The sequence below is a fragment of the Ascaphus truei genome, unplaced genomic scaffold (assembly GCF_040206685.1).
Source record: "Ascaphus truei isolate aAscTru1 unplaced genomic scaffold, aAscTru1.hap1 HAP1_SCAFFOLD_860, whole genome shotgun sequence".
Taxonomy (NCBI): Eukaryota; Metazoa; Chordata; class Amphibia; order Anura; family Ascaphidae; genus Ascaphus; species Ascaphus truei.
The window spans coordinates 87870-159958 of record NW_027457199.1 but is presented as its reverse complement, the minus strand read 5'-3'; the positions used below and the strand labels follow the sequence as shown (position 1 = coordinate 159958).

Here is a 72089-nt window from a genome sequence, read left to right as displayed (position 1 = left end):
TCCCGTGTGGGTGTACCTGGATGGCGAGCCTGTTGTAGTGCATCCGTGTGCGCGCTGGCGTGTGGATCACTGTTGCGGCTGTGGCTATCCCAGGCAGCATGTACCATTGACGGGGCAGCGTCTCCTCCTCGTGGACCTAGCAAGTCTTCGGTGTCTGTGGAGTCACTCCCTCCGTGTTGAGATGGTGCGCTGGTATTTACACTGAAGAGGCTCCTTACGTAGTCTTCAGTGCGTTGGACTGGATCCTCTGAGGCTATCCGTCTGTACGGTAGCTCCCCGCCGTCCTGTCTCGCAGCTGCTTCTAAGACTTCGGCTTGGGCTATAGTGGCAGCAGCTTCTCTTTCTTGATTTAGGGCCTCTAGGTTGACGTCCACCTCTGTCTTTTTCCGTGCAGCGGTGGCAGCGGCGGTGGCAGCCGCTGTCTGCTCCTCCTCTTCTATGCGGGCCCTTTCTAGTTTCATGGCTGACTCTTTCTGAGCGTATGCGGCCCTGGCACGTGCGGCCTCTGCGGTGGCTCGTGCCTTGGTGGCGTTTGCGCTTGCGCTATACACGTGAGATTGCGCTGATCTTGCTGACCTTGATGAGTGCCTGGATGTGCTTGAGCGCTGCGATGCGGTCTCCAGGAGGAGCTCTTTTCACTCGCTTTGGGCATCTGTGATGGCGGTTCGCATGCGGCTGTCACATGTCAAGTCAATATTGTGCTGTAAGTCCCTTTCCTGCAGGCTTTCACCGGTGTTAGCCCTGGCCAAGTAAGTGGCGTATGCCTCTGACAGCCCTTGGTAGCATGAGTGGTCTATCTTTAATTGAGTTATTGCCTGCTCGAGCTATTGTACAGAATTGCCAGCGCCGGCGACATTGCGTATCCCAAGTGTGGTAGTGTTCCAGGCCAACTCTAATTTAGCGCGGTGCGCTTCAATGTCAGTCTTGTATTTTTCATGGGCCTTTTGTGTCAGTGTGACTGTCCGTTTGGGCCTTGGGTCTGCCTGCGCCTGTTGCAGTTGCGCAGCGGTCTCTGTGTCTGAGTGGTCACTCTCCTGCGTGATGTCAGGTGAGGCTCTGAGTTCTGCAATGCTGTAGGTGTGTGTAGGCCTTTAGCCAGTGCGTGTGGCGTGCGGTCTGTTACCTGTGTCAGCAATGGGCGTCTGTCTCAGATGATGCCGAGCGGTGTCCTGCAGCGTTCAGCGTTGGGGTAGCTGTACACACAGGTGTCCGGTGGCTCTGACCCGTGTCCTGGTGGGTGTGTTTCCCATGGACACAGTGACTGTTTAAGCGCCAGGTATCCCAATTTCACCTTCACAGCTTTATATGCAAATTGAGGTAATTTGCATTGTGGGAAGCCTACGGCAGCTTTGGCCTCTTGTTAATCACAATTCCATTCTCATAGTACCTACAACACACAGTGGAATGACCTAAGAGGTATCTTCCATCGATGGTGCTTGTTTGTCATCGTCCCTTGTTGTTTGAAACGCTGTGCACCTTAGGTCATCTGTACATTTCTCTGGCACAAGAACGTTTCCATGTATTTTGGTGATACGTCTTTGTGTCTCTTTGTTAAATCGCTTTCAGGAGGTTGTTTTCTCCCTGGACATGATGAAGAACAGTCAATTTTGCCCTTGTAAATCCCTTTGTGAAATGTCTCTGCGACTGTCTCTTTTTACGCATGTGAAAGAACAGTCTTTTGCCCCTGTAGTTTCACCTGCAGGGTGCAACCTTTTGCAGCTATACCAGCCATAGCGGCTGGCTGCTTTGCCTCCTGGTATTCTGTGGAGAGGAATGGCTGTACGTCTCAGATGTGCCATTGCTTGCAAAAGGAATGTCCGATTGTCTTTCTTATTTTGGACAATCCTTTTGTCGAGCACCTTCAGGAGGTTGTTTTCTTCCTTTAGTGAAGTCGACTCATCATCCTTAGTTGTATGGACTACTGAGCATCCTAGGCCATTGTCACATTCCCCTGATGCAAAGATGTTTTTGTTGATCTCAGGGGTATGACCTTGTCTCTTCTCCTCGCTTGGCCTTCCTGTCACTTGGATATGGCCAAGACATGGTTCGGAGAGGGATGTATGTCCACATTCTGTTATTACTGTTCTGCGGGCGTCAACATAGTCTGGTTAGTGCCCTTTGTCAATTCACACGTTGCCCACTATCACCCATCCTAGGTCAAGTCTTTGGGCGAATGGGGCGTTGTGGGGTCCGTTGCGCTGTTTACGGACTTTGTGTATCCTCAGGATGTCCCTACCGAGCAGCAGCAAGATCTTGGCACCTGGTTCTACCGGCGGGATGTAGTTGGCTATTCCTCTGAGGTGTGGGTGATGGCGGGCCACGTCTGGTGTGGGAATCTAATCCCTGTTTTCCGCCATGTGATTGCACTCGATGAGGGTTGGGAGAACTATCATCACTCTGTTGTCCACTGATCATATGGTGTAGCCATTTGCTCTCCTCCCTGTTGTCTCAGTTTGCCCTGCACAGGTTCTGAGTGTGTAGGGTGAGGCATTGTCTTGAACAATGCTGAAGAATTCCGTCAACAAGCTGAAGAATTCCGTCTTCGCCAATGATCTGTTGCTTTGATCATCCAGCGCCTCTGGATGTAGAGATGTTACGTGCTTGTTACTTTTGCACACTGCACATTTGATGGCTTCTTTATAGTCCTTGGCTAGATGGGTTGTGGAATTGCAGCACCTGATGCAAACTCCGAATTCTCGGAGTAACTTCTTGCGTTCCTCTAAGGACTTCATCCTGAACCCGAAGCACCTGTTTAAATGGATGTGGCTTCTTGTGTATGGGACATTCCCTGTTTGGTTCCCTTGGTTTCTTGTTTCCAGCGACCGACTGGTCGGGACTTGTTTGGGTCGTGGGGGACACGTCCGTCCTGTGGACCGAGATGGGTGTTCGAGCATTACCGTATCTCACCACTGGTCTCTCATTCCTCAGGTTGCTTGCACTGTGTGTGGTCTGCGCACCGAAGATGAAACTGGTATAATTTCTTGTCCTTGCTGCTTCGCGAATGAAGCTCAAGAAGAATGAGAAGGGAGGGAAGGCAACTTGCTTCTCCATTTTGTATTTGGAGCCTTGTGACATCCATCTTTCTTGGAGGTTGTAGGGTAGTTTCTCCAAGATGGGTCTCACTCCGCGAGCTAAGTCTAGGACGTTGAGACCTGTTAGGGATTGGTCCGTTCTTGCAGATTCTAGTTCCTGCAGCAGATCCCCGAGCTCTCGTAAGTTCGAGTAGTCTTTGGCTGTGATTCTAGGAAAGTCGTCAACTCTCTTGAAGAGTGCGTCTTTGACTGCTTCGGGGCTACCATAGCACTCCTCTAGCCTTTTCCAGACTAAGTCAAGACCTACTTGGGGGTGGTTCACATTCGCTGCCCTGAGCCTCTTCGCATGTTCTATGGATTTTTTCCCCAGCCACTTGGTAAGTAGGCTGAGTTCTTCCCTTGCGGAGAAGCCCAGACTCTTGATTGCGTCTGTGACAGGGTGAATAAAAGCCACCAGCCATATGCCTGGCAGACCTATGTGTAGGTCTGCAGTGCACAAGTGAGGAGGTTAACTTCTGATTCCAGTTGCCTCATCAAGGTGTTTTTAACCCCCAGGCTGTACACACATTCAGGCTGGCTGGTCAAGAGATAGGACTGAAAACGGTGAAGTAGATTACTGCTATAAGGTCTGTCTTCAAACTGCATGTTGGACAAACTGTCTGTGTTTTTGTATGCTGAAAAGAAGCTTTTGTTTTTGTATGCTGAAAAGAAGCTGTTTTGTTTTTGTGTGCTGTATTTTTAAGGCTCAATAAATAAGCCTTATCCAGAAACCTCGCGTGTGGTTGCATGTACCCTGCAACAGCGTCCTTGAATGTGAACTTCCATATACGGTAGTTCTCAGGACGGTCGAAGTTGGCAAGTCCTGTCTGCACCATGTCACGCCGGATCAAGAACTTGCCCATGTGTGTTAGGCCTGATGCATCGGTGTGTTGGTCTTGTTCTGATATGGTTGCCGGGAGGGGCCCTGCGGTCGCCTCTTCCTTGGTGTGTACGCGTGGTGACTGCTGGTCAGTGTGAGGGGCTGTGTTTTCCTGTGTGGGTATACCTGGATCGCGAGCCTGTTGTAGTGAATCCGTATGCGTGCTGGCGTGTGGATCACTGTTGCGGCTGTGGCTATCCCAGGTTGCGCGTGCCCTTGAAGGAACAGAATCTTCTCCACGTGGACCGAGTAAGTCTTCGGTATCTGTGTTGTCACCCTCATCCTGTTGATATGGTGCGCTGGTGTTTACGCTGAAGAGGCTCCTCACGTAGTCTTCAGTGCGTCGGACTGGATCCTCTGAGATTATCCGTCTGTACAGTTGCTCGCCATCCTGTCGCGCGGCTGCTTCTAAGACTTCGGCTATGGCGATGGCGGCGGCTTCCCTCTCTTGACTTAGGGCCTCTAGTTCCGTGAAATTCGGCCTTCCTACGCGCTGCGGTGGTGGCGATTACAGTGGCGGCTGCAGTGGCTGCAGCGTTGGCAGTGGCTGCAGCGGCGGCTGCTGTCTGCTCTTGCTCTTCTATGCACGCTCTCTTTGCCCTTATGGCTGCCTCTTTCCGACTATATTCGGCCCTAGCGCGTGCGGCCTCTGCGGTGGCTCGCGCCTTGGTAGCGCTTGCGCTGGATGCATTAGATTGCATGGATTTTTCTGACTTTGATGAGTGCCTGGATGTGCTGGAGCGCTGTGATGCGGTCTCCAGGAGGAGCTCCTTTCTCTCGCTTTGCGCGTCTGTGATAGCGGTCCGCACGCGGCTGTCACGTTTTAGGTCAATGTTACTCTCAATTGTAAGTCTCTTTCTTGCAGGCTTTCGCCGGTGTTGGCTCTGGTCATGTAAGTGATGTATGTGTCTGACAGCTCTTGGTAGCACGAGTGGTTAGACTATTTGAATTATTGCTTGCCCAAGCTGCAATTAGCAGCAACATTGCTTATCTCTAGTGCAGTTTTTTCCCAGGTGTTTTCTAATTTGGCGCGGTGCGCTTCAATGTCAGTTTCATATTTTTCGCGGGCCTTTTGTGTCAGTGCGACTGTCCGTTTAGGCCTTGCGTCTGCCTGCGCCTGTTGCAGTTGTGCAGCGGTCTCGGTGTCTGAGTGGTCACTCTCCTGCGTGGTGTCTGTTGAGGATCTGAGTTCTGCCATGTTGCAGGTGTATGTAGGCCTTTAGCCAGTGCTTGTGGCGTGCGGTCTGTTACCTGCGTCAACGTCGGGCGACTGTCTCAAATGATGCCGATCGGTGTCCTACAGCGTCAGCGTAGGGGTAGCTGTACTTACAGGTGTCCGGTGGCTCTGACCCGTGTCCTGGCGGGTGTCCGGTGGCATGGCCCTTGGTGGCGCTAGCTGTGGGAATGTGGCACAGGGGTAGGTGTGATGGTAGCTCCTCACTGTGTAGCTGTGCAGAGGGTGGACTCAAACAGAAAGGCAGTAAAAGTTCTGTGTGTAATGCACTGGTCTGCTGGCAGTGCTGCTGTTTTTCTGTGTAGAGCGGCAGGCTCTGTGTGGCAGTGTAAAGCTGCTTGCTTGTACTGCTGTAGAGGCTGTGCTCTGTATTAGCTGTGTAAGCTGCTTGCTTTGCTGTAGCTGTGTAAGCAGTATGCTTGTCCAGTACCTGTTTCCTCTAGCTGTGTCACCGCAGCTTCTGTGCTGACCTCAAGCACACGGTCTCCGTTTTTACTATTCTGGAACCAGGGTCATGTGTATGATGTGAATGGACCCAGATAGCTTAACTTATGCCTTCCCTCTTCGAAAGCACAACACGTCCTTTTTGTCTTTTCTATCTTTATTGCAGAAGTAGAGAAACAAAGGGTTCTTGTAGGTGTAGTGGTGTAGTAGAGAGTGCTTCTCTATGAGGAGTGCTTGTATCAAGGGAATGACGTGTGGTAAAAACGGAAAGGCCTTGCCAGGGGTATTAGCATGGCAGGTACTCACTCTGTCCTGGGAGGAAAAGGAAGTGAGAAGCAAGTGTCACACAAGAAAGGTGATGGGACTAAACTAACTGTCAGTAAACATGGGGGAGGGTAGAATAGCCCATTTTCACATAAGAGGGCTGAGAGGTTGCTATAGCAACCCACTGGCTGTGGATAGAGCAGGGATTGAAACAATGTGTCTAACACATAGACACTGCCAGTCTTCAGAGCAGATAGGCATGCAACTGAATAAATCCGACAGAGGCAGAAGCTACAAGAGAAGGGGGGGAGGGACCAGAATAACAGACCTGTTCCAGGACATACAGACTATATCCGGTTTAGACACAGGAATAGGTACAAAGGACTTCTTTAATTCGGAGCTGGAACATGGATAAGTGCATACATTTCATCTGCTCTAAAGGATTATTTTAATAGATGTCTTCCAATAAAACTCCTGCCAGGGTTCATCTCCTCTCCACCTTTATACCTCAAATTTACCACATTTCTCCTTTTTAAAGTTTGAGCATTTCTGGCCACAGCACTTACAAAGGATCTCCCACTCCAGGCTGAATGAGGTGCTGTATAAACTGGGGTTACCTTAACACCATTACTTTGCTTTACCCCATCTTCTGATTGGGCTACTCTTTTATCAGGAACTATCTGCATAGGAGCAGCAATTTCAGTCTCTACAACCTTCATTTCACTCCCAGGCACTACAGGGTTAATGCTGTCTCCATTGCTGCTGATTACCACCTGCTGTTCTCCTCTCTCAGGGTTCTGAATCACAGAACCTGCTAATGAGCAGGGGGATGGTTCTGTAAGTTCTGGTGAGCATGGGTTCTCTGGCTCACTGCTCTCAGGCACAAACTCCATTTCCAGCTGATCTCCTCCCAGAGTTTCTAGGTTCGTACTTTGCTGCTTTTCAGAGTTCTTTGTAATTTCTTTAACTTCTCCCAGCGTGGGAGTCTGAGGTAACCTAACATCACAGGTGTCTGCTGCTTTCTTTGCATGCAATGGGCATTTAATCAAATCTTCTGCTGCTTCTGCTATTAACCCGTGGGATGCTGGAAGAAACCTTTAGCCGCCGGTCCATTGATTTCCTTTAGCAGCTTTACCTTTTGGGTTTTCCCTGGCAGTTGATTAATTTAAACTGTCAGGATCTGAGTCAGTTTCCTGGGATAAGTTCTCTGTTTTATCTTTAGACTTCGCAGACTTCTTCTGGGATCTAGTTTCTAGCCACCTTTTTTTAGGCGTCTCCAAAAATGTATTTTGTTAAGAACTTTTAACGTGACTGTTACTGGAGTTTTGGCTTCTTGTTCCACAACATGAATCAGCGCCCCGCTCTGCGCCCCGCTCTGCGCCCCGCTCTGCGCCCCGCTCTGCACCCCGCTCTGCGCCCCGCTCTGCGCCCCGCTCTGCGCCCCGCTCTGCATTTTGCACTGTGGGTTTGCATTTCAATTGTTTTCAGAAAGGGAACGTTTCTGTTTGGCTGAACCCACCGTTATTTTAGCAAAGTCACAAAACCCTGCATTTGCTTCTTGCGCCCACCTCTCTCAGAACTGGGACATTTCTTAAATGTTTTCTTCCTCCAACTCTGCCTTCTTACTGTTATACATCTGTAACGGGTATTCCCCCATACAATCGCATATAATGTGTGTGTGCGGAGAACTTAGTGTTACCAGGTGTGGTGCGTTACCTGTTAGGCTCACAGGGGGCCTAAGCCTCCGCCACGGGAAGCCTGGGGCACGAATAGTAATAATAAGTGTAACCTCGTACTCGGTGCAGCGCCTCCACCTGAGATGGCTCCCACCCGAGGGGGAGTGATCCTCGCAGGACAATATATATATCACACAACAGCATATATATATTAACCAATGACTTTACTTGCGAGCATAGAACGTTCTTGCATATAATATCAACAGGTGTCCCTCCCTAGAGGAGACACTAACTACTGTGTCTCGCAGGACGCTACCCCCCTTTACACCAGGTGATCCCACCCGTGTCCAGTAATCCCACACAATGTCCCACAGTCTAGAGAGAGAATGTGTGTAACTGTGCAGTCACTATTAAAGCTAATAGGATTGTTGGTGCACTTGTGGATTACCTGCCGGACACTCCGGTGCCCGGGCCTGCAATTGACTTCGCAAAGGATCTGTCGCTCGGTGATTCCGTCTGATCCTGTGGTTCCTTGCATGGGGTCCACCAGGGGCGATCCCACCCTGGAGATAGTCTATGTCTCTGGGGCACAGACTTTAGCCCAAGTCTTCCCTCGGGGAGCGCAGCGTCCGCTGTGTCCCTAACTTTCTCTGGATACTGATAAGGGGCAGGGTCCCTAACCTGCGGCCTGTCCCTACAACACTCAGCTACTGTGACTCAGGGCTATCTGGGGCCTAGGGGGCTGCTGGCCTAGTGCAGGGAGCCACTGACTCCTGCACCCTACCTCCTTCCCCTAGCTGCTCCATCACCAACTGCCAAACTTGCTGCAAGCCCGCGAAAATGTATCAATCCCTCTGCAGGGAGATGCTGCAGCCCTATTGGCTCCCTGGGGTCATGTGGCTCGGCCCCTGTGCACCCTGGGGGCAGACAGTCCTGCACTGCGCATGCGCGAGCTGTCTGTGGGCCTCCCGCGCTAGCTGGCTCCTGCGAATGCGCAACAGCACTCGTAATGGCGACGCCCTGCTTCCCGAGCCGCCGGGACCGCAGCAATGCGACCGTGGCCCTAGCGACGGCCGCTCGCGTCCCCGGCAACCGGCCCGCTCGCGTCCCCGGCAACCGGCCCGCTCGCGTCCCCGGCAACCGGCCCGCTCGCGTCCCCTGCAACCGGCCCGCTCGCGTCTCCGGCAACCGGCCGCATAAAAGAGAGAGGCGCGCTGCTCGCGTATGTCACGGTAGCTTATGACAGGCTGTAATTTACACCAAATAATATATATATAACTGGGTTGAACTGGACGAGACTTAGATATGATAAAATATAATTTATTCCTTGATAAAGGTGAACACACAAGATATACAAATAACAGGCAAAATATGGACACTTACTTAAAGTTTAGGACAAGAAGGCCATCAGGATACAGGATGGCCATTTCTTCCATAATTCAGTTGACATCACAGCAAGACAGGCAGGTCATGAAGACACATGAAGGACATGAAGACCTCTGGCATGAAGACCATACATGAAGACAATTGAGTAAGGGTTGACTCTGGATTATATACCATTTTAACCCTTCTCTTACACTCAAGATGCCGCGCGGTCTAGAAAAAATCCTTTTGAAGCTTTTTGAAGCAGATTTTTGACTTCCATTGTTAGTGTTAAGTATCACACTTAAAAAACAGTCAGTTCCTTGGTTCCTGGGCCCAGCATAAACAATTAGCCTTTGATTACCGGGCTTTGTAAATCCTGGCAGGATGTTCTTCCTGCCTATTACCATAACTGATGGAGTCTGCAGTTTCCAGAACAGAACCAAAATTCCATATACACTGTAAATAACTTCATAACTTCAGTTCAGTAATACTTACTGGCACGCGAGAAATATTAATACATTCCGTCACGCATGACGCTCCCAATAAGACTAAATATTACTGTGTAGTACTAAAATTAAGAGAGATATTAATATCTGGCTCTTAGTATCTGTTAAACCTCAGGTGTCTGTATTCGTTAGTTGGGGCTTGGTTCCCCGAATACACATATGTAACTCTTAGCATGTTCAGCCGAGGACATCTCATAATATTCTTATATTTAATAAGGTCACTCATTCTGATCTCTCCTTGGGTAACCGCACCCCTGGCCCCCATCAATTCATCCTTTGAAGCAGGGACCCCTGGGTAGTGGACATTTGTCACCTGGTGTTAGATTTCACACCCAATGCCCCAGACCTCCTAAATCAGAGGCGTTTGTAAGGGTGAGTTATAACGCTCACAACCCACTCCAGCTTCCTGCAAACAGGTATTAACATACTGTGCACCAAAACCCCCATCTGTACTTTTTCACACCCAACTTCAATCAAGCCCTTTGAAGCCCAGATATTTCTGAAAAGATACCACGCATCCTAATGTATTTTCCTAAACGGCAGCTCATTAACCCCTTAAGCCCCAGTGTGTGTGGTGCAGACACTGGCCCAGAAACAATACATTTTTACAGTGGAATAATTATTTGGATATTGAAGCGAGGTAAAAACACATTACTGGACCTCAGTCCAGTTAACCCCTTGCTTCCCAGGTGAGGGTAGAGGGTGGCCAATTGGGGTGTAACCCCTTTAAATCCTGGGCCAAATCCTCTCCATCGTCACAGCGTACGCCCCCGCACCAACAGGGGACCTTGCTACACATCTACTATATATTTCTGAAAGTGTCCTATGTGTCCGGGTCTGTATGTGTCTCCCTGTGTCCCTCCCTGTGTCCCTAGCGGCAATCTCATTGGCTCCCTTGGCCCGCCCCCGCACACCTCTCATTGGCCGGACACACACATACACTCACACAGAGATACACACACACACACACACACGGAGACACACACAGGCAGGACACTGAGACACACACAAAGATACACACACACTGAGACACACACAGATACACACACACACACACTGAGATACACAGACAGGACACACATATACAGACAGGACACACACACACACACACAAAGATACACACACACTCACACTGAGATACACAGACAGGACACAGATAGACAGACAGGACACACACACACACACCCTCCCCCCCTCCCTCTGTCCGTCCCCTCCCCCCTCCATCACGTGCGCCGCCTTGCACCGGCTCCAGACGGAGGGGAAGCGCGGCCCTCCTACCCCAGCCGCTCCCTTACCTCCCCGGCGCTACCTCCCACTCAGGTAAGTCACTGCGCGTCCCGCCTCAGCCTCAAGTAAGTCACAGCACTGCCAGTAACTCTCCTATTTCAGGCGCGGAGCCTCGCGCCTCAGGCCCACACAGGAACACACAGGCCCCACACAGGGCGCTTCCTGCCGCCGCCTGCACACGCCTCACTCAGCCGGACGGCACATCGGGGGGGGGGGAGCGCGAGTCACGGGGAACGGGGGGGCGAGCCGCAAATCACGGGGAACGGGGGGGGCGAGCCGCGAGTCACGGGGAACGGGGGGGGGCGAGTCACGGGGAACCACCCGCCGAACCAGCGGGGGGGACGGACGCCCGGAGGGGGGGGGGGGCATGCACATACATAAATTATGACAATACATATGCCCACTGCTCTCCACCCCCCACTCCCCTCCCCCCTCCCCCACTCCCCTCCCCCCACTCCCCTTTCCCCCCCCCCTCCTCCCCCCACTCCCCTTTCCCCCCCCCCCTCCCCCCCCTCCTCCCCACTCCCCTTTCCCCCCCCTCCCCCACCCCCCTTTCCCCCCCCTCCCCCACCCCCACTCCCCTTTCCCCCCCACTCCCCTTTTCTCCCCTCCCCCCCACTCCCCTTTTCTCCCCCTCCCCCCCACTCCCCTTTTCTCCCCTCCCCCCACTCCCCTTTTCTCCCCCTCCCCCCCCCACTCACCTTTTCCCCCCCTCCCCCACTCACCTTTCCCCCCCCCTCCCCCCTCCCCTTTCCCCCCCTCCCCCACTCCCCCACTCCCCCTTCCCCCACTCCCATTCCCCCCCCCTCCCCCACTCCCCTTCCCCCTCCACTCCCCTTCCCCCCCACTCCCCTTCCCCCCCCACTCCCCTTTCCCCCCCCCTCCCCTTTCCCCCCCTCCCCCACTCCCCTTTCCCCCACTCCCCTTTCCCCCCCACTCCCCTTTCCCCCCCCCACTCCCCTTTCCCCCCCCTGTCCCCCCCCCACTCCCCTTTTCCCCCCCTGTCCCCCCCCCACTCCCCTTGCCCCCCACTCCCCTTGCCCCTCACTCCCCTTTCCCCCCACTCCCCTTTCCTCCCCACTCCCCTTTCCCCCCCACTCCCCTTTCCCCCCCACTCTCCCCTTTCCCCCCCACTCCCCTTCCCCCCCTCACCCACTACCCTTTCCCCCCCCAATCCCCTTTCACCCCCCTCCACTCCCCTTTCCCACCCCCCCACTCCCCTTTCCCCCCTCCACTCCCCTTTCCCTCCCTCCACTCCCCTTTCCCCCCCTCCACTCCCCTTTCCCCCCCATCCACTCCCCTTCCCCCCCCCCTCCACTCCCCTTTCCCCCCCTCCACTCCCCTTTCCCCCCCTCCACTCCCCTTTCCCCCCCCTCCACTCCCCTTCCCCCCCCTCCACTCCCCTTTCCCCCCCTCCACTCCCCTTTCCCCCCCCTCCACTCCCCTTTCCCCCCTCCACTCCCCTTCCCCCCCTCCACTCCCCTTCCCCCCCCTCCACTCCCCTTTCCCCCTCCCCTCCACTCCCCTTTCTCCCTCCTCCCCCACTCCCCTTCTCCCCCCTCCCCCACTCCCCTTTCTCCCCCTCCCCCACTCCCCTTTCTCCCCCTCCCCCACTCCCCTTTCCCCCCCTCCCACACACCCCTTTCCCCCCCTCCCCTATACCCCTTTCCCCCCCTCCCCTATACCCCTTTCCCCCCCTCCCCCACACCCCTTTCCCCCCCCTCCCCCACTCCCCTTTCCCCCTCCCCTCCACTCCCCTTTCTCCCTCCTCCCCCACTCCCCTTCTCCCCCCTCCCCCACTCCCCTTTCTCCCCCTCCCCCACTCCCCTTTCCCCCCCCTCCCCCACACCCTTTTCCCCCCCCTCCCCCACACCCCTTTCCCCCCTCCCCCACACCCCTTTCCCCCCCCCTCCCCCACTCCCCTTTCCCCCTCCCTGTCCCCTTTCCCCCCCCACTCCCCTTCCCCCCCCGTCCCCTTTCTCCCCTCCCCCGTCCCCTTTCCCCCCTCCACCGTCCCCTTTCCCCCCCCACTCGCCTTGCCCCCACTCCCCTTTCTCCCCCCCACTCCCCTTTCCCCCCCCGCTCCCCTTTCCCCCCCGCTCCCTTCTCTCCCCCCCCTCCCCTTTCCTCCCCCCCGCTCCCTTTTCCCCCCCGCCATCCGCTCCCTTTTCCCCCCCCGCCGTCCGCTCCCTTTCCTCCCCCCCTCCGCTCCCCTTTCCTCCCCCCCTCCGCTCCCCTTTCCTCCCCCCCTCCGCTCCCCTTTCCTCCCCCGCCCTCCACTCCCCTTTCCCCCCCCCTCCGCTCCCCTTTCTCCCCCCCTCCGCTCCCCTTTCTCCCCCCCTCCGCTCCCCTTTCCCCCCCCCTCCGCTCCCCTTCCCCCCCCCCTCCGCTCCCCTTCCCCCCCCTCCGCTCCCCTTTCCCCCCCCTCCGCTCCCCTTCCCCCCCCCTCCGCTCCCCTTCCCCCCCCCTCCGCTCCCCTTTCCCCCCCCTCCGCTCCCCTTTCCCCCCCCTCCGCTCCCCTTTCCCCCCCCTCCGCTCCCCTTTCCCCCCCCCTCCGCTCCCCTTTCCCCCCCCCTCCGCTCCCCTTTCCTCCCCCCCTCCGCTCCCCTTTCCTCCCCCCTCCGCTCCCCTTTCCCCCCCCCTCCGCTCCCCTTTCCCCCCCCTCCGCTCCCCTTTCCCCCCCCCTCCGCTCCCCTTTCCCCCCCCCTCCGCTCCCCTTTCCCCCCCCCTCCGCTCCCCTTTCCCCCCCCCTCCGCTCCCCTTTCCCCCCCCTCCGCTCCCCTTTCCCCCCCCTCCGCTCCCCTTTCCTCCCCCCCTCCGCTCCCCTTTCCTCCCCCCCTCCGCTCCCCTTTCCTCCCCCCCTCCGCTCCCCTTTCCTCCCCCCCTCCTCTCCCCTTTCCTCCCCCCCCTCCGCTCCCCTTTCCTCCCCCCCCTCCGCTCCCCTTTCCTTCCCCCCTCCGCTCCCCTTTCCTCCCCCCCTCCGCTCCCCTTTCCTCCCCCCCTCCGCTCCCCTTTCCCTCCCCCCCTCCGCTCCCCTTTCCCTCCCCCCCTCCGCTCCCTTTTCCCTCCCCCCTCCGCTCCCCTTTCCCTCCCCCTCCTCCCCTTTCCCACCCCCTTCCCCCCTCCCATACCCCTCCCCCCTCCCACCCCATTCCCCCCTCCCACCCCCCCTGCCCCCTCCCACCCCCCTCCCAACCCCTTCCCCCCATCCTCCCCCCCTCCCATACCCCTAACCCCCTCCCACCCCCCTGCCCCCTCCCACCCCCCTCCCAACCCCTTCCCCCCATCCTCCCCCCCTCCTCCACCCCTTCTCCACCCCTTCCCACCACCCTTCACCTTCCTGCCCGCCTTCCCGCCTACCCACCCCTGCCTTCCCGCCTCTGCTTTCGTGCCCGCCCGCCTCTGCCTTTCACCCACGCTTACTCCGCCCGCCTCTGCCTTTCACCCGCCGCCTCACAGCCGCTGCACGCACTCAACAGACATCCGCCACACTCGACACATACCTGCCGCCACACACACCTGCTGCCTCCCGCCCCTACGCACCGACATCACTGACCCACCGCCTCACACTCTAGCAGGACCCCCACTCACAGACAGCACTCACAACCCACGCGCCACCCGCCGCCTCACACCCTAGCAGGACCCCCACTCGCAGACAGCACTCACAACCCACGCGCCACCCGCCGCCTCACACCCTACCAGGACACACGCCTCACATTTTTACATCTGTTATGTCACCAAAATATACATTGTACTGTGGTGTGTTTACAATAAACCATTTTTAAACAACATCGTATTACATTTTATTCCATCTTTCTTTTCAACATTATTATCCAACCTTTACAACAAACAGTCACCTATTGTTCCACCATTTATAAATAATACGACCTATTACGCATTTACATCCCGGGCAACGCCGGGTCTCTCAGCTAGTCTGCAATAAAGCTTGGTTCTTCTCTTCTTTCTTAAGCAGATTCTGTTCTGCTCTTTCCTTTTTCTCCAAACTCTCCTGTAACTTACATTCAGCCTCACCAAGGCCTACACCCCTGCTGCAGCCTGCATCCACTGCCCCCCCTTCGCATCCACTGCCCCCACTCCGCATCCACTGCCCCCCCTCCGCATCCACTGCCCCCGCAGCAACCGGGCCTGACCTGACACCATCCCCAAGGTAAGTCTGAATGTTATATGTATTCGGGGGCATGGGGGTATTTTCTATATGTATACGTGGGGGCATTTTTTATATGTATTCGGGGGCGTGGGGGCATTTTTTATATGTATTTGGGGGCGTGGGGGCATTTTTTATATGTATTTGGGGGCGTGGGGGCATTTTTTATATGTATTTGGGGGCGTGGGGGCATTTTTTATATGTATTAGGGGCGTGGGGGTATTTATTATTTGTATTGGGGGGGTGTGAGGGTATTTGTTATTTGTATTCGGGGGGGTCGCATCTTTTACCATTGTGTCCAGTATTTTTGGACAAATAGGAGGTGTTCGGGAGAAGTTTACATGACGGGTAAGAATGGGATGCGACCCCTTCAGTATCTCTCCCCCTTTTCTCTGCGCTGATACCGCCCGCTCTGATCAAACGCAAGGATTTAGATTAGCGACATTGTTACCCGCAGATTCCGCTCGGCAGATAAAACCTTTCCATGCGCAGACCCCGATAAACTGATTCACCCCCCAGACATTATCTGTTGAAGGGAAGTCAGAATGGTATTAACCCCGGTGATGCCAAAGGCGCCTGCAAGGCACATTACCGCTGTTTTTAAAAATATTTTTTTCAAGCACTAATAGTGAAACACGCACAGTCTCAGTCTGCTACGGACACGCACACTCTCCTCCCCCCACCCCACAGTTTCCTGTGACTGAGGTGTGCAGGGGGAGCTGTGACATTTGACTTTCTGGTACCCGAGTGAGAGGACAGGATAGCAGAACCAGGCTAACAGCAAGGGGGAGACCTTCGGAGGGGGCGAGGACGGGCAGGTGAGGGGGGGAGAGAGGACGGGGGGCGGGAGAGAGGAAGGGGGGGGAGAGACAGGTGAAGCAGATTGGGAAAGAAACAGATGTGTAGGAGATTGGGAAGAGACAGGTGTATGTAGGAGATTGGGGGAAAAGACATGTGTGTGAGGGGTGTAGGAGATTGGGAAAGAGACGTGTGTGTGAGAGAGAGAGAGACGGGTGTAGCACAGGGGGGCGCAATTTTTTTTCCCTGTGCCCCCATGCTGACGGTCACTTCACCCCCGCGCCTCCCCTCACCCCCAATTACCTCGGCTCCGGCGTCATGACGTTAAGTTGCCATGGCGACGTGTGTGGAGCCAAGGTAAGTAGGTTTACAGAGGCCCTGCAGCTCCCTCTGCACTTAATTTAAGTGCCTTTGGGAAGCGCGCAGGGCCTCTGTAAACCCCCCGCCCCCCGCAGGCAGTCTCGTGCCCCTCCTGGGGGTTGCGCCCCCCAGTTTGCGCACCGCTAGTGTACGAGATTGGGAAAGAGACAGGTGTGTATGTGTGTGAGAGAGAGAGGGGTGTAGGAGATTGGGAAAGAGACAGGGGTGTGTGTGTGTGTGAGGGTGTGAGAGGCGATAAACAAATATGTAAGAGATTGGGAAAGAGACAGATGTGGGTGAGAGAGAAGGGGGGAGATGTGTAAGAGGGGAGAGACAGATGTATGAGCGAAAGAAGGGGGGAGACAAGAGAGAGAGGGGTGTAAGAGAGAGGAGAGAGAGGGGTGTAAGAGAGAGGGGTGTAAGAGAAAGGAGAGAGAGACTGACTGTGTAAAACAGAAAAGAGAGATAAAGGGGGAGAGAGGGGAATGAGACGTCACTGAATGCTTTGCAATCCCCCCCCAGGCACAATAGCAGAGATGGGGGTGCACAGTCTGATACAAAGTATATTCCTGATACAGGGACAGAAACATCTCCCCCAAACTTTATTATAACCTGATACATAAGTGCACCCTGGTGCTGGGGGTGTATTTGTGGAAGGGCCGACAGCAGCAATAAGGCACTCTGGAGTGAGGTTACCTCTGCTCCTCCACTCTCTCCCTAATTTCTCTATTTACATCCCATCATTTTTCTTTCCTCTCTCAGCCCATCCTCAGTTCCATACCCCCTATCTCCTATCCTCCCCTTCTCTCTCTCTCCCCCTCTCCCCCTTCTACCCAATTATTGCTCCTCACTCTCTCCCCAATTCTCCCCATTCTTTCTCTCCCTCTAAACCCTTCTCCCCAATTCTTCCCCTTCTGTCTCTCCCTCTTCTCCCCCTTCTCCCCAATTCTCTTCCGTCTCTCCTGCACCTCTCCCACTTCTCTCACTCTCTCTCCCCCTTTCCCCCTTAACCCTCTTCTCCTCAAATCTCCTCCTTCTCTCTCTCGCCCACCTCTCACCCTTCTCCCCAATCCTTCCCCTTCTCTCTCTTCCTCACCTATTCCCCTTCTCCCCAATTCTCCTCTCTCTCCCCCACCTCTCCCCAATTCTCCACCTTCTCTCACTCCCTCTTCTCCACAATTCTCCCTTTCTCTCTCCCTCTCTCCCCAATTCCCCACTTCTCTCTTCCTAATGCCCCCTTCTCTCTTCTTTCTCCCCAATTCTCCCCCTTCTTTCTCTTCTCCTCCTCTCTCCCCCTCTTTGAACCTGTCCCGTTCTCTCTGCAGCATGTCACGCCGCTGGCAAGCACAGGGTTACCTGCTTCCCCTCGGGGTGGTCCTGTTCCTACAGTCGTTGGTCCTAGGTAAGTACTACCCCACCCGGGGCATTTACTGCATCGCTCCAAGGGGAGCAGGACACGCAGACATTGCTGGCTGCTCTAGCAGTTTGCGTGTGTGTGTGTGTGTGCGATGCTCTGCAGAGACTACTTACATAATACATGCAGACCAGCCCCTGTGTGTAATGCTCTGCAGAGACTACATACATAATACATGCAGACCTGCCCCTGTGTGCGATGCTCTGCAGGGACTACATACATAATACATGCAGACCTGCGCCTGTGTGCGATGCTCTGCAGAGACTACATACATAGTACATGCAGACCTGCCCCTGTGTGTGATGCTCTGCAGAGACTACATACATAATACATGCAGACCTGCCCCTGTGTGCAATGTTCTGCAGAGACTACATACATAATTTCATGCAGACCTGCGCCTGTGTGCGATGCTCTGCAGAGACTACATACATAATACATGCAGACCTGCCCCTGTGTGCGATGCTCTGCAGGGACTACTTACATAATACATGCAGACCTGCCCCTGTGTGCAATGTTCTGCAGAGACTACATACATATTACATGCAGACTGTGTGCGATGCTCTGCAGAGACTACATACACAATACATGCAGACCTGCGCCTGTGTGCGATGCTCTGCAGAGACTACATACATAATACATGCAGACCTGCCCCTGTGTGCGATGCTCTGCAGGGACTACTTACATAATACATGCAGACCTGCCCCTGTGTGCAATGTTCTGCAGAGACTACATACATATTACATGCAGACTGTGTGCGATGCTCTGCAGAGACTACATACACAATACATGCAGACCTGCGCCTGTGTGCGATGCTCTGCAGAGACTACATACATAATACATGCAGGGTTTTTAGGGTGAGGGGTTAAGGTTTTTAGGGTAGGGGGTAGCGTTAGTATTAGAGGTTAACATTAGGGGGTTTTAGGCCAATAGCTAAGGTTAAGGACTTACCTTGGCGACAAAGAGGCCGACGGCTGAGTGTCACGGCGGCGGGGTCACCTGCGGCTTCACGGCGGCGGGGTCACCTGCGGCTTCACGGCGGCGGGGTCACCTGCGGCTTCACGGCGGCGGGGTCACCTGCGGCTTCACGGCAGCGGGGTCACCTGCGGCTTCACGGCGGCGGGGTCACCTGCGGCTTCACGGCGGCGGGGTCACTTGCGACTTCACGGCGGCGGGGTCACTTGCGGCTTTATGGCGGCGGGGTCACCTGCGGCTTCACGGCGGCGGGGTCACTTGCGGCTTCACGGCGGCGGGGTCACCTGCGGCTTCACGGCGGCGGGGTCACCTGCGGCTTCACGGCGGCGGGGTCACCTGCGGCTTTATGGCGGCGGGGTCACCTGCGGCTTCACGGCGGCGGGGTCACCTGCGGCTTCACGGCAGCGGGGTCACCTGCGGCTTCACGGCGGCGGGGTCACCTGCGGCTTCACGGCGGCGGGGTCACCTGCGGCTTCACGGCGGCGGGGTCACTTGCGACTTCACGGCGGCGGGGTCACCTGCGGCTTCACGGCGGCGGGGTCACCTGCGGCTTCACGGCAGCGGGGTCACCTGCGGCTTCACGGCGGCGGGGTCACCTGCGGCTTCACGGCGGCGGGGTCACTTGCGACTTCACGGCGGCGGGGTCACTTGCGGCTTTATGGCGGCGGGGTCACCTGCGGCTTCACGGCAGCGGGGTCACCTGCGGCTTCACGGCAGCGGGGTCACCTGCGGCTTCACGGCGGCGGGGTCACCTGCGGCTTCACGGCGGCGGGGTCACCTGCGGCTTCACGGCGGCGGGGTCACCTGCGGCTTCACGGCGGCGGGGTCACCTGCGGCTTTATGGCGGCGGGGTCACCTGCGGCTTCACGGCGGCGGGGTCACCTGCGGCTTCACGGCGGCGGGGTCACCTGCGGCTTCACGGCGGCGGGGTCACTTGCGACTTCACGGCGGCGGGGTCACTTGCGGCTTTATGGCGGCGGGGTCACCTGCGGCTTCACGGCAGCGGGGTCACCTGCGGCTTCACGGCGGCGGGGTCACCTGCGGCTTCACGGCGGCGGGGTCACTTGCGGCTTCACGGCGGCGGGGTCACCTGCGGCTTTATGGCGGCGGGGTCACCTGCGGCTTCACGGCGGCGGGGTCACCTGCGGCTTCACGGCGGCGGGGTCACGGCGAAACAGGCACGACCAAATGTGCTGGAGCAGCGAAGCAGTACCGCTGCTTTTTGATTTCCAAACCTAAGCTTTGGTATTTATAGATTTATTTAAAAGAAAATGTCTCCTTTTATTCCCTAACGCACATTTACTTTAATAATGACTTTGACGGAGTTTCGGGGTCTTGTTCCTGATCTCCTAACGCGCAGGGCGTGTAAAGGGGCGTGATCAGGGTTTGTTTGGGCGACTCTTTCAGTGACGCTGCGACAGCTTCAGAAAATGATTTTGTTTTCTAAGTGTAGTGATGTACAGCAGGGCCCCGCTTCTTGGCACTCCGCTTTTAGGCGATCCGCCGATACGGCATGCGCAGAAGGGGCCGGCCAGGGGTCGCGCATGCGCAGAACGGGCCGTCCAGGGGTCGCACATGCGCAGAACGGGCCGTCCAGGGGTCGCACATGCGCAGAACGGGCCGTCCAGGGGTCGCGCATGCGCGGAATGGAGGGGTTTCCTTCTGTCGCGCATGCGCAGATTGGCGCATTGCCAGTCTGCGCATACGCACCTAACTAAAATCGCCAGTTCCACTTTCCGGCGATTTTCGCTTTCCGGCGGGTCCTCAGAACGGAACCCGCCGTATTAGTGGGGCCCTCCTGTAAAAGAAAGAAATGTGGTTGCTACTAACTCTAACGCCTGAGGATGCGGTAACATTGCTGCTAAGGCACTTGGATATGCTTAAAGTCCATGTATCAAGGAATTGTGTGTGTGTGTGTGTGTGTGTGTGTGTGTGTGTGTGTGTGAGCAGCGGGGTTTGTGATAACATAGGAGTTAAGAGTTACACACTGTACCACACGTATTAAAATGTGATATACTGTATGTACTGTGCGACTAATGCAACCTCCTGCTGTCCGGCCTTCCTACCTCTCACCTGTCTCCCCTACAATCTATCCTAAACGCTGCTCCCAGAATCACTCTACTCTTTCCTAAATCTGTCTCAGCATCTCCCCTCATGAAATCCCTCTCCTGGCTTCCTGTCAAATCCCGGACACACACTCAATTCTCCTCCTCACTTTTAAGGCAACACCCTCTTTTCCTTCACATTCTCCATACTCTTGGTAATCGTAACAAAGCTCTATCCTGGATCTCCTCTTACCTCTCCCATCGTACTTTCAGTGTCTCTTCTGCTAACACCTCCTCCTCTATCAATCTCACTGTGGGGGTACCCCAGGGCTCTGTCCTGGGACCTCTTCTCTTTTCTCTGTACACACTCTCTCTAGGTGACCTAATCACATCTCTCGGGTTCAAAAATCACTTCTATGCTGATGACACAAATTTACTTTTCAACTCCTGACCTTACACCTGCTATACAGACTAAAGTTTCTGAATGTCTCTCTGCTATATCATCCTGGATGGTCCTCCACCGACTTAAACTTAACATGTCAAAGACGGAGCCTCCTTCCACATTACTGTTGGAAGTACTATCATTCAACCAGTAGCCCAAGCACGCTGCTTAGGGGTCACACTCGACTGCTCTCACACATTCAAAAGGTAGCTAAAACCTTTCATTTTTACCTCTGTAACATTACAAAGATACGCCCTTTCCTCTGTTGCTCGACTACTAAAACTCTGACACAGACCCTCATTCTCTCCCGTCTCGATTACTGTAACTTCCTGCTGTCCGGCCTTCCTGCCTCTCACCTGTCTCCCCTACAATCTATCCTAAACGCTGCTGCCAGAATCACTCTACTCTTTCCTAAATCTGTCTCAGCGTCTCCCCGGCTGAAATCCCTCTCCTGGCTTCCAATCAAATCCTGTATCACACACTCAATTCTCCTCCTCACTTTTAAGGCTTTACCCTCCTCTGCCCCTCCTTACATCTCACCCTAATATCTCACTATACCTTCCTCTGCCCCTCCTTATATCTCACCCTAATATCTCACTATACACTCCTCTGCCCCTTCTTACATCTCACCCTAATATCTCACTATACCCTCCTCTGCCCCTCCTTATATCTCACCCTAATATCTCACTATACACTCCTCTGCCCCTCCTTACATCTCACCCTAATCTCTCACTATATCCTCCTCTGTCCCTCCTTACATCTCACCCTAATATCTCACTATACACTCCTCTGCCCCTCCTTACATCTCACCCTAATCTCTCACTATACCTTCCTCTGCCCCTCCTTACATCTCACCCTAATATCTCACTATACACCCCTCTACACACTAACATCAGATAGGGCAAAGATGTTGAATAACATGAGGTTTATTCTGGCACGCCAGCAGACAAAAAACAAAGATGCACAAAAAAAGATACAATACCAACTGGGGGCCTGGGGAGCAGACTCTAGCCTCGCTAGGTGCAGGGGCCTGGGGAGCAGACTCTAGCCTCGCTAGGTGCAGGGGCCTGGGGAGCAGACTCTAGCCTCGCTAGGTGCAGGGGCCTGGGGAGCAGACTCTAGCACTGCTAGGTGCAGGGGCCTGGGGAGCAGTCTCTAGCCTCGCTAGGTGCAGGGGCCTGGGGAGTAGTCTCTAGCCTCGCTAGGTGCAGGGGCCTGGGGAGCAGACTCTAGCCCCTCTAGGTGCAGGGGCCTGGGGAGCAGACTCTAGCCCCTCTAGGTGCAGGGGCCTGGGGAGCAGACTCTAGCCTCGCTAGGTGCAGGGGCCTGGGGAGCAGACTCTAGCCTCGCTAGGTGCAAGGGCCTGGGGAGCAGACTCTAGCCTCGCTAGGTGCAGGGGCCTGGGGAGCAGACTCTAGCCTCGCTAGGTGCAGGGGCCTGGGGAGTAGACTCTAGCCTCGCTAGGTGCAGGGGCCTGGGGAGCAGACTCTAGCCTCGCTAGGTGCAGGGGCCTGCTTCAAGAAGGTTTGCCCTGTCCGCTTCTCGTCCAGGATATCAGAGAGCTGATCACACAGCACTCTGACATGTATCTCCAGCTGGCACAGTCTCTCAGATTCTCCCCACTCCTTCCCAGAGTGGCTGCACTCTGCTGCCCGTCACGCTGCATCTCCGCGCCGATAGTAGCTGCTGGAGGGACCGCTGGCTGGGTCCTCTGCTTCTCCGGCTGCACGGCTGCTGTCTGTTCCTTTGCTGGGGGCAGCCTCTCGTAGGCTGTCAGCCCTGTAGCTGGGGAACGTTGCCTCGGATTGGGGTTACTCGAGCAGGATACTTTGGGGCATTCCATCCGCGGATGGTCCGTCCGGTCTCCCCGGGAGCACCGGCCCTCGTGGGCATCCTCTGCCATCTTGGCTGCAGCACCTGGCTGACTCCACCATGGCTTGGTGGCTTGGGAAGAGTCCGCTACTGGAAGCGCTCGGCTCACCGGCACTGCAGCGGGGTTTATGACCCGCTTCTCTCCCACTCGGTATTCAGCCATGTTCCTGGTCATTTTATCATCACTATCGGGCGCCTCTTGTGCTTTCCTAAAGATAAGGCGCTGGGACTCCGTTTCCCTCACCAAAATAGCTACTTCGATTCCACCCCGTAGGTGGCTGCACAGTCCTGCAAAATATATATATATATATCTACTATATATTTCTGAAAGCACTGTATGTCTGCGTCCCTAGCGGCAATCTCATTGGTCCCTTGGCCCGCCCGCCCCCGCACACCTCTCATTGGCCTGAGGCGGAGTGACGGGCCAAAGGACACACAGGGACACACACACACACACACACACACACCTCTCTCTGTCCTCTCCCCCCCCCATCACACTCACCTCCCTCTCCACTCACCTCCCTCCACCTCCCGCTCCACTCACCTCCCTCCCGCTCAACTCCCTCCACCTCCCGCTCCACTCACCTCCCTCTCCACTCCCTCCCCGGCGCGGGGACAGGCAGTGGGCAGGGCAGCCTGCCACTGCCTCCACTCACCTCCCGCTCCCTCCACTCACCTCCCGCTCCACTCACCTCCCCGGCGCGGGGACAGGCAGTGGGCAGGGCAGCCTGCCGCTGCCTCCACTCACCTCCCGCTCCCTCTACTCACCTCCCGCTCCACTCACCTCCCCGGCGCGGGGACAGGCAGTGGGCAGGGCAGCCTGCCGCTGCCTCCCCTCACCTCCCGCTCCCTCCCCTCACCTCCCGCTCCCTCACCTCCTGCTCACCTCCCCTCACCTGCCGCTCACCTCCCCTCACCTCCCTCCCGGTCACCTCCCTCCCGCTCACCTCCCTGGCGCGGGGACAGGCATTGGCCAGGGCAGCCTACCGCTGCCACGCGGCACCTAAGATGGCGGCGGACGGAAGGACCCTTTCCTCCCTCCCTCGCGGACTAACTAACATGGCGGCGGCCAGAAGGAGAGGTGAGTGTGTGAGTGAGTGTGTGTGTGTGTGTGTGTGTGTCACAGCGTGACAGTGTGTGTGTGAGACACTGTGTGTGTGTGTGTGTGTGTGTGTGTGTGTGTGTGTGTGTGTGTGTTACACTCTGTCTCAGACACTGTAGAGTGGGGACCGGAGCTAGACATGGGGGGGGGGGGGGGTCAGGAGCAGAGAAAGATACAGGGGGAGTGGAGAGGAGGGACCCGTCAATTTAAAGCAAACCAACCCCCCTCCTGTCCACTGCCCCCCCCCCTCCTGTCCACTGTCACCCCCCCTCCTGTCCACTGTCACCCCCTCCTGTCCACTGTCACCCCCCCTCCTGTCCACTGTCACCCCCCCCTGTCCACTCTCCCCCCCTCCTGTCCACTCTCCCCCCCCTCCTGTTCACTCTCCCCCCCTCCCATCCCCTCCTGTCCACTGTCCTTTCACCTGTCCCCCCCCTGTCCACTCTCCCCCCCCTCCTGTCCACTCTCCCCCCCTCCTGTCCACTCTCCCCCCCTCCCATCCCCTCCTGTCCACTCTCCCCCCCCTCCCATCCCCTCCTGTCCACTGTCCTTTCCACTGTCCCCCCCCCACCCGCCCACTGTCCCCGCCCCCTCCCCCCGGCCACTGTCCCCCCCCCTCCTGTCCACTGTCCCCCCCTGCTTTTCCCCCGCCCCCTCCCCTCCTTTTCCCCCCCTCTCCACCCCCCTTTTCCCCCCCTCTCCCCCCCTTTTCCTAGTGCTAAATGTAACTCACGGCCAAAGCCGGCTCCCCCCCCCCCCGCTCCCCTTTCTCCCCCCCCGCTCCCCTTTCCCCCCCCTCCCCTTTCTCCCCCCCGCTCCCCTTTCTCCCCCCCCGCTCCCCTTTCTCCCCCCCCCCGCTCCCCTTTCCCCCCCCCGCTCCCCTTTCTCCCCCCCCCGCTCCCCTTTCTCCCCCCCCCGCTCCCCTTTCTCCCCCCCCCGCTCACCTTTCTCCCCCCCGCTCCCCTTTCTCCCCCCCCCCGCTCCCCTTTCTCCCCCCCCCCGCTCCCCTTTCTCCCCCCCCACTCCCCTTTCCCCCCCCGCTCCCCTTTCTCCCCCCCGCTCCCCTTTCTCCCCCCCCGCTCCCCTTTCTCCCCCCCGCTCCCCTTTCTCCCCCCCCGCTCCCCTTTCTCCCCCCCCGCTCCCCTTTCTCCCCCCCCTCTCCCCTTTCTCCCCCCCCCCGCTCCCCTTTCTCCCCACTCCCCTTTCTCCCCACTCCCCTTTCTCCCCCCCCGCTCCCCTTTCTCCCCCCACTCACAGACAGCACTCACAACCCACGCGCCACCTGCCGCCTCACACCCTAGCAAGACACACGCCTCACATTTTTACATCTGTTATGTCACCAAAATATACATTGTACTGTGGTGTGTTTACAATAAACCATTTTTAAACAACATCGTATTACATTTTATTCCATCTTTCTTTTCAACATTATTATCCAACCTTTACAACAAATACTCACCTATTGTTCCACGATTTATAAATAATACTACCTATTACGCATTTACATCCCGGGCAACGCCGGGTCTCTCAGCTAGTATATATATATATATATATATATATATATATATATATATATATATATATATATTCTCTCTATTAAAGTGCACAACCAACATATACACACAGAGTAAAAGTACAAAAGGTGATCTACAATATACAATGAACAGGTTCAACTGTCATGGAACGAGAATCACATCCCTGTTTCACCCTCCTCTTTCCTTTGCAGCTTCTGCCTGTCAGTTCTTATTTCAGCTGCATGGAGTTTGCACACACACACTGTGCCTGTGTGATATGTAACAATGTTGCATTTCTTGCCTCTGGGCAAGTAATCAGTGAGTTGCTACTGCAGCCTCTGAGATCCTCACCAGAATGGGCTAGTCTGCCCTCCCCCCTGTTTTGTTCACAGATAGTCTGTCCCTAGACTATTCCTTTTACCCACATTGCTCCTCACTTCCTTTTCCACCCTGCAGACAGTGAGTACAGCACGCATCTCTGTTACTCTCCTATGGCAAGGCCATCTCTTTCTACCTGCTTCTAACTACAAATCACTACTACACACCATTCACAAGAACCTGTATTCTGCTGCCTTTTCCAATAACGTGAAGGAAATATAATAGGACTTGGAGTGATTTGGAAAGGGGGCTGAGTTAATGCTATCGGGGGGCCATTCACACATCACACGTGACCCTGGTTTCAGAATATCAACAAGTGTACAAATACAATCCACAATAAATCCTAGTGCATGGACTATATACACTAATATGTCCCTACTCTAAGTAGCTGCTTCAGTCAGAGGTCCGACACTAGGTCCTCAGGAGAGACCGAAATGTTTATCTGGCAGACTGAAGCGCTAACTCAGGAGGGGGACATAACGGTGCCCATTGTTGCTGTGCAATGTTAAGTAATACTGTAGATGGATGAATGTCTTGATCTTTACCCCAGAATGTGAAAGGCGAGTATCATGGAGTATCAATGAAATCTTCGTAGCACAACATCAGAGCATGGTGAAGTACTGTGTGTGTGTATCCTACGCAAATATTTTTTGGTTATACCTTGACGTTTGGTATGCAGGCTTACGACGCTTTGGCCAAAGGGTTAAACTAAATAACCAAGTAATTATTATTATTATTGAAGTATTTAAACGTTATACTTATTACCATATGTTTTGTCAATTGGATGTAGCATTGGGCTCCCCTGTCTTTTGTTATACGCAAATAGTAGAAAGCCACTTACAATCTGGGGCTGATATTTATATGAGCTTCTTTTGTGCGTGTGTGCGTGTGTGTCTGTAGTAGAATTAACAGGGCACTACTCAGGACTTCTTGAGAGGTCTAAGTTGTTGACTTTTAATAAAATAAACACATCTATTTTCACATGCATGAAGTCCTGATCAGAGCCCTGCTTATCCTACTATTTTATTGCCCAATGCTACATCCAATTGACAAAACATATAAAGTATTGAGTATAAAGTTTAAATACTTCAATAATAATAATAATATTTTAAACCCTTTGGCCAAAGCGTCCTAAGCCTGCATACCATGTCAAGGTATAACCAATAATGCAGGTCCTACACTACACTGTAAACCCTTCCCTTTACCTCTGTATGAGGGGAAGCAACCATTGTAGATCCTGTTCTTTGCAGCAAAGTTAAAAAGGTGAGGAGTGAGCTCTGGGGGAAGGAGTGAGCTCTGGGGGGAGGTGCCACCTACCTCCATACAACTGCTACCAGTCAGACATAGATTAACACACATTCCCAGCACGCTCAAACTCCTACACCCCCCACATCATGAATATATATTTATGTCAAAAAGAGTGCTACTGGCCGTGGCAAATGTGTACAACAAAAGGAATGTGTGTGTTAATATATATATTATTTTTCCTCCCTCTTTCTGCTCACTATTACAGCCGGATTTCCAGGCCTGGACTGCACTTATAACTTGTGGGATCGCCTGTCCTGTTCATGGGATGCAGGAAATCAGTGGACCTCTTCCCCATGCTCTGTAAGGGCAGTTGTTACGGACGACGAGGAGTGAGTTCACCTGTCTTATTTCTAGCGGAGCCTTGGGAAGGTTAACAGGGGCAGGAGGGTTACAGAGGGGGCAGGAGGGTTACACAGAGGGTAGGAAACAGGTCATGCTTCAGTTATCATTACAGCAAGGAGAAGAGGTCATCTAGGGAGGGGTTATATGGGGTAATAGGAGGAGTTATAGGGAGGGGTTATATGGGGTAATAGGAGGAGTTATAGGGAGTGGTTATATGGGGTAATAGGAGGAGTTATAGGGAGCGGTTATATGGGGTAATAGGAGGGTTTATAGGGAGCGGTTATATGGGGTAATAGGAGGAGTTATAGGGAGGGGTTATATGGTGCAATAGGAGTTATAGGGAGGGGTTATATGGGGCAATAGGGGGAGTTATAGGGAGTGGTTATATGGGGTAATAGGAGGAGTTATAGGGAGCGGTTATATGGGGTAATAAGAGGAGTTATAGGGAGAGGTTATATGGGGCAATAGGGGGAGTTATAGGGAGGGGTTATATGGGGCAATAGGAGAAGTTATAGGGAGCGGTTATATGGGGTAATAGGAGAAGTTATAGGGAGAGGTTAAATGGGGTAATAGGAGAAGATATAGGGAGCAGTTATATGGGGTAATAGGATGAGTTATAGGGAGGTGTTATATGGGGTAATAGGATGAGTTATAGAGAAGTTATATGGGGCAATAGGAGGAGTTATAGGGAGTTGTTATATGGGGCAATAGGAGGAGTTATAGGGAGTGGTTATATGGGGTAATAGGAGGAGTTAGGAGCGGTTATATGAGGTAATAGGAGGAGTTATAGGGAGCGGTTATATGGGGTAATAGGAGGAGTTATAGGGAGCGGTTATATGGGGTAATAGGAGGAGTTGGAAGGAGCGGTTATATGAGGTAATAGGAGGAGTTATAGGGAGCGGTTATCTGGGGTAATAGGAGGAGTTAGGAGCGGTTATAGGCAGCGGTTATATGGGGTAATAGGAGGAGTTATAGGGAGCGGTTATATGGGGTAATAGGAGGAGTTAGAAGGAGCGGTTATATAAGGTAATAGGAGGAGTTATAGGGAGAGGTTATATGGGGTAATAGGAGGAGTTATAGGCGGTCCAGGACAAGCTCCGTCCCCAGGAGGATCTAAGCAAGCGCTATCCCTAGGCTGAACCAGACCAACCCCATCTGCAGGCGGATCCGGACATATTCTGTCTGCAACTTTCAGGACTCGGTCGTAAAGTGTTTCATTGTCTTCGAAGTCCACTTCCTGCTCCCATACTTTCGAAATATTATGCCAGGCTTCTGCGCAATTCGTATATGAATGTCCAAATTTATCGCATAAATTACATCTGATGTTTGTACAACTTGCCCTCTCGTGGCCCAAAGACTGGCACAAGTTGCATTTTAGAACATCACAAGACATGCTTAAATGTCTGGCTGAATCACATCCATGGCACAAGGTTGGCTGCCCATAGTAAAAACAATTTCCTTTTTCTCTTCCTATGAAGAAGGAGTTGGGCAAATGCTTTGTAACATTGCCATGTCACCAAAGTCTGACTTGGACTTTCCAACCTCCAATCCAAATTTCTTTCGTGTCCATAATTCTTGTAGGTGGAGCCAGTACTTCGCATTGTCTGCCAAGCCATATCAGAATATCTGATATTGGGACTGATTCGTTTCTGAAGAGAATTGTCACCGACTTTGTTTCCGGTTTGGACACAGGAATAGCAGCAAAGGACTTCCATAATTCTGAATTTTTAAGACTCTCATATTTTGTCCAGAAATAGTCCAGAGCCTGAGGTCTCTTAAAGCTGACATCGTATTCGCATGAACCTGGAACATGGATAAGTGCATAAATGTCGTCTGCTCTGAAGCCCAAAGATTCTTTCAATAGATGTTTTCCTACAAAAATCCTGTCAGGCTTCATCTCCTCACTGCCTTTATACCTCAACCTTACCACATTCCTCCTTTTTAAAGGTTGTGCATTTCATGTCACAGCACTCACAAAGGATCTCCCACTCCAGGCTGAGGGGGGTGCTGTGTGAACTGGGGTTGCCTTAATGCCATTACTTTGCTTTACCCCATCTTCTGATTGGGTCACTCTATTATCAGAAACTGTTTGGATAGAAGCAGCACTTTCAGTCTCCACAACCTTAATTTAACTCCCAGGCACTACAGGGTTAATGCAGTCTCCATTGCTGCTAATTACCACCTGCTGTTCTCCTCTCTCAGAGTTCTGAATCCCAGGACCAGCTAATAAGCAGGGGGGTGGTTCTGTAAGTCCAGGTGAGCATGGGTTCTCTGGCTCACTGCTCTCAGGTACGAACTCCATTTCCAGCTGATCTCCTCTCAGAGTTTCTAGGTTCTTGTTTTGCTGCTCTCCAGATTTCTTTGTAATTTCTTTAACTTCTCCCAGCGTGGGAGTCCGAGATAACCCCACCTCACAGGTGTCTGCTGCTTTCTTTGCATGCAATGGTCTTTTAATCAGATCTTCTGCTGCTTCTGCTATTAAACCCAGGGATGCTGGAAGCTCTGGAACAGATCCTTGCTCACAGTCTGATACACCCTGAGGTGAGTCCCCTTCCCTGAAGTCTTTGGACCCTATTCCAGGGCTGTTACCTTCTCCTGTAGAAACCTTTAGCCTCCGGTCCTTTGCTTTCTTTTTTTTTTGCAGCTTTACCCTTTGGGGTTTTCTTGGCAGTTGGTGGAATTAAACTGTCAGGATCTGAATCAGAATTTTCCGACGGTAAGTTCTCTGTTTTATCTTTAGACTTTGCAGACTTGTTCTGGGATCTAGTTTCTCTCCCACTTCTTGTAGGCGTCACCAAACTTATCTTTTCTTGAGAGCATTTAATGGGGTTTTGGCTTCCGTTTCCACAATATGAATCTGTGCCTTGTTCTGCACTTTGCTCTGCACCCTGCTCAGCATTTTGCTCTGCGCCCCGCTCTGCACCCTGCTCAGCACCCTGTTCAGCACTGTGGGTTAGCATTTCAATAGTTTTTAAAAGGGAACGTTTCTGTTTGACTGGAACCCCTGTTATTTTAGCAATCTCAACCTCCAACCGGGTTAATTCAACATGCAGATGATTTATTTGCTTCTTGCGCATGTCTATCTCACGACCACGACATCGCTTTAATTTAATATTTTCTATTTCCAATTCTTCTACCTTCCTGTTATACTTCTTCAATAAAGCTTGTTTCTCTTCTTTCTTAAGCAGATTCTGTTCTGCCCCTTCCTTTCTTTCCAAACTCTCCTGTACCTTGCATTCAGCCTCACCAAGGCCTACACCACTGCTGCAGCCTGCAGCCTCTCCTACTTCCATCTCCAACACACAGTCACCAACCCCTGGGTCTAAGGCCATCCTGGCTCCCCTGCAGGAGCTCACCTGCAGCCTATCCTGGAGGAGTTATAGGGAGGGGGTATATGGGGTAATAGGAGGAGTTATAGGGAGCGGTTATGGGGTAATAGGAGGAGTTGGAAGGAGCGGTTATATGAGGTAATAGGAGGAGTATAGGGAGCGGTTATATGGGGTAATAGGAGGAGTTAGAAGGAGCGGTTATATGGGGTAATAGGAGGAGTTATAGGGAGAGGTTATATGTGGTAATAGGAGGAGTTATAGGGAGCGGTTATAGGGAGTGGTTATATGGGGTAATAGGAGGAGTTATAGGGAGCGGTTATAGGGAGTGGTTATATGGGGTAATAGGAGGAGTTATAGGGAGAGGTTATATGTGGTAATAGGAGGAGTTATAGGGAGCGGTTATAGGGAGTGGTTATATGGGGTAATAGGAGGAGTTATAGGGAGCGGTTATATGGGGTAATAGGAGGAGTTAGAAGGAGCGGTTATATGGGGTAATAGAAGGAGTTATAGGGAGAGGTTATATGGGGTAATAGAAGGAGTTATAGGGAGCGGTTATATGGGGTAATAGAAGGAGTTATAGGGAGCGGTTATATGGGGTGATAGGAGTTATAGGGAGTGGTTATATGGGGTAATAGGAGGAGTTAGAGGGAGCGGTTATATGGGGTAATAGGAGGAGTTATAGGGAGCGGTTATATGGGGTAATAGGGGAGTTATAGGGAGCGGTTATATGGGGTAATAGGAGGAGTTATAGGGAGCGGTTATATGGGGTAATAGGGGAGTTATAGGGAGGGGTTATAGGGGGTAATAGGAGGAGTTATAGGGAGCGGTTATATGGGGCAATAGGAGGAGTTATAGGGAGCGGTTATATGGGGCAATAGGGGAGTTATAGGGAGCAGTTATACGGGGTAATAGGAGGAGTTATAGGGAGGGGCTATATGGGGTAATAGGAGGAGTTATAGGCAGCGGTTATATGGGGTAATAGGAGGAGTTATAGGGAGCGGTTATATGGGGTAATAGGAGGAGTTATAGGGAGCGGTTATATGGGGTAATAGGAGGAGTTATAGGGAGCGGTAAGACTACATACTTCCAGTTAGTGAGACTTCAGATAACCAAAGGCAACATTTTACTATATGTTTACTATACACTGTGGGTTACCAGAAGCAATTTTGTTCTACTAATATAGCGCTGACAGTATCTGTAGCGTTGTACATAGAATTTTAACAGGTACAATGAGTCCCCGACCTGAAGAGCTCACAGATTAAGGGACACTGGGAATTTGCCCACTTCAGAGGCTGGTCTCACAGTAGGGCACAGGTGCAATAAAAGATGGTGCATCTTTCTCTGCCTCTTTCACAGCAACATAATGGGTCTCTGCTCCCTCCCCATCGGAGTTAGCCCTCGAAGATGTGAACTATATCTGAACAACAGTGTGAAGGTGAGTCAAAATCTGACCAATCAGAGCGCTATGTTCCCTTCTGTATAGTAGTTGCCACGCTCACGAAACTTTCAGAAATGGAGCATCCTGATTGGTCCCGGCTGTTGTCATGGATACGCTATTGACAATGATGCCTCCGGAATGTTCCATTCAGCAACAACATATGTGCGGGGGGAAGGGAGTGGTCTCAGTTTGCATTTTAACCTCTCCGCTGCCAGAGGGGACTGCAAAGCCAGGACACTAATTTTAAATTAACCTCTTTCCTGCAATAAGTTTAATACATTGTGTGTACCCCCTTCATTGCAGCACTTTTCTCCCTTCCCCCCCATATAGAGCATGCATGCTGTGACCGTATCTAATTCGCTCCACCTCACTGTGACCTGCAGCCCCGAAGGGGACCCAAATGTCACAGTCACGTCATGTATACCAGAATGGTTTCCCTTTTATCACCGTAAGTACCAGCTGTCCCACCCCCTCAGCTCTGCACAGCCCCCCTCAGGTGGGGTTCTGCCTCTCTATAACACTTCCAAATGCAGGAGGAGTATGGGAAGGGTCGTAATAAAATACTGTAAGGAAGGACCTCCACCTATCCACTGACCACCGCTGTTGGTATATGGGAAGGGTCTCTCAGAAGCACTGCCCCCTATAGGAAGTACAGGGAAAGTAATCTCCCATCACTGGATCTCAGTCTCTCTGGACTCCTCTCCTTTGCCTTGTCTACTTGTTGTTCTTCCTGAGTGAGGAGGGTTCCTTTTAGTGGGGTCTCTGTCCTCTCTTTGCAGTGTGCTTGGATCCCCCCCAGTCTCTGGACATCGCCCCGACCCCAGATGGCCAGTGGAACCTCAGCTGGAGCTGTCACCATTATCTGCATATGGCCGGTAATAGAGAGTATGAGATCCAGTTCAAGCTCAGTGAAGAACCATGGGAGGTGAGAGGCTTAGTCTTTACACAGAGAGACCATACCAAGTTGGAAGCCTCAAAATATCATGGGCTTAGAGGCTACGAATCCAAAAACAAGAAGACTAGAGATCACGCAATGGTACAATATTGTGTGTAACACGTGTGTGTGTGTGTGTGTGTGTAAAGCTGATCGATCCACGCTCACATTCTCTATATCAGGTTTAGGCAAGACCCATCGTGGCAATCTTTCAGGTGGGTTTAATTGTCTCTTATGATGCAGGTATTATCCCTCCAGATCCATCTCAGAAAGGGAAGGGAAAGAATAGGTGCAATCGTGCAAATGGTACTTGTTTATTTATTTATAAAAATGTTTTACCAGGCAGTAATACATTGAGAGTTACCTCTCGTTTTCAAGTATGTCCTGGGCACAGAGTTAAGACAAATAATACATGGTTACAAATACAGTTACATAAATGAACAGGGTATACATTATATACAAGACATTGCATGCACAGTTAAAGAAAATATATATTATGGGCGTATATAACAGTTAGAGACCATATTAAAATGTGAGACAGCCTTAGATTTGAAAGAACTTAAACTTGTGGTGGATGTGAGAGCCTCTGGTAGGTTGTTCCAGTTTTGGGGTGCACGGTAAGAGGAGGAGGAGCGGTCGGATACTTTGTTGAGCCTTGGGATCATGAACAGTCTTTTGGAGTCTGATCTCAGATGATAAGTGCTGCATGTGGTAGGGGTGAGGAGCTTGTTCAGGTAGCTGGGTAGCTTGCCCAGAAAGTATTTGAAGGCAAGACAGGAAAGGTGAACTTTGCGCCTAGACTTGAGTGATGACCAATCTAGTTCTTTGAGCATTTCACAGTGATGTGTGTTGTAGTTGCATTGGAGAACAAAACGACAAATTGAATTGTAGACGGTGTCAAGTTTGCTAAAGTGGGTTTGAGGTGCCGAGCCATATACTATGTCTCCATAGTCAATAATTGGCATTAGCATCTGCTGTGCGATATGCTTTCTGACCAGGAGACTTAGGGAGGATTTGTTCCTGTAAAGTACCCCTAGTTTGGCATAGGTCTTGGTTGTCAGGGTATCAATGTGCATCCCGAATGTTAAGTGGGAGTCAAACCATATGCCCAGGTATTTACAACTAGTAACAGGGGTTAGGGTGGTGTTAGCGTTGGTTCTAATCTGGAGCTCAGTCGCTGGAAGCTTTAAAAATTTAGTCTTGGTCCCAAATACCATTGTTACAGTCTTGTCAGTGTTTAAAAACAGTTTGTTGTGGGAAATCCAGTTTTCGAGTCTCAAAAAGTCAGACTGAAGTATGTGTTGAAGGTCAGAGAGGCTATGGCTGTGTGCATATAGGATTGTGTCATCTGCATACATGTGTATTGAGGCTTCCTAACAAGCTGTGGGAAGATCATTGATGAACACTGAGAAGAGTAGGGGTCCCAGAACAGATCCTTGCGGGACACCACAGGTGATACCCAGGGGGTTGGAGTTAGAGCCTGAGATGGACACATGTTGGGATCTACCTGATAGGTAGGACTGGAACCAGTTTAAAGCATGCTTCCCTATTCCAGAGCTCTGGAGTTTGTTAAGCAGGATAGCATGATCAACAGTATCAAAAGCCTTTGCAAAATCTAGGAATACTGCACCAGTGAGTTGTCCCCGTTCCATTCCACACTGGATTTCATTGCAAACTTTTAGCAGGGTAGTTACGGTGGAGTGTTTGGGGCGAAAGCCAGATTGGAATTGGCTAGGGAAATTTGTCTTGGTATAGTACTCGCTTAATTGGGAGTGGACACATTTTTCCATGACTTTGGATAGAATTGGGAGAAGTGAGATTGGCCTGTACTTTCAGACAGTGTTTTTGTCCCCACTTTTGAAGATTGGGACAACTCTGGCAGTTTTCCAGGTCTTGGGGATTTGGCCTGCAGACAGGATAGAGTTGACTATGGAAACAATTGGTTTGGCAATGGCTGGGGCACCAAGTCGTAGGAACCTAGATTGTAGTAAGTCAGGTCCACATTGGCTGCTTAGTTTTAGTTTGAGGAGCGCTTGTGTAATCTCCTCTTCAGATACTGGGCCAAATTGAAAATTGTGGGCAGTGTTGGGAGGGGGGTGGGACTATAGGGGTACTCCCAGGATGAGATTCAGGTTTGTGGTTTGAGCTGAGTTTCGCTAATAAATTAGTGGCACACCCCACAAAGTAATCATTGAATGCATTTGCGATGTCAGTGGGGTTTGTCAGAGTAATCACCCTTAGTGATATTACTTGGTTGTTGATGGCTAGAAGGCTGGAATATATTGTTGATAACCTTCCAGAAGTTAGCTGGGTTTGTTGTATTTTGGTGGAGATTGTCAGAGTAATATTGTGCTTTTGCGTGTCTTGTTTGCCTTGTGCACATGTTCCGCAGGCATCTGTAGTGATTGAGATCCTTGGTAGTGCCAGTTACTTTGTAGCTTTTCCACAAGGCATCCCTGAACTGGTAGAGTGCTATAAGGTCAGTTATAACCCATGGAAGGTGGGCCCCCCGTACCCTTATTTTGCGTAGTGGAGCATGGGTATCGCAGAGTTTTAAGAACTCGGATTGGAAATAGTCGAGCGCAGAATCAGGGTCGGGAATGAAATCGATTCTGTACCAAGGGCAGTTGGTAAGGTCATCCAGAAACTGTTGTGGGTTCAAGTTTCTAAATGTTCTAGTGAGGAGAAATTTGGGCTTGAATGGGACGGTTTAATTTTCCTTACACAGTACACTATTGCATGGTCACTGAAAATATCAGGATGGATGCCAGAGGATTGGATTCTGCGACGGGGGCCTGGAATCTGGCTGATGAGTCCAGCAGGGAGCTGGTTAATTGCAGCTACAGACAATTAACCAGCCTCCACCTGGCTCATCAGACAGGTAGAAAAGCCTGTGTGTGCTGACAGAGAGATATCCCAGGGAACCAACCCCTCTATACCAGGACACAGCGGTTCCTGGAACCCGCCAGAGGGTGCCCCCCATGTACACCATCCCAGACCCGGACTGAGGCAAAGAGACCCTGATAACAGGTACAGTACCTGTGGACTTTGGGTCAGAGGTTGGTAAGAGGCCTATCCTCCCAGCCCTGCAGATAGGTAAGGGAGAGTGAGTTCGCCCATACACAGGGATCAGCCTGTTTTGTTTTGTGTGCTGCCTTAGGCCCGGGCCATAGAGGGGTGGGGAGAGCGGAGGCGCGCTAATGCTGAGGCTCGCCTGCTTCAGTCAGCGCGATTGCACGGACTTGCAGGCGAGCCAGCGTGCACGAAGGGAGCCGGGGGGGGGGAGGTGGTTGGAGGCGGGGCTGTGACGTCGCTGGGCCAATCGCCCGCGACGCACTGACGTCAATGTCACGGCGCCATGACGTTGATGCTGCTTAAGACTGATTGGATGTTTTCAGCCGACAGCGCGCTGAAAAACAGCTTGGCGCTCGGCTGAAAACTCCAAAGCCTGAGCACGCCTGCGGACGCTCGCGTGAGCCCCCTCTCAAGGCATCCTCATTGAGGATGCAGGGGCTCTGCGCTGAGGGTCCGCACGCCTCAGCGCTGCTTGTCCATCTATGGACGCAGCCTCAAAGCTGTATTGTTTGAAGATACGGGCTAAATAAAAGCCAAGGTTTATTTCCCCCAAATCTATTTCTCCCTGATTGTACCTCTGCACTCCTCTTCTACTGAGTCACAGGAGGGGGATCAGAAATGAGGGTCTGCGGTGGTGAGACTGCAGACGCTCTGCATTTCTAAATACAGATTGTTTTAAACTGTGAAACGCGTCGGTGTACACCGAGGATTTTTTTTAGACATATAGTACCTTTTATATTCATTACCATTTTCACTATTGCACTTTTTCTTTCACTTTCTGAGATGGGTCTGGAGAGATAATACCTGCGTCCGAAGAGAAAAAATTAAATCCACCCGAAAGATTTCTACGATGGGTCTTGCCTAAATCTGATATAGAGAATGTGAGCGTGGTTCGATCAGCTTTATACACACACACACACACACACACACACACATTGTGTTACACACAATATTGTACCATTGCGTGATCTCTATTCCTCTTGTTTCCGGTTCCTGCGCTCCCCAAGTTTCTGAAGATCGCTACGTTCAGAAGAATTTGGGAACAAGTTTTGAAAAGGGTTTACTAGCTGCCATTTATTTCATATTTTCACTTTATTGCCCTGATCGCTGGGACTATCACTTTAACATATCAATGTATTAATCACTGTATTACATGTATTTTATGTGCATTTTATTATAAATCGGTATTGATATCCACTTTTTATTAATGGCACAATTTATTCATTTTGCAATTGCACCAAGCACAGGACCACTGATATCTGATTTCACTTAGCCAGGAGCACCCTTGTTTTGTACTGAGAGGGTCAGACAGAAAGTCACGGGTATGGAGTAGCATTGAGGTCAATTTAGGACATCATCGGATAGGGTTTGAGTAAAAGCTAAAGTTAAGGCAGTGTTGGGATACACACCTGAGAGAGAGTCGGGTTGAAGTTTCACATAGGGTGGGGTTAGAGCTATGCTTGGTGTTGACCAAAAGGTTAGGGTTGTGATGGAGGCCAAGACTAGTGTGGGGGTACAGTGGGGTCTAGGGCCAGATATAGGATAATGATTGGGTCAGGTCACCACTCACTTTCTCGCTTACATACCCTCCAAGGATTTTCCCATGAGTAGGGAGCAGTGTTGGGTGAGCCTTCGGAATATGGTTGGTTGTCCTCCGTGTCAGGATGGGCGTTAGGTGGTGGGTGGCATCGGATCAGCACTTCACATTCTCCCTTTGTCATGCTGCTCAGAGTCTCCCCATGAGACAAGATCAGCTGTGGGTGCCCCTGCGGCAGCTGCACCCAGACACGCAGTATATAGCCAAGGTGCGGGTGACCCAGAAGCGTTACCGAGGGGGCAAGTGGAGTGACTGGAGCCAGCCTTTGCAATGGAGAACCCCTCCTGCAGGTACCAGCCTCGCTCAGCATGTGACATGTCAGTGCGTGCAACGTTACATGCATAGGATCCAGTACGTTTGTGTCAGTGAATATAGGTGTGTGTGTGTGTGTGTGTGTGTGTGTGTGTGTGTGTGTGTGTGTGTGTGTGTGTGTGTGTGTGTGTGTGTGTGTGTGTGTGTGTGTGTGTGTGTTAATGTATATCGGTATGTGTGTGCATCAGTGTATAGTGGTAGAAATTTGTATAGTGGTATTCATTTGTGTATTAGTGTATAGTGGTTTAATGTGTGTGTATATAGTGTAATAAATGTGTTTGTATTAGTGTCTAGCGGTATAAATGTGTCTGTATTAATGTATAGTGGTATAAATGTGTGTGTATCAGTGTATACTGGTGTGTACGTGTGTGTTAGTGTAATAAATGTTCTGGCAGCACAGTCCCTCCGTGCTCAGGAGATCTCCTGCAGTTCTAGCAGGAGCTTTTCTACCTGTCTGATGATCCAGGTGGAAACTGGATAATTGTCTCTAGTTGCAATTAACCAGCTCCCTGCTGGTTTTCTAAGACCAATACAGGCTTTCTATTAGACCGGGGTTAAGGTCCTGCTGCAAACAGTATATAACAGTATGTAATGTGTGTATCCGTATGTACAGTAATGTACTGTATGTATAAGTTGAGTATATAGTGATATAAGTGTGTGGGTGTATCAGTATATAGTGGTATAAATGTTTGTGTATCAGTATATAACGGTATACATGTGTATCAGTATATAACAGTATGTAATGTGCATATGAGTGTATAGTGGTATAAATGTGTGTGTATCAGAATATAACAATATGTAATGTGTGTACCAGTTTATAGTGTTATAAATGTGTGTTCAGTATATAGTGGTATAAATGTGTATCTGTGTGTACCAGTATATAACAGTATGTATGTGTATCAGTATATAGTGGTATACTGTAAATGTGTGTGTGTATCAGTATATAGTATATAGGGGTATGTAATGTGGGTGTATATACAGTATATGATGACCCTCATGCTTTGCTGTGTTCTGCTTGCAGTGTCCTCTCTGTCAGGCTCCCACCTCCTCACACAGGTGCTGGCTCCCTGTATCGCTGTTGGGATCTTTCTCTTATTAGTCGCCCTTATCATCCGATCATCAGACAGGTGCTGCTTCCCAAACACAATGTTTCCAACATCTTAAACTCATTTCTTTCCCTTTCTTCCTTTTCTTCCCCTTCCTTTCCCTTTCTTCCTTTCTTTCCCTTCCTTGTTCCTTCCTCCTTTCCCTTTCTTCCTTTCTTTCCCTTCCTCTTTTCCCGTCCTTCCAACTTTCTTCATCTTCCCTTTCATTTCTTCCTCTTCTTTGTCTTTCTTCCTCTTCCTTTCCTTTCCCCTTCTTCTCTTCCCTTCTTTCATTGCTCTTTTCCCTTCCTCCCTTCCTTCCTCTTTTTTCCCTTCTCTTCCCTTCCTTCATTCCTCCTTTTCCCTCCCTTCCGTCCTTCCTCTTCTTTTCCCTTCCTTCCTACCTCTTTTTTTCCCCCTGTCCCTCCCTCTCTCCCTTCTTTCTTTCCTTCACCCTGGTCTCCTCTCTCCTCTTCCCTCTGCCTCATTCTCTCTTCCTTCACTCCCCTTACCCGTTCACCCTCTTTCACTGGCAGGATTAAGAAGATATTTTGGGTCGGTGTCCCGGACCCATCGCAGTTTTTCGACCCCTTGATGTCTACTCACAAGGGGAACTTCCAGGTACAGGAAAGAACCCAAGCACCGCCATCTTTAAAGTTGTCACAAGCTGGAACTTTGAGTCAGCAGTGTGTTGCGGGCCTCTCTGGCAGAGAAGGGGTTAATCATTGTTACACTGCTAGTTTTATGTGTAAATTCTCCGTGTTGTGTGCTGCCTGTGTGTCACGGTTTTCTTGTTGTAACTTTGCGTAATGATGTAGTTGTGTGTTGTGTTGTCAATTCCCTTTTGCGTTAGTTTAGTTACATAGTTACATAGTAGATCAGGTTGAAAAAAGACGTAGGTCCATCAAGTTCAACCTATGCTAAATTTAGACAACAGATACTTTATCCTATATCTATACTTACTTATTGATCCAGAGGAAGGCAAACAAAAAACCCCATTAAGGGGAAAAAGTAATTCCTTCCTAACTCCAAGAATATTCCCTGGATCAACATCCTTCCCATGTATACTTATTTGGTATATCCCTGTATACCTTTCCCATCTAAAAAGATGTCCAACCTTTTTTTTGAACAAATCTATTGTATCTGCCATCACAGTCTCCATGGGTAATGAATCCCACACTGTAACTGCCCTTACTGTAAAGAACCCTTTCCTTTGTTGCTAGTTGTGTCGCGTGAATACGTTCTGCTGCCTTGTGGGACGCCACTCTGCAATAAATTGTGTGTTCCAACTTTATCGTGTGTCTGCTTCTTGTTATTTCACCAAATCTCTTTGTGCTACTTTGTGTAATTAAGTGCAAGCTGTTTTGTGAGCTGCCAGTCTGTATATATTCCATCATATTGTTTTTGTTTAATGAGATGTTGTGGTCTAAGTTTGTGCTGTGAGTTGTTGTCCTCGTTTTCATTTTGTAACGTTTTTCTGATTTCACTTCATATTGTGCTGTCGGTTTTCCTTGTATCTTCCTATATATTTTGGAAAATTGTCCGTGTGTCTGCTCTGCATTTGGACGCCTCAAGATATCGTAACCAAATTTTGCAGGATGGTTCCTGAGATCGAGGTTTTATCTGTTCGGATACAATCTATTTTTAATTCTGAGTTATTACAATTTCTCTGACAATCAAGTCAGTCACTGGGTGTTGGACCGGGTCGGCTATGTATCTGGCACGTGATTTCATAATGCACATAGCCTGGTGGCAGATATAGGAGAGTATGCTAGCTATAACGTTTACACAGAAAGCAGATGAGAAGGAAAGAGAGGAAGTCAGTTGGCTCGTGAGTAGAAAGTAAGAATGCTGGAGAAGGAGAGAGAGGCAGAAAGAATTAGGGACATCATAAAGTATTAAAGGAAAGTGATGGGAGGGAGAGAGATGAGGTGGTAGGGCGTAGGGGAGGGATGAGGTTGGTCTCTTACAATTCCTGAGCAACACCTGGAGAGAAGAAATAACGGAAATGTTATATAACGGGTTACAGGACTGAAGTGTAATTCAGAGCTAGAGAAGAAATACAAGTGGTCATGTTCTGAAGCTGGATGGTGGGAGGCTCAGGAGAAGTGGGAGGAAGTTCTTCACGGAAGGGTGGGGGTTTCATGGAGTAGCCTCCCAACAAAGGATCTAATAGGGCTACAGGTTTTATAGTGGGCAGGAGAATGGGAAAACAGGAGGCCAAGGTTGTTCTTAATCTGCCATCAATTTCTAGCCATCCGTATTGCGATGTTGTAAACTTGTGATAAATTTTAGTGTGTGTTGTGATGTCCTCTTATGTTGAGTGGTAAAGTAATGGAATCTCACTCTTCCTCTCCCTGCTTTCCCAGAAATGGCTGTCCTCCCCTTTCTCCCGTTCCTCTTTCTCTCTGGATCCCACCCCCTTAGCCATCTCAACTATGGCTAACACAACTGCAATAAATTTAATCTCAATGAATGTTAAAGGCCTAAACTCGGTCGGTAAAAGAAGGCTGGCCCTCCAGGAAGGTATAATAGGAAAAATACCCGGGCGCTATCTCTATCCGTAGTATGCAATAGGTCTATAATGACTATAAAGAAGTAAAAAAGGGTGTAATACAGCCTTCCAGTAATTCGTAATTGTCTTGTGATGTCCTCGTGTGACTCGAAACCCCAACAGGATCTGTCCAGGACCCTTAATGGTAGTGGAACACAGGGAGAGATGGGGGAGCACAGTATGAGGGAAGGTAGTTTTAAAAGTGTATTTCCTTCTGCTGAAGGTCAAATGTGGTGTAAAACACCTCTATTGAGCCTTCAGTCTATGAAGTAAACTTCTAGGGTGATGAGCGTACATAAAGTAAAGTGTATAAGTGAAGGGATAACTCACACGGCCTTGTGTGAGTTCTATCACATCAAGGTTTCTTTAGCCGCTGGGCCTTCCTTTGGGATGCAGATCCTTCTTCTTGTCTTCGTTCCTCGCTGTCTTTCAGGTGTTCTCCGTTGGATGCGTGGCTCATTCACGTTAGTTTTTCTCTCATAAAAATGAAAATGCAGTTAGATATGCACATGTAATTACTAACTGCAATACAGGGGGAGACCGTGAGATGATATGTTATCACACGTCAATGCTATTTATACTAATAATGCCTCACTCACACGGCATAATGTGAGTGCTCTCCTGTAGCGGTATCTTGTTATCCCTCTGGTCAGCGATTGCAGAAGAGAACGGGAAATATGTCTAAGGGTCACCTGGTCAATTAGGTGAAGGGAGGGATTCGAAAGAATGAATAAAACCAAAATACTCACACGGGCCAGTGTGAGTACACACTTGTAAAAGTTTCTTTTGGCTTCTGAATCCTGTGGTGGAAACCACCTGTGTGCTGGTGGTATATACAGTATATACTGGGGGGTATATACAGACTATGGGACACTGAAGTCTAGGGAAAGGTGTATACTTTAATGGAGAAAATACAATAAAAACAAATTCAATGATATAAAAAGGAAAGTAAAGACTAAAAACAAAGAAGCAACTAATTGCTTCTAAGAGAAAAGCAGACAGCAAGGGAAGTCAATGAGTGGTAAGTGGTAATGAGTCCCTGGTCTCCGCGTCCGGATTGGGGGGTACCACGTCACCTCTGTCTCCTCTGTGATGGCTGTGGACTGTCTTTGATGCAGAGCTCTGGCCCGTGTGAGTATTTGGTTTTATTCATTCTTCCGAACCCCTCCCTTCACCTAATTTACCAGGTGACCCTTAGACATATTTCCTGTTCTCGTCTGCAATCGCTGACCAGAGGGATAGCAAGATACCGCTACAGGAGAACACTCACATTATGCCGTGTGAGTGAGGCATTATTAGTATAAATAGCATTGGCGTGTGATAACATATCATCTCACGGTCTCCCCCTGTATTGCAGTTAGTAATTACGTGTGCATATCTACAGTAACTGCATTTTCATTTTTATGAGAGAAAAACTAACGTGAATGAGCCACGCATCCAACGGAGAACACCTGAAAGACATCGAGGAACGAAGACAAGAAGAAGGATCTGCATCCCAAAGGAAGGCCCAGCGGCTAAAGAAACCTTGATGTGATAGAACTCACACAAGGCCGTGTGAGTTATCCCTTCACTTATACACTTTACTTTATGTACGCTCATCACCCTAGAAGTTTACTTCATAGACTGAAGGCTGAATAGAGGTGTTTTACACCACATTTGACCTTCAGCAGAAGGAAATACACTTTTAAAACTACCTTCACTCATAGTGTGCTCCCCCATCTCTCCCTGTGTTCCATGGCCCTCCAGGAACTCAATAAAACCAAAGGAGATATACTATTTTTGCAAGAAACGCACTTTAACACCAACTCGCCCCCTAACACCTTCACTTGAGATTATCCCCAGGCATATTATGCCTCATGTAGAGTTCTTCAGAATTAGGGCATCGTGGCAGGCACCTGGGAATTGGGCTACCACACTCAGAATTTTCATGTATGCGTCACATATGACCTACACATTGAGCGAGGAAAGGGAGACTGGAAATGTAAGTTTCTTAGGGAGTTCACCTTTATGGAGGGGACGTGGAGACATTACACCCAGAGAGAGCCCCTCTGTACTCACTGGGTGTTCCCATTTCCTGGACGCAGTGGGCACTCCCGAACCAGATGCTCCATGGATCCGCAGTAGAAACACAATCTCCCGGCGTGGCGGAACTGCCGTATCGGTGTGCGGATGCGTTGTACCCCCAATTGCATTGGCTCTGGCAACTCCAGTGCAGGACGAAGAGGTGTGGTAGCACTTGGGGGAGCAGGAATGCTGCTGGGAGTAGTGGAGAAAGGAACTTGAAAGTTAAGGACGCGAGTGCGCTGACGTTCTGAGCGGCGTACCTGGATACGTTGATCCACTCGGACGGCCAAATCAATGAGGACCTCCAATTGATCCGGCCTGGGTTGGCGAGAGAGTTCATCCTTGATGGGATCTGCCAGACCTTGCCAGAATACGGAGACGAGAGCCTCTTGTCCCCAGTTAGTCTCGGCTGCTAGAGTCCGGAATTCCACAGCATACTGCGTCACCATCCGCCGTCCCTGAGTGATCTGGAGGAGAGAAACAGATGCCATCTCCCGACGAGCGGGGGAATCGAATACTTGTTGGAACTCGGCTTTAAATGCCAGGTAATCTTGGGTAAGGTCAGAACGTCACTCCCAAACCGGTGAAGCCCAAGCCAGGGCGCTGCCAGTGAGGAGGTTATAAATGTAGTTTACCTTCTTGCGACCAGTATTGTAGAGATGGGGGGCCATTTCAAACTGCACCTCACACTGGTTTAGGAAACCCCTACATTCTTGCGGTTCACCTGCATAAGGCTTGGGGGGAGGAATCCTTACATCTGAGCTGCTAACTGCGCTTGCGGAGTGGGGGCTTACAACTGGCGAGGTCGGTACTCGGTCTGAGAGTACTGCGACCTGGCGTATAAGAGCCACAATTTGATCTGCCATGGCCTGGTTTTGTTGAAGCAGATTGGAGAGAAACTGTTTAAGTTCGGTCTGGTCTGCGTCTTGTGGGCTCGACATAATGTTACGCCGGTGCTGCCCGCAGACCAGACCGGTCCCCTGAGCTGAAGGGGGAAGTGGTAATACACGCACCCGCAGCAAAGGGAGCGTGTCCGGAGTGTGGTATAAGTGTTGCCAGGCCAGGTGTAGTAAAGAAGACAATACTTGCCGGTACCGGTTGTAGAGATAGAGTGAGGAATGCCTTGCCGAGGTCAGGGAGTGGAGAGCGGAGATAGGTCGTAGTCCAAGCCGTGTTCAAGGGGTTACCAGAGTGAGCGTTGTCCAAGGAGTGCCGAGGTCGAGAGCCAGAGGGGGTAGTCATACGAGCCGGATCAGAACCTGAGAAACCACTAAGAGAATCCAGAAGTACTTCCATACAGAGACTATGTCGAGCAAAGACTGAGAGCAGAGAGGAGCTAGATAAAGCAGGAAGGTCCAATCAGAAACGGAGGCGGGACAGGAAGAGCTACAAGGAGACACTACAGATTGGTGCAGGCATAACAGGCCATGTGAGTCTTGTTAGTAACCTGAGTATGCCCGTGCAGTGTGCGGGGGCGGAGCCTGAGGACCGGGGGGCAGGAAGAAGAGTGATCGCGCTCCATAACATGTGTACGCATGTGGACCGCGCCAGAGGAGGGTGCAGGTGTGCGTGTTGGAGGGCATGGGCGCGCCCGGCGCTGAGCAGATGAATCGCCAAGGGGAGTGATCCCGCGACGGCGGCAGAGGCGAGGAGCCGCGGAGGCTGGTAAGGTAGGATTGTGTAGTGTGTCCAGGGGCTCCCTGCGGGAGGGAGTGCTCTGTGTGGGGAGCGAGGAGAACGCTGATTCCTGACACAGATATATTCACAAAAACAGAAAAGACGGTGCAAAACAGCGCTAAAACACACAATAATAATATTATTATAATGGCAGCCAGACAAAAACTGACTGTACAGTCAGTAACTAAGCAAAGAAAAAGGATAAGCCGGCGCCAGTTCAAACCGTGACGTGTAAAGTCCAAATCAAGTCCTTTAGTAATGGTGATGAGCAAAGTGCAGATTTCCTCCAAAACGTGACGTGATATGTGAAAAAATAAAGAGAGAATTATAGTGCAGTATGTCAGAATGAGGACATAAAAACATATAACACTGACAACATAAAACAAACAAGACAGACTCACAACAACAACTAGCCAGACAGAAATTAATGAAAAAGCTATTTATTAACACTAATGCAGGATTCTGGATAGTTTCACACACTAATCCGGGGGGGCAAAATCGTTGCCCTACTCACAGGATGCAGGATGTTTGAAAGCAGCAGGACTTTGAAGCACTTTCTGGGGATCCAAGATGGCGACCGGAGCTCACTCTCTGGCGTCCCCACGTGTGGCAGATGCTGTATGGAGCTCCAGGGGGTCTGGATCAGTGATGCTGCTATGCGTGTCACGCTCTCTCCTCCTGCCGGTTTCCAATTCTCCTACTCTCCTATTACCTAGCCGTGCGGTGTACTCTCCACGAATAAATTGCTTCTAAAAAACGAGTCTTCCCAACGCGTTTCGTGCGCATGCGCGCACTTCTTCAAGGGATGATATCCCTTGAAGAAGTGCGCGCATGCGCACGAAACGCGTTGGGAAGACTCGTTTTTTAGAAGCAATTTATTCGTGGAGAGTACACCGCACGGCTAGGTAACAGGAGAGTAGGAGAATTGGAAACCGGCAGGAGGAGAGAGCGTGACACGCATAGCAGCATCACTGATCCAGACCCCCTGGAGCTCCATACAGCATCTGCCACACGTGGGGACGCCAGAGAGTGAGCTCCGGTCGCCATCTTGGATCCCCAGAAAGTGCTTCAAAGTCCTGCTGCTTTCAAACATCCTGCATCCTGTGAGTAGGGCAACGATTTTGCCCCCCCGGATTAGTGTGTGAAACTATCCAGAATCCTGCATTAGTGTTAATAAATAGCTTTTTCATTAATTTCTGTCTGGCTAGTTGTTGTTGTGAGTCTGTCTTGTTTGTTTTATGTTGTCAGTGTTATATGTTTTTATGTCCTCATTCTGACATACTGCACTATAATTCTCTCTTTATTTTTTCACATATCACGTCACGTTTTGGAGGAAATCTGCACTTTGCTCATCACCATCACTAAATAACTTGATTTGGACTTTACACGTCACGGTTTGAACTGGCGCCGGCTTATCCTTTTTCTTTGCACAGATATATTCACGCCAACATCCGTGAACCCCCTGACAGCTTCGAGTACCACCCCTGGACCCCTCTGAGTGCTAAATAAATGTACTTTCTGTATACAGCTTAATGTATGTTAAAAGGTGAAATGCACTATTATCCATATGTGGAGATTATAAATGTTGCACAATACTGTACTGTATGTGTTATGGGGTTGTATTAATTTGTAAGGATAGTTGTATTTGGGGGTGGCACACGATTGCTACCGCATGCCAGTGGGGAAACCCGAACACCCACGAGACCCCCGAACACCCGCGGGACCCCGGCCACCCTCGGGGACCCCTGCTTGGTGAGCCGGGGACCTCCGGACCCCCGCGGGGTCAGCCGGGGACACCCGCACGACCCACGGCCTCCCTCAGAGACCCCCGCGGGGTCAGCCGAGGACACCTGCTGGCCTGTTGTATGGGTGTTGCGCACGCAAAAATGTAAACAAAGAAATTTTTAGAAAGTCCAGCTTTTTTATCACCTGCCTTGAGCTGGTGATCTTTTTTGAACGCAACTTTCGCGTACGATAACTTTGCGTAGCTTAGTGAATCCCGGAGAAGGGCAGGATTGAACGCAAACCGGTTATCGTACGAGCAAAGTTGGACTTTGAAAAATTTCCAGGAAAAAGTCAGTTTAAGAACGCAAAGTGCCTGTTTGCGCGGCTTAGTGAATAGCGCTCGGCGGAACATCACGTTCTAAGAGCACTTTGCGCTCTTAAAACGACTTATCGGAGCTTAGTGCATAGCCCCCTATGTGTCTGTCAGTGTTTTGAAAGAGAGAGAATTTCTATTACATAGAAGTCTATGGTTACTACTAGTGTTTTGTGTTCACACAGAAGTCATGCTTCAGCATACTTATCTCTGATATTTGAGCGATTTATATGCCATTATTACAGCTTGCTTCAGATAGCTAGACTCTGCGGGTCACTTGTTGGACAATGAGAATTACATTCTTTTTAGGCATTGTATGATTTCCTCTTGCCTTATTTTACTCAGTCCAAACACTAGAGGGATATTCAGACGTGCATACTCATCAGCTTTTCATTTGTGCAGCACAGCACATACTGTAGCTGTCTTGAGTGAGTCACTGAGGTAGTTCCTGTCATTTTGTAACCTTTTTGTACTGTCCTTTTAGAGATGTGAAATAAATGTGTTATAACTTGGTACACCCGTGTGCTCATATGGGATACTTTTCTGTTTGTGTCTCTATTATCATTTGTCCCGTAGCAACGCTGGCATAACAATTTGTTTATAATTAGCCAGCCTCTGAGGGTACCTTTACAGCATGAAGTGTATTCTTTTTCTCTCTCTCTCTCCCCCTCCCCCCGCTTCTCCCTCTTCTCCCTCTCCCTCTCTCTCTCTCTCTATCTCTCTCTCCCCTTCTCTCCCTCTTCTCCCTTTTCTCCCTCTCTTTCTCTTCCTCTCCTCGTTAGCAAGTAACCAATAAAGAAAATCACTTGTGAGCGCATTCACATGTCTTAGACAGGTCTGCAACCCTGCCTTTCAACCATTATCACCTAGCATACAGTGCCCCTACTGCAGCAAGGGATTCTGGGAAATGACATGCAAATGAGCACACAATGTGTCACCTTTTGCCTGGAAATTCCATTCACATGGAGCCCATTTAAGCTGATGGATCGCTGTTCACACAGCTTTTAAGCACAGCATGGGACTAGCAAAGCCAGTCAAACCACTCACAGACATGTTTCAACCTTGATGGGTATCATCAGTGTGAGGTTGGTATAAACTTGCTTTGCATCTCTTCATATTACTATTGACTTTTGAGTTTATATGTTCTATTCCCCTATTGCACCGTTCACTCTCCTTTTGCAATATTTGCTTTGCAATATTTCTAGGCTGCGTAGGTTTACCATATACATTTGAAGTTATGGTGGGTGAAAAGGGCAAAAAAAAAACCTCCACCGTTAGCATATAGTATATTATTATATACTATATAATATTATATATATATAATATATATATACATATTCTTTTTAGGAGTGCTGGTATCCTATTTTTCTTCCTGTATTTTATATGTTCCACATATATGTTTAGTTTATATAGTGGTATTTTATAATACCAGATGGGAACCTGTATTTTTTCCCCAGTTCTGAGGCTGCCAGCACTCCTTAGTGTAAGATTGCAACAAATGTAACTTTCCCTTAGCTTCTAGTCTGTTGCCCTGGTAACCCCTCTGTATTTCTTCGTTAGTTGAGCTGTTCTTGCCTTCCCCTTCTAGTTGGCACAGCCTGACTGTATTTCCTGCTAGTCCAGGCTAGCATTCTTTCTTTTAGATCCCATAGCCATCTTGGAGCAGTCACCTCTCCTACTCCTCTGGTAAAGCTATTGTAATTTACCTATCCCTGATACAATAGCTATCCCTGTTACTAAGCCACCCTATTTACCTAGCATTATCCCACTGCCATCATAGCTCCCTTTCCCCTCCATTGCTCCCATGCTCCAGTGTTTTCACTCAGCACCTTTTCCCCTTTAATTTGTATGTTGTTGCCCAATAAACACTTCAGCAAATAAGAAGCTTCCCTTTGCTGGGTATATGGGATTGAGTTAAGCTGCCTGTCTCTACTCACTTGCCACAGTGAGCTAAAGTCAGAACAGAGAGATAGAGAGCAAGAGGGAGAGAGCAAGAGGGAGTGAGAGAGAGCGAGAGAGTGAGAGGGGGAGGGAAAGAGAGAGAGAGAGGGAAAGAGAGAGAGAGAGAGCAAGAGGGAGAGAGATAGAGAGCAAGAGGTAGAGAGATAGAGAGCAAGAGGGAGAGAGATAGAGAGCAAGAGGTAGAGAGATAGAGAGCAAGAGGGAGAGAGATAGAGAGCAAGAGGGAGAGAGATAGAGAGCAAGAGGGAGAGAGATAGAGAGCAAGAGGGAGAGAGATAGAGAGCAAGATGGAGAGAGATAGAGAGCAAGAGGGAGAGAGATAGAGAGAGAGCAAGATGGAGAGATAGAGAGCAAGATGGGGAGAGAGAGAAAGAGGGAGAAAGATATAGAGCAAGAGGGAGAGAGCAAGAGAGAGATAGAGCAATGGAGAGCAAGAGGGAGAAAAATCAAGAGGAGAGAGAGATAGAGCAAGAGGGAGAGAGAGTGAGAAAGGAAGGAAGATGAAAGGAGGATGAAAGAGACATATATACTGTATGTGTGACTTATGTGTGACTTATTGCAATATGAGTTGCGTGCACATTGTAACATGGCGGGAGCAGTTTGATATGTTGCACCCTGTGTGCGTGTCTGCTTGCCACACGTTAAGCTTTGTGTCTCCCGGGATCGCTGCTCTTTTCCAAAACAGCCGGAGGGACATGAAGAAATTGATCCACAGGGACCTTTGGGCTGTGTCAACAGCAGCTTGTGCGTGTGTGTGTGTGTGTGTGTGTGTGTGAGGTTGTGAGGTATGTGTGAGAGTCACAGAATGTCCCTGCAGCAGAGTGGGAAGCTGTGTGTCCAGGTGTGTCGGGGGTGTGTGGAAAATGTCACTACATCTGCCCCTTGCTGATCCCCCAACTGACCCCATGGAAAAGCCCCTGAAAGATGTGAGCCAGGTAAGTGATAGTGTGCGTGTGTGTGCGTTTGTGTGTGTGAGACAGAGAGACACAGAGGACATGCCATGTGTCAGACTAGGAAAAAGAGTCACAGGGAGAAACATATTGTTAGAGCCACTATAGGGCCAGACATGCACTCACTGATACACACACACATACATGCACTCACTGACACACACACATACATGCACTCACTGACACACACACATACATGCACTCACTGACTCACACATACACGCACTCACTGATACACACACACATACATGCACTCACTGATACACACACATACACACATACATGCATTTACTGATACACACACATACACATACACGCACTCACTGACACACACACATATGCACTCACTGATACACACACATACATGCACTCACTGATACACAAACATACACACATACATGCATTCACTGATACACATACATGCACTCGTTGATACACACACATACACACATACATGCACTCACTGATACACACACATACATGCACTCACTGATACACACACATACATGCACTCACTGATACACACACATACATGCACTCACTGACACACACACATACACATACATGCATTCACTGATACACACACATACATGCACTCACTGATACACATACATGCACTCATTGATACATACACATACACACATACATGCACTCACTGATACACATACATGCACTCACCGATACACACACATGCACTCTCTGATACACACACACATACATGCACTCACTGATACACACACACTCACTGATACACATACATACATGCACTCACTGATACACACACACTCACTGACTCACACATACACGCACTCACTGATACACACACATACATGCACTTACTGATACACACACATACACACATACATGCATTTACTGATACACACACATACACATACATGCACTCACTGACACACACACATATGCACTCACTGATACACACACATACATGCACTCGTTGATACACACACATACACACATACATGCACTCACTGATACACACACATACATGCATTCACTGATACACACACATACATGCACTCACTGATACACATACATGCACTCATTGATACATACACATACACACATACATGCACTCACTGATACACATACATGCACTCACCGATACACACACATGCACTCTCTGATACACACACACATACATTCACTCACTGATACACACACACTCACTGATACACATACATACATGCACTCACTGATACACACACACACACTGATACACACTCACATACATGCACTCACTGATACACACACACATACATGCACTCACTGATACACACACATACACACATACATGCACTCACTGATATACACACACACACACACATACATGCACTCAATGATACACATACATGCACTCACTGATACACACACATACACATACATGCACTCAATGATACACACAAACATACATGCACTCACTGATACACACATATACACTCACTGATACACACACATATACATGCACTCACTGATACACACACACACACACACACACACACACACACACACACACACACACACACACACACACACACACACACATACACTCCCTGATACACACACACATACATGCACTCACTAATACACACACATACATGCACTCACTGATACACGCACACATACATGCACTCACTGATACACACACCCATACACCCACTGATACACACACCCATACACCCACTGATACACACACACATACACCCACTGATACACACTCACTGACTCACACATACACGCACTCACTGATACACACACATACATGCACTTACTGATACACACACATACACACATACATGCATTTACTGATACACACACATACACATACATGCACTCACTGACACACACACATATGCACTCACTGATACACACACATACATGCACTCACTGATACACAAACATACACACATACATGCATTCACTGATACACATACATGCACTCGTTGATACACACACATACACACATACATGCACTCACTGATACACACACATACATGCACTCACTGATACACACACATACATGCACTCACTGACACACACACATACACATACATGCATTCACTGATACACACACATACATGCACTCACTGATACACATACATGCACTCATTGATACATACACATACACACATACATGCACTCACTGATACACATACATGCACTCACCGATACACACACATGCACTCTCTGATACACACACACATACATGCACTCACTGATACACACACACTCACTGATACACATACATACATGCACTCACTGATACACACACACACACTGATACACACTCACATACATGCACTCACTGATACACACACACATACATGCACTCACTGATACACACACATACACACATACATGCACTCACTGATATACACATACATGCACTCACTGATACACACACACACACACATACATGCACTCAATGATACACATACATGCACTCACTGATACACACACATACACATACATGCACTCAATGATACACACAAACATACATGCACTCACTGATACACACATATACACTCACTGATACACACACATATACATGCACTCACTGATACACACACACACACACACACACACACACACACACACACACACACACACACATACACTCCCTGATACACACACACATACATGCACTCACTAATACACACACATACATGCACTCACTGATACACGCACACATACATGCACTCACTGATACACACACCCATACACCCACTGATACACACACCCATACACCCACTGATACACACACACATACACCCACTGATACACACACACATGCACTCACTGATACACACACACATACATGCACCCACTGATTCACACACATACACACACTCACTGATACACACACACTCACTGATACACACACACACATACATGCACTCACTGATACACACACACACACATGCACTCACTGATACACACACACATACATGCACTCACTGATACACATACATACACACACATATACATGCACTCACTGATACACACACATACATGCACTCACTGATACACATACATGCACTCGTTGATACACAAACATACACACATACATGCACTCACTGATACACACACACACACACACACACACACACATACATGCACTCACTGATACACACATACATGCACTCACTGATACACATACATGCACTCACTGATACACATTCACACACAGACATGCACTCACTGATACACACACACACATGCACTCACTGATACACACACACATACACATACATGCACACAATGATACACACAAACATACATGCATTCACTGATACACACACACATACACTCACTGATACACACATATACATGCACTCACTGACACACACACACACACACACACACACACACACACACACACACACACACACACACACTCCCTGATACACACACACTCCCTGATACACACACACATACATGCACTCACTGATACACACACATACATGCACTCACTGATACACACACACACATACATGCACTCACTGATACACACACACATACATGCACTCTCTGATACACACACACACACACACACACTCACTGATACACAAACATACATGCACTCACTGATACACACACACACATACATGCACCCACTGATACACACACACACACACACATACATGCACTCACTGATACACACACATACACTCACTGATACACACAAACATATATGCACTCACTGATACACACACACATACATGCACGCACTGATACACACATACACACATACACTCACTGATGCACACATACACATATACATGCACTCACTGATAAACACATACACATATACATGCACTCACTGATACACACATACATGCACTCACTGATACAAACACACACACGCACGCACTCACTGATACACACATACATGCACTCACTGATACACACACACACACACACACACACACACACACACACACACACACACACACACACACACACACACACACACATACACTCCCTGATACACACACACATACATGCACTCACTAATACACACACATACATGCACTCACTGATACACGCACACATACATGCACTCACTGATACACACACCCATACACCCACTGATACACACACCCATACACCCACTGATACACACACACATACACCCACTGATACACACACACATGCACTCACTGATACACACACACATACATGCACCCACTGATTCACACACATACACACACTCACTGATACACACACACTCACTGATACACACACACACATACATGCACTCACTGATACACACACACACACATGCACTCACTGATACACACACACATACATGCACTCACTGATACACATACATACACACACATATACATGCACTCACTGATACACACACATACATGCACTCACTGATACACATACATGCACTCGTTGATACACAAACATACACACATACATGCACTCACTGATACACACACACACACACACACACACACACATACATGCACTCACTGATACACACATACATGCACTCACTGATACACATACATGCACTCACTGATACACATTCACACACAGACATGCACTCACTGATACACACACACACATGCACTCACTGATACACACACACATACACATACATGCACACAATGATACACACAAACATACATGCATTCACTGATACACACACACATACACTCACTGATACACACATATACATGCACTCACTGACACACACACACACACACACACACACACACACACTCCCTGATACACACACACTCCCTGATACACACACACATACATGCACTCACTGATACACACACATACATGCACTCACTGATACACACACACATACATGCACTCACTGATACACACACACATACATGCACTCTCTGATACACACACACACACACACTCACTGATACACAAACATACATGCACTCACTGATACACACACACACATACATGCACCCACTGATACACACACACACACACACACATACATGCACTCACTGATACACACACATACACTCACTGATACACACAAACATATATGCACTCACTGATACACACACACATACATGCACGCACTGATACACACATACACACATACACTCACTGATGCACACATACACATATACATGCACTCACTGATAAACACATACACATATACATGCACTCACTGATACACACATACATGCACTCACTGATACAAACACACACACGCACGCACTCACTGATACACACATACATGCACTCACTGATACACACACACACATACACATGCACTCACTGATACACACATACATGCACTCACTGATACACACACACACACACACATATACATGCACTCACTGATACACACATACACTCACTGATACACACACATACGTACACACACACATACATGCACTCACTGATACACACACACATACATGCACTCACTAATACACAAACATACACACATACATGCACTCACTGATACACACACACACACACATACATGCACTCACTGATACACACATACATGCACTCACTGATACACATACATGCACTCACTGATACACATACATGCACTCACTGATACACATTCACACACATACACATACATGCACACAATGATACTCAAAAACATACATGCATTCACTGCTACACACACACATACACACATACACACACTCCCTGATACACACACACACATACATGCACTCACTGATACACACACATACATGCACTCACTGACACACACACACACACACACACACACATACACACACTCCCTGATACACACACACACTCCCTGATACACACACACATACATGCACTCACTGATACACACACATACATGCACTCACTGATACACACACACATACATGCACTCACTGATACACACACACATACATGCACTCACTGATACACACACACACGCACTCACTGATACACAAACATACATGCACTCACTGATACACACACACATACATGCACCCACTGATACACACACACATACATGCACTCACAGATACACACACATACACTCACTGATACTCATATACATGCACTCACTGATACACACATACATGCACTCACTGATACACATTCACACACACGCACTCACTGATACACACACATGCACTCACTGATACACATTCACACACACACACACACGCACTCATTGATACACACATACATACACTCACTGATACACACACACACATACACACATATACATGCACTCACTGATACACACACACACATATACATGCACTCACTGATACACACATACATGCACTCACTGATACAAACACACATACACACACACACACACACACACACACACACACACTCACTGATACACACACACACATATACATGCACTCACTGATACACACACATGCACTCACTGATACACACACACACGCACACACATACATGCACTCACTGATACACACATAAATACATTCACTCACTGATACACACACACATGCATGCACTCACTGATACACACACACATACATACATGCACTCACTGATACACACACATGCACTCACTGACACACACACACAGACACACACACACACACACACACACAGCAGGCTGACTCACACAAACACATACACACACACACAGCAGGCTGACTCACACACGCAGACACACACACACACTGATACACACAGAGCAGACTGACTCACACACACACACACACACACAGACACACACACAGCAGGCTGACTCACACAGACACAAACACTGATACACACAGAGCAGACTGACACACACACACACACACAAACACTGATACACAGAGCAGACTAACTTACACAGAGACACACACACACTGACACACAGAACAGGCTGACACACACACACACACACACACACTAATACATACAGAGCCGCCTGACTCACACAGACACACACACAAACAAACACTGATACACAGAGCAGACGGACTCACACAGAGACACACACACACACTGATACACACAGAACAGGCTGAAACACATACAGCAGGCTGACACACACACTGATACACACAGAGCAGGCTGACACACACACTGATACACACAGAGCAGGCTGACACACACAGATACACACAGAGCAAGCTGACACACACACACTGATACACACAGAGCAGGCTGACACACACTGATACACACAGAGCAGGCTGACACACACAGAGCAGGCTGACACACACTGATACACACAGAGCAGGTTGACACACACTGATACACACAGAGCAGGCTGACACACACACACTGATACACACAGAGCAGGCTGACACACACACACCGACACACACAGAGCAGGCTGACACACACTGATACACACAGAGCAGGCTGACACACACACTGACACACACAGAGCAGGCTGACACACACTGATACACACAGAGTAGGCTGACACACACTGATACACACAGAGCAGGCTGACACACACTGATACACACAGAGCAGGCTGGCACACACACTGACACACACAGAGCAGGCTGACACACACTGATACACACAGAGCAGGCTGACACACACACTGACACACAGAGAGCAGGCTGACACACACTGATACACACAGAGCAGGCTGACACACACTGATACACACAGAGCAGGCTGACACACACTGATACACACAGAGCAGGCTGACACACACACACTGATACACACAGAGCAGGCTGACACACACACATTGATACACACAGAGCAGGCTGACACACACACACTGACACACACAGAGCAGGCTGACACCCACTGATACGCACAGAGCAGGCTGACACACACACTGACACACACAGAGCAGGCTGACACACACACTGATACACACAGAGCAGGCTGACACACACACTGACACACACAGAGCAGGCTGACACACACACTCACACACAAAGCAGGCTGACACACACACAGATACACACAGAGCAGGCTGACACACACACTGATACACACAGAGCAGGCTGACACACACACAGAGCAGGCTGACACACACACAGAGCAGACTGACACACACTGAGCAGGCTGACACACACACTGTCACACACACAGTGCAGGCTGACACACACATTGACACACACAAAGCAGGCTGACACACACACAGATACACACAGAGCAGGCTGACACACACACTGATACACACAGAGCAGGCTGACACACACACAGAGCAGGCTGACACACACACAGAGCAGGCTGACACACACACTGTCACACACACAGAGCAGGCTGACACACACACAGAGCAGGCTGACACACACACAGAGCAGGCTGACACACACACAGTGCAGGCTGACACACACACAGAGCAGGCTGACACACACACTGTCACACACACAGAGCAGGCTGACACACACACAGTGACCAAGATTTCAGAAATCTTCCGGTTATTCTGGGGCACTTGGGCCAGTCTGGACCATTGGGACCTACAGTACCATCCATTTCTCCAGTGCCAGGGAGCCGAGGCATCGCAGTCCCCTTTGTCACTGCCAGGGAGCCGAGGCATGGCGGTCCCCTGTGTCACTGCCAGGGAGCTGAGGCATCGCGGTCCCCTGTGTCACTGCCAGGGAGCCGAGGCATCGCGGTGCCCTGTGTCACTGCCAGAGCGCCGAGGCATCGCGGTCCCCTTTGTCACTGCCAGGGAGCCGAGGCATGGCGGTCCCCTGTGTCACTGCCAGGGAGCCGAGGCATGGCGGTCCCCTGTGTCACTGCCAGAGCGCCGAGGCATGGCGGTCCCCTGTGTCACTGCCAGAGCGCCGAGGCATGGCGGTCCCCTGTGTCACTGCCAGAGCGCCGAGGCATGGCGGTCCCCTGTGTCACTGCCAGGGAGCCGAGGCATGGCGGCCCCCTTTGTCACTGCCAGAGAGCCGAGGCATCGCGGTCCCCTTTGTCACTGCCAGAGCACCGAGGCATGGCGGTCCCCTTTGTCACTCATCCTGGTCTCCCTAATAAAGGAGGTTATCTCTCTGATACCCTGTCGTGTGTGTATGCACATGTCTGTATGTTATACAATGTGTGTGTGCGTGTGAACACAGGTCTGTAGGTTACACAATGTGTGTGTGTGTCTGTGTGAGCACAGTAGGTTACACAATGCGTACTAGCACTGCTTGTCAGGTTAATATTTGTCCTGGTTTGCAGAGGCTCTGTGTTTACACAATGGCACCGGTCCCTTAATCTCTCACTATGAACTGGTCACATTCAATTAATTCAATAATTTTTTAAGGAAATTCACAAATGCTTGGGATATAAAAATAACAAATAGTTCCAGCACTAAAACCCCTCGAGAAGAACCCACCAGCGTAACACACAGCGTAACACACAGCGTAACACACAGCGTAACACACAGCGTAACACACAGCGTAACACACAGCGTAACACACAGCGTAAACCAGCAGTACTACACCCCTTATACCTCTCTCTGTGTATATATAAAGTCTCTCTCTCTCTCTCTCTCTCTCTCTCTCTCTCTCTCTCTCTCTCTCTCTCTCTCTCATCTCTCTCTCTCTCTCTCTCTCTCTCTCTCTCTCTCTCTCTCTCTCTCTCTCTCTCTCTCTCTCTCTCTCTCTCTCTCTCTCTCTCTCTCTCTCTCTCAGCGTGAGAATATGTCACAGTATAACAATATGTCAGTGTGAGAATGTGTCACAGTGTGAGAATATGTTAGTGTGAGAATATGTCACAGTGTGAGAATATGTTAGTGTGAGAATATGTCACAGTGTGAGAATACATAACAGTGTGAGAATACGTCACAGTGTGAGAATACGTCACAGTGTGAGAATACGTCACACAGCGTGAGAACATGTCACAGTGTAACAATATGTCACAGTTTAACAATATGTCAGTGTGAGAATGTGTCACAGTGTGAGAATATGTTAGTGTGAGAATACGTCACAGTGTGAGAATACGTCAACAGTGTGAGAATACGTCACAGTGTGAGAATACGTCACAGTGTAACAATATGTCACAGTGTGAGAATAGGTCACAGTTTAACAATACGTCACAGTGTAACAATATGTAATCCGTGAGAATATCAGCGTTAGTTCCCCTTTATTTACTCATTATTAACTGCGTCAGGGGTAAACTGCCAGACTTAACAATAGGTAATAAACCCAGTGGAACTCATGAGTAATAATAACAGGCAACTAAACCATGGGTAACCCAAAGCAGCTGACCACAAGTACATTGGGAGTTACCCGTCACAAGTACTCAGTGGAAACAAGGGAAGGACTGATGAACAGTCACCACAGTTAACTAACCCACAATGAAATAATCAGAACAAGCAAGTCTATGGTGTAAATAGCCACCGCTCCTCAGTAATTCATAAGCCCATATTATCCAGCGAATACTCCGTTATCTCCCATCGTTCTCAACATATTCCCACATTATCCGGTGCGAGCTCTGCTGTATTGAATCTTATTGTGGCAACCTCGTAGCACAGCCAAGCACTGATTATACAGTCAGCCGATTCCCACATGAATACCCACGATAAATGGATAAATGCTATGCGCTGGTAACACGCACAGGTAGCAGCTGGTATGGCCCCGGGGGGGGGTGGGGGGGAAGTAAGTCACAAAATACAAGTTAAGAAAGTAAATAGATATTTATTGGGAATGTACAATTCAGGTGGAAAAGTCCTGGACATGTTGCATGTTTGGTATTATCGGGCGCACAAAGCACCATTCATCCTTTTTTTTTTAAATATTCACTTGCAAATGTTTGGTGAGAATTGGAAAGTTTTGTCACTATTTCCGAAATACGCGTTTTGCTGAAGCGCTAACCGCGATCTGCCCTGGAAACGCGACAACACAAATTCCATAACGTGGTCTCCCCGCGTCTCTGTGGGGCCGGACCTGAGGACATATCAACTCCCCAGTGATTAAGCCTCGAGTTAATAAACCCCACTAATACAGTAAATGATGAGCTGTAACTGGGAAGCGCTTTGAGCCGCACGGGGATAAACGCGCTATATATACTGTAAATACAACTATTAGTATAACTTCCAAAAACCGTCAGAGCAAACCATTGCTGACTAAACAATACCTGTGACCCCTTATTTATAATAAAACACTGAAACTAGAACATTCTGTTACCCAGGTAATTACCAAGGAGTTACCTGTAATGACAGGTGGGGGGTGTAAGAAGAGCCCGTGGGGCCAGAGAGACTGGCTGAGGTTTGCGCCCCTGTGGATGATTTTGCTGTTGGTGTCGGCAGCCGGGCTGACCTGGTACATATTCGGTGAGTGACCGGCTGCGATGGAAAGATGGGAAAAGGAGAGGGGGAGGGCGGTAAAGAAGAGAAAAAGAGAGAGGTTGGGAGGAGAAAAGTGAGGAGTGTGTGTATGTGAGAGATAGAGAAATGAAGGCCTGTGTATGTGTGTGTGTATGTGAGAGAGGTGAGGGTATGTATGTGAGAGAGAGAGAGAGAAGTGAGGTGTGTGTCTGAGAGAGAGGGGTGAGGGTATGTATGTGAGAGAGAGAGAGAAGTGAGGTGTTTGTGTGTGAGAGATAGAGAGGTGAGAGCATGTACTGTATGTGTGAGAGAGCGAGAGAGAGGTGAGGGTGTGTGTATGTGACAGATAGAGAAGTATAGGGATGTGTGTGTGTGTGTGTGTGTGTGTGTGTGTGTGTGTGTGTGTGTGTGTGTGTGTGTGTGTGTGTGTGTGTGTGTGTGTGTGTGTGTGTGTGTGTGTGTGTGTGTGTGTGTGGTGTGTGAATGTGAGAGAGAAGTGAGGTGTGTGTGTGTGTGTGTGTGTGAGAGAGAGAGAGAGAGAGAAGTGAGGGGTGTGTGTGAGAGAGAAGTGAGGGGTGTGTGTGAGAGAGAGAGAGAGGTGAGGGGTGTGTGTGTGTGTGTGTGTGTGTGAGAGAGAGAGAGAGAGAGAGAGAGAGAAGTGAGGTGTGTGTGTGTGTGTGTGTGTGTGTGTGTGTGTGTGTGTGTGTGTGTGTGTGTGTGTGTGTGTGTGTGTGTGTGTGTGTGTGTGTGTGTGTGTGTGAGAGAGAGAGGTGTGTGTGAGGGGTGTGTGTTTGTGTGTGAGAGAGGGGTGAGTGTGTGTGTGTGTGAGAGAGAGAGAGAGAGAGAGAGAGAGAAGTGAGGGATGTGTGTGTGTGTGTGTGTGAGAGAGAGAGGTGTGTGTGAGGGGTGTGTGCTTGTGTGTGAGAGAGGGGTGAGTGTGTGTGTGAAAGAGAGAGAGAGAGAGAGAGAGAGGTGTGAGGGGTGTGTGTTTGTGTGTGAGAGATAGAGAGGTGAGAGCATGTACTGTATGTGTGAGAGAGAGCGAGAGAGAGGTGAGGGTGTGTGTATGTGACAGATAGAGAAGTATAGGGATGTGTGTGTGTGTGTGTGTGTGTGTGTGTGTGTGTGTGTGTGTGTGTGTGTGTGTGTGTGTGTGTGTGTGTGTGTGTGTGGTGTGTGAATGTGAGAGAGAAGTGAGGTGTGTGTGTGTGTGTGTGTGAGAGAGAGAGAGAAGTGAGGGGTGTGTGTGTGTGTGTGTGAGAGAGAAGTGAGGGGTGTGTGTGAGAGAGAGAGAGAGAGAGAGAGGTGTGTGTGTGTGTGTGTGTGTGTGTGTGTGTGTGTGTGTGTGTGTGTGTGTGTGTGTGTGTGTGTGTGTGTGTGTGTGTGTGTGTGTGTGTGAGAGAGAGAGAGAGGTGTGTGTGAGGGGTGTGTGTTTGTGTGTGAGAGAGGGGTGAGTGTGTGTGTGTGAGAGAGAGAGAGAGAGAGAGAGAGAGAGAAGTGAGGGATGTGTGTGTGTGTGAGAGAGAGAGGTGTGTGTGAGGGGTGTGTGCTTGTGTGTGAGAGAGGGGTGAGTGTGTGTGTGAAAGAGAGAGAGAGAGAGAGAGAGAGAGAGAGAGGTGTGAGGGGTGTGTGTTTGTGTGTGAGAGATAGAGAGGTGAGAGCATGTACTGTATGTGTGAGAGAGAGAGAGGTGAGGGTGTGTGTATGTGAGAGAAAAGTGAGGAGTGTGTGTATGTGATAGATAGAGAAGTGTGTGTGTGTGTGTGTGTGTGTGTGTGTGTGTTTGTTTGTGTGTGTGTGTGTGTGTGTGTGTGTGTGTGTGTGTGTGTGTGTGTGTGTGTGTGTGTGTGTGTGTGTGAGAGAGAGAGAGAGAGGTGTGAGGGGTGTGTGTTTGTGTGTGAGAGAGGGGTGAGGGTGTGTGTGTGTGTGTGAGAGAGAGAGAGAGGTGTGAGGGGTGTGTGTGACGGTGAAGGGGTAACAAGGCTCACTAATAAAGGTTAAGCCCACTTGGTTGCCCCTCATCCGTGTTTTGGGGTCCTAGAATTTCAGCTCTTGGACCCGACTGTCGTATATGCATTAATGTGACTGTGTGTAAAATTATGCGACAATATAGAATTTCCGTGTTTTTACCTTTCCAGGGGTGCTGGGACCAGGAGATTGCGGGGCTGGGAGTTTCAGAGGGGGTTTGACAGAGAAAGTCTTTTCAGATTGTGGCTATGTAGCGGGGTTCCTGAGTTACAGGATACCCCAAAGATGTGGACGCTGGGACGGTGTCAGATACCTATCCCATGCCCCACATGGAGGAGCTGCTAGATGAGCTTGCGGGGACAAGGTATATGACTACCATGGATTTGTCCAAAAGCTATTGGCAAATCCCTCTGACCCAGGACGCTAGGGAGAAGTCAGCCTTCATCACTCCAAGTGGCCTCTATGAGTTTTTAGTGATGCCATTTGGGATGAAGAATGCCCCGGCTACCTCCCAACGCCTGGTCAATAGGTTACTGGAAGGGATGCAAAGTTTTGCAAGGGCATACCTGGACGACATAGCAGTGTTTAGCGGGACGTGGGACAGTCACCTAGTTCATGTAGCAGCGGTGCTGAGCAGGATTAGGGAGGCAGGGCTCACATTGAAACCCACCAAGTGCTTAGTAGGGATGGCGGAGGTATTGGACCTAGGCACAGGGTGGGCGGGGGGCACAGGGTGGGCGGGGGGCACAGGGTGGGCGGAGGGCACCTCAAGCCTGAGCCAGCTAAGGTTGAGGCTATAGTGCAGTGGCCCGTTCCCAAGACTAAGAAGCAGGTTATGGCTTTTTTAGGCACCGCTGGCTATTATAGGGAGTTTGTCCCACAGTACAGCGCCGTGGCTAAACCCCTGACAGACCTGACCCAGAAGCGACACCCAGTTCTGGTAGCCCGGTCTCCTGCCTGTGAAACAGTGTTTCAGGCACTGAAGACAGCGCTCCTATCCTGGCTGCTCCAGACTACTCAAAAAAGTTTCTGGTGCGGACCGATGCCTCCGATTACGGTATCGGTGCTGTACTCAGCCAAGTGGGGGGGGAGGGGGGAAGGCATCCTGTGGTGTACCTGAGCAGGAAACTGCTGCCCAGGGAAGTGGCTTATTACACAATTGAAAAAGAGTGTTTGGCCATTGTGTGCGCTCCCAGCATACTTCAGCCCTATCTGTATGGCCGGACATTTACAGTGATCACCGATCACAGCCCTCTGAGTTGGCACCAAAGGGTGTCCGGAGACAATGGCAAGCTGCTTCGTCGGAGTCTTGCCCTGCAAGAATTTGACTTTACCATCCAACGTAAAAAGGCAGCGAGCATGGAAATGTGGGCAGACTGTCACGCCAGGACAGTCCCAGTGAGCTAACAGCCTCAGGAGGTGTCAGGCCAGTTAAACCACCGGACGAAGCGCTTGTAACAAAGCCTTCATCTTGAGGGGGGAGGTGTGACGGTGAGGGGTAACCAGGCTCACTAATTAAGCCCACTTGGTTGCCCCTGATCCGTGTTTTGCGGTCCTAGAGTGTCAGCTCTAGGACCTGACTGTCGTATATGCATTACTGTGACACTGTGTACATTGAAACCTAAGCTGGGTCTTTCACTGTTTGGACTCTGAGGGGGCTTATGGGCTACCCGAGTGTGGTGCCATTAAGTCTGCCCTAGGCCCGTACATGAAAGTCACACTTGTGGCCAGAAGTGTGAACGCCATCTGGACAGGATGCCTGCGTGAAGCACCCACGTCCTGGGATGAATACAGGCCGGGCTGGCCAGTAGTCACCTCCCTAGACGTGAAGGCACCAAGCCCTGCGGGGGGTTCTGCATGGCAAGTAGGCAAGATGGCGGTTTTCGCACATGCCCCTGTGCCCTGTTGAAGCTCCAAGTGCCCGGCTTCCCAAAACTGGCAAACAGCTGAGTGGCTATCAGTAAGGTTCCCACACTGCGGGTTGGCGGTAATTCTGCGGGGCTGGCTTTGGAAAGGATATATAAAAGTTAGTAGCCAGCACAGAGAGTGTCCCAAGCTGTGTTCCAAGTAAGTGAGTTCTAAGTAAGTCACCTAAGGCTGCGTCCACGCTAGCGCTGAGCATGCTGAGCGCGCGGCGCTTGCCGAGTTTAGTTTCTGCAATTTAAATTGTCCCGTCCCCGCTCATGCGGTGCACCCACGCTCTCCCAAGCTTGGCGTTTGGGGAGACAAAAAAAAGAGAATTTGGAATGTGCTCAACAAGACCCGATGCCCCCACGCGCACTCTTGCAAACTAGCCAGGATACCCGGCGCTCATGCTTGGAGAGCTGGTGACATCACCACTCTCAAGCACGAGCGCGGTCAGCGCCAGCGGGGACGACGCCTAAGATTCTCAGATGCTAAGTGTCCAGTTCAGTCTGCAGCAAGAAAGAAAGGGGCTTCAGCAGAAAGCTGCCAGGATATTTTCTGTCCTGTTTTGCAGCTGTGATCACGGTGAGGATTCCCTGCACTTAGGGGAGTCTAGTTTTGTATCCCAGGTCCAAGTAAGTGTGTTTTCTTCCTGCTACTTGTAACCCAGTGTGTGTGTGTGTGTGTGTGTGTGTGTGTGTGTGTGTGTGTGTGTGTGTGTGTGTGTGTGTGTGTTTGTGTGTGTGTTTGTGTGTGTGTGTGTCTGTGTGTGTGTCTGTGTGTGTGTGTGTGTGTGTGTGTGTGTGTGTGTGTGTGTGTGTGTGTGTGTGTGTGTGTGTGTGTGTGTGTGTGTGTGTATGTGTGTGTGTGTGTGTGTGTGTGTGTGTGTGTGTGTGTGTGTGTGTATGTCTGTTTCCACGAAATAAATCACAACTTGTTTTACTCTTTGGTTTTGCTCAATGAAATGATCCTGGTTATAAAGGTGAAATGTCCTGGTCTCCCGTGACAGTGTGTGTATCAGAGAGAGAGAGAGAGAGAGAGAGAAGTGAGGGATGTGTGTGTGAGGGGTGAGGGCAGATTTGTGTGTGTGTGTGTGTGTGTATGTGTGTGAGTGTGTGGGAAACAGAGAGAGAGAGAGAGAGAGAGAGGGAGAAGTGAGGTGTGTGTGTGAGAGAAGTGAGGGATGAGTGTGTGAGAGAGGTGAGGCAAGGTTTGCGTGTGTGTGTGTGTGTGTGTGTGTGTGTGTGTGTGTGTGTGTGTGTGTGTGTGTGTGTGTGTGTGTGTGTGTGTGTGTGTGTGTGTGTGTGTGTGTGTGTGTGTGAGAGAGAGAGAGAAGTGAGGTGTGTGTGTATGTGAGAGAGAGGTGAGAGCGGGTGCATGTTTGTGTGAGAGACAGACAGAAGTGAGGTGTGTGTGTATATGAGAGAGATGTGAGCGCAGGTGTGTGTGTTAGAGACAGAGAGAAGTGAGGTGTGTATGTGTATGTGAGAGAGGTGAGGGCGGGTTTGTGTGTGTGTGTGAGAGAGAGAGAGAGAGAGAGAGGTGAGGTGTGTGTATTTGAGAGAGAGGTGAGGGTGAGTTGGTTGGTTTGTTTGTGTGTGTGTGTGTGAGAGAGAGAGAGAGAGAAGTAAGGTGTGTGTGTGTATGTGAGAGAGAGGTGAGGGCGGGTTTGTGTGTGTGTGTGTGAGAGAGAGAAGTGTGTGTATGTGAGAGAGAGGTGAGGGCGGGTTTGTGTGTGTGAGAGAGAAAGAGAGGTGAGGTGTATGTGTGAGGGAGGTGAGAGCGGGTGCATGTGTGTGTGTGAGAGAGAGGTGGGTGCGTGTGTGTAAAATAGAAATAAGTGAGGGGTGGGTGTTAGAGAAAAGTGAGGGCTATATATGTGTATATGAGAGAGAAGTGAAGGGTTTGAGAGAGAGGGGAGAAAGGGTGAGAGAAAGAGATAGGTGAGAGAGAGAAGGGAGTGGAAATAAATGTAAGAAAAGAGGAGGCTAAGTACACGTAAATGTAGAAAAGAAAAGGAGGAACATAAAGAGAGTGAGGGAGAGAGACAGAGAATGAGGAAGAGAGACAGAGAATGAGGAAGAGAGACAGAGAATGAGGGAGAGAGACAGAGAATGAGAGAGAGACAGAGAATGAGGGAGAGAGACAGAGAATGAGGGAGAGAGACAGAGAATGAGAGAGAGACAGAGAATGAGGGAGAGACAGAGAATGAGGGAGAGAGACAGAGAATGAGGGAGAGAGACAGAGAATGAGGGAGAGAGACAGAGAATGAGGGAGAGAGACAGAGAATGAGGAAGAGAGACAGAGAATGAGGGAGAGAGACAGAGAATGAGGGAGAGAGACAGAGAATGAGGGAGAGAGATAGAGAATGAGAGAGAGACAGAGAATGAGGGAGAGACAGAGAATGAGGGAGAGAGACAGAGAATGAGGGAGAGAAACAGAGAATGAGGGAGAGAGACAGAGAATGAGGGGGAGACAGAGAATGCGGGAGAGAGGCAGAGAATGAGGGGGAGACAGAGAATGAGGGAGAGAGACAGAGAATGAGGGAGAGAGACAGAGAATGAGGGAGAGAGACAGAGAATGAGGGAGAGACACAGAAAAGGACAGATTATGGGGGCAATACAGTAAGCAGTGAAAAGTCCCTTTAAGTACGATAAGTGCCTTTTCAGCGCGATATAGCGTGCAGCGCGATTCACAAAGCAGCGATAACACTGCAGTATCGCTCTTAAAAGACATTTTTCAGGGGGGAAAAAATCAATGAAAATAAAAATTGTCCGATCAGGCAAAAAACGCCAAAACGCGCCGTTTTTTGCCAGACCGCGGGATTCACTAATCTGTGATAAGTGTATCGTACTTGAAAAGCACGCCAGATTTTTGCACCAGCTAAAGGCTGGCGCAAAAGAGATGGAAAAAAAGATGACCTGCTGCACACCATAAGATCAGAGTACTTTCATAGTTACCGGTGCCCTTGTGCTGAGGGGCAGCCTGCTGGAGACCCAAATAGTATCAGGAAACAAGAATGACAAAAGGCACTTCGGATTTTCTAATGCTGAATTTAATGAGCCAAAAAGACGACTGATTTCATCACTTGAAAAAGACCATTTTAGGTCCCCGGGGGTGTCCGGGGCCCTCGGGTGATCCCCGGGGGTGTCCGGGGCTCTCGAGTGATCGCCGCAGGTGTCCGGGGTTCCCCGCTGGCCTGCGGTACCAATCGTGTGCCCAAAAAAACACGTAGCCCAATACTTTTAAATAAATACACCCGCTCCCCAACCCTCCCCCATAACAGATACAGTACAATAAGGGGCAAAATTACTATTATCCAGATATGGATAATAGTGCATTTGCCCATTTAAAATACAACATTAAGCAGCATAAATAAAGTAAATAAATCTTGCACTCACCACTGCCAGGCTGCCACGATGAAGGCCGTCCTCATCCTCATCACTGTCCATGTCCTCCATTGCCACAAACAATACAGTACAATAACAAATACAATCTAATGTCCCCTAACTCCTTAATCACCTTAGCAGTTATTAACTGCTATAGTAATTAAGGGGTTTACCGACCCTCTCCCATTACCCACCAAGGAGGCCTAACCACCCTCCTCAGGCAACTACCCCCACCCTTCACCCATTCATTGGTACAGTGGGTACATCAGACTCATATAATATGATTTACCTCTATAGCAAGAAATGGTGAAGGAATAAAAAAACAGGCCCAAATCAAAACACATAACATTGCAAAATCAACACATTACAAATACCAATAAAACAATTGAATGGCACAGTGGGTACATCATGTCCATATAATAACACTATGCCAGTCAATGGTCAGCCTAAAAAAACAATCACAAACAAGATCCAATGTAATCAAAACAATCACAAAATAAAAACAAATAAAGAAGTAAACAGAACAAAATTACCAAAAATCAATTAATCCAATCCAAAATCAATACCAGAATTAACAAAACACCAAAACAAAACCATGAATAAATAAAATAAAGCTCCAAAAAACACCATCATTCAAATTCAAAACAGCAGAAATAAACCACTATTAAAAAGCAAACACCAAACAAAACATCAATAAATAAATGAAAGCTCAAATTAAACACCATCAGACAAAAACAAAATACCAATAATAAGCAACTATTAAAAGGCAAACAGCACCCCCCCCCCTCACCTGAAATAAACAATTTAAAACACCACAAAAATGCCATCGTACTACTGCTGCGACCAGCTTCATTCTTACATTTACCCGTCTTGTCCCGCGGCTTTTTTCGGGCTGGCGCCGAACTTGGCCGCGCGCCAGCCGCATCTTCCCCGCATCCTTCCCCTCGTTCCCCTCCCCTCGCGACCTCCGCCTCTGCTTCTCCGGGTCCCCCCTTACCCCGCCACCACCTTCGGGGAACCCTGGCACGCGCACCACGCACGCACCCTGGCACGCGTGACCGCGCATCAGTGACGCACGGCACGCGTCGGCAAAAAAAACAAACCAGCCGCGTCTGCCCGCACATTGCGGTGGCGGCCGCAGAAGACTCAGATCGGCCGCCACTGTAAATAAAGATAAAAAATAAATAGGCCAAACACTTCGAAACAAATAAGCAAAATACATTTAAAACACATAAAAGCAAACATTTGGCAAAACAACCATTGCTTGCCCCTGTATGTATGTATATCCATAAATAGACATACATAAATACAGTGCCAATGAACGCTCATAAAAAAAAATCCAATACCAAGAAAAATACAATGAAAAAACCTGAAAAATAAAAATAACATACATTCTATGTTTTTTCTTACCTTTACTGTAGATGTCTTCAGCCTCTGATTCCCGTGGTCACCGCAAACTCTCGAACCAATCCACGATCCCAAACAGCAACGGGCCACAGGTAAAAAAAATCCAAAGTCCTTTTCTTCTTTCTTTTTCTTCATCTGTAAAATGTAATCCAATTTTGGGACTTTCATGGTCTTCTAACTTCTTCTTCTGTATCTTCTGTATCTTCTTCTTCTTCATCATCTGTATCTTTTTCTTCTTCTTCATCTGGCATGCCCTTGTATTCCTATTGGTGGAGGAGGTCTTTCCTCCTCTGCTTCTTGCCGTCAAATGAGGCTGGACAGGCTTTTATAGGCCTATGACTTCACATTTAAGGCAAATGGTTCCCACACTCTGATTGACTGTGAAAGCCATATGCCTTGGTTTTTTTTTGTGGTTTTTTTTGTTGTTTTTTTTGTAACATAATGTAAAGGAAATGAAGCTAGCCAATCAGAATGGCTGTGCTTCCTTTCCCTTTAACATGACGTCACCAAAAGCAACATGGCTGCCGTCACATAGTACTTCAACCAATCAGATTGTGGGAACTATATCCCCAATCTGATTGGTTGTTGTAGACCATGTGACTGCCTTTGGATAACGTCAAATCCTTTCCCTAAAAACTCTGTCACATGGTCTACAACAACCAATCAGATTGGGGATATAGTTCCCACAATCTGATTGGTTGAAGTACCATGTGATGGGAGCCATGTTGCATTTGATGACATCATGTTAAAGGGAAAGGAAGCACAGCCATTCTGATTGTCTGGCTTCATTTCCTTTACATGACGTCACAAAAAAAACAAAAAAAAAACAAGGCACATGGTTTTCACAGGCCAGTCAAATGACATGTGAACCATTTGCCTCAAATGTGACGTGACAGGCCTATAAAAGCCTGTGCAGCCTCATTTGACGGCAAGAAGCGGAGGAGGAAGGACCTCCTTCTCCACTAGGAATACAAGGGCGTGCCTGCTGAAGATGGAAGAAGAAGATACAGATGCAGAAGAAGATAGAAGACCCCAAAAATGGATTACAATTTAAAAAGAAAAAAGAAAGGGACTTTGGACTTTACCTGTGGCCCGTTGCTGTTTGAGTTCGTGGATTGGTTCGGGAGCTTGTGGTGACCTCAGGAATCGGAGGGTGAAGACATCTAGAGGTAAGGGAAAAAATTGAATGTATGTTATTTTTATTTTACAGGTTTTTTTAATTTTATTTTTATTGTGATTGCATTTTTTTCACACATACATTGCAAATGTATTTATGTATGGACCTTTAGTGCCATACATACAGTAAGAAGCAATGGTTGTTTTGGTAAATGCTGGCTTGTATGTATTTTAAATGTATATTGGTTCTTTGTTTTTAAATTTGTATGCTATTTATGTTGCATATTGATGTAGTGCTCAGGAATTTTTGGCGGCGTTTTAAATTGTTTATTTCTGGCTTTTGATTGGTGTTTGCTTTTTAATGTTGGATTATTTTTTGACTTTTGATTTTGAATAATGCTGTTTATTTGTATATTTATTTTATTTATTCATGGTTTTGTTTTGGTGTTTTAATTGTTTATACTGGTCTTTATTTTGGATTGAATTAATTGATTGGTGGTAATTTTGTTCTATTTACTTCTTTATTTGTTTTTATTTTCTAATTGTTCTGAATCCATTGGATCTTGTTTGTCATTTCTTTTTTAGGT

General features: G+C 49.5%; 2 protein-coding genes across 2 annotated transcripts in view; both read left to right on the top strand.

Annotated features, from left to right (window-relative positions):
• Positions 1 to 15640: 15640 nt before the first annotated feature.
• LOC142486426 (interleukin-2 receptor subunit beta-like) lies at positions 15641 to 42448 on the top strand. Its single transcript, XM_075585015.1, has 11 exons — positions 15641 to 15710; positions 17376 to 17452; positions 27303 to 27426; positions 32125 to 32203; positions 32537 to 32654; positions 32986 to 33131; positions 37946 to 38102; positions 39146 to 39251; positions 39746 to 39830; positions 41579 to 41735; positions 42417 to 42448. The coding sequence occupies exons 2-11, from the start codon at positions 17377 to 17379 to the stop codon at positions 42446 to 42448; spliced, it is 1080 nt and encodes a 359-aa protein (XP_075441130.1). The 5' UTR covers positions 15641 to 15710; position 17376.
• Positions 42449 to 50337: 7889 nt separating this feature from the next.
• LOC142486425 (uncharacterized) overlaps positions 50338 to 72089 on the top strand; it is a 50877-nt gene continuing 29125 nt past the window's right edge. Inside the window, exons 1-2 of the mRNA XM_075585014.1 lie at positions 50338 to 50499; positions 61582 to 61723. Coding sequence (XP_075441129.1) covers positions 50428 to 50499; positions 61582 to 61723 — 214 coding nt within the window. The 5' untranslated portion in view covers positions 50338 to 50427. The remainder of the gene's footprint in view (positions 50500 to 61581; positions 61724 to 72089) is intronic.

Bases quoted from the DNA above. Each gene is read 5' to 3' on its own strand.
- LOC142486426 (XM_075585015.1), top strand. From the start codon at position 17,377: ATGTCACGCCGCTGGCAAGCACAGGGTTACCTGCTTCCCCTCGGGGTG. The intron at 38,103-39,145 runs GTACCAGCCTCG...TTCTGCTTGCAG, and splicing joins ATGGAGAACCCCTCCTGCAG to TGTCCTCTCTGTCAGGCTCC. The intron at 39,831-41,578 runs GTACAGGAAAGA...CTGCTTTCCCAG, and splicing joins CTCACAAGGGGAACTTCCAG to AAATGGCTGTCCTCCCCTTT.